Raw genomic sequence first — 72089 nt, forward strand, 5'->3', positions numbered from 1 at the left:
TAGATGCAGCAACACAACTTAGGACTCGACAACCTGGACTCTGGCGTCTCCACACTTAAAACATAACGTACACTTGCAATCCTAAGGATGGGGTTAGAAAAACTTGGCCCAGTTTGTGTATGGTTGAAGGAATCGTCACTGCTACAAAAGGGTTGGAGTTGACTGTAGGAGGTACCACGGTTCGCTCCAGCGTTCAACCAACATGGCTGAGACCATGCAGCAACACCTAGGGAGGTAGCTGGTTGAGAAAACCTGTCGGGGTAGGTGTCGTTGATGAAGGAGAGTAACTCAACTCACAGGCACTCAAATGGGATGAGAGAACAATCACTCGCCCCATAACTTACATCACGCGAGTGAATATTGATGGAAACCTAGATCTCACACCCAGTTTAGGAATCGACAAGGGAATGGTACAGAGGGAGTACGCCAGGGTGTGCAGTTGATGGTGCATCAGTGCATCCAACCCGTCTGGCATAGGTGCAAGGAGGAAGGCCAGGGAGCCTTATAGTGCAGTGCACAGAACAGAGTGGTGTGTCCTGTGACGATGGCAGAGACCCATCCCATGGGTGCATAGGAAACAGAAACGTACCTGACGCCAATTGTCGTAATGTCCCTCAATCCTCACCTCTCAATAATTGATTGAAGAAATACCAGTCACACTCAACCCACCCTCTGCCTCACTCTTTGTTGAAAGATACAGGAGGGCAACCCATTCCCAAAACCCATTGATGTAATCCTCACTGTCACTTGTGCAGAGGTTTATGCCTTGTGCGCAGTTGATGGTGCAGCTGTGTATCCCGCCTTGTGTCGGCATACAGTGTAAGAAGGAAGGCTAGGGAGCCTTATGGTACAGTGCACAGGAACAGATCATGCGTTGTGCATTGAGAGGCCCAATCCGTGCGTGCAACACTCCATTCACACATCTCACCTCTCATTTGATTTGAAGGGAAAGACTGGTCACTCAGCCCACCCTCTGTCTCACTTTCACTGATAGATATAGAGGGCATCCCATACTCACGTCCCCATCCTATTAGGATGAAAGCTCGCATCAATCAAGGGATTGGTGATGAAGATCGTGTCAGTTATTGTTGTCACCAGAGCATTGAAGATGATGCGTACCCAAGAAGATAGCTAACACATCGGGTACTTCAATGACTTATATGAAAGATCGCATGTTAAGGAGGACAGACGGACTGATATTGCAGAGACATCACACCAAGGGAGGTGGCTTTAAATTACTTGCTCGAAAGCTTATGCTAATGAATCAGCTATTCTAAACTGCGGGGTGTTACCACCTTTTCCACAGTCAGCTTCCCGCCCAAGGGTGTTTCCACCTTTTCTTGGAACGAGGCCTGCTATGACAGGGAATTTCATCCTTTTCTCCCATAATAGTTTTTTTGGGTTTTTTTTTCACTAATAAAGAGAATGGTAGAAATACCATGTGCCAGGACCAACCTCGCCACCGTTGCTAAATCAGTGAGAAGAGAACAATGTAGGGTTGAGAGGTATCTGTGGTGAGGGGCTAGCAGAACGAGACTGCCTCATGAGGAAGATCATAAGGGCTATCAGGAGCATGAAGAAAAAGACAGTGCGATGCCCAAAACGGTAAGGGTGGGTCAACTGTGATTATCAAGATCCCCAGGGCGGAAGTACTTCTTCAAACGATAGCCATTGATCAGAAAAGGATCATCAAAGGCATCAATGGTCTGCACCTGAACAAAGCCATTAGGATTGATAGCAAGTACCTTGTAAAGGCCCATCCACCGTTGTTGAAGCTTACTAGGAAACTTGCCAAATCTCGAATCATAGGCCAGGACAAGATCACCTTCTTTGAACTCCTTGTGCTTGATGAAACTATCATGATAGGCCTTGCATCGCGCTTGAGTGGTTTCCATACACTATAGGGCCATCCGTCAAATCTCATCCAAACATTCCAAGTGTAGGAGCCGACGTTGGAGTGACTCATCATCTCCCAAGAGTGCCTTAATTGCCACTTGCAAAGAGGGAAATTGCAGCTCAATAGGGAAGACGGCTTCTGTACCATATACTAGTTGGAAAGGGGTCTGTCCTTGTAGCTGCCTTATGGGAGGTTCTCTATGCCTAGAGAGCCTCTGTAAGTCAATTGTCCCAGTCGCGATGATATGTGACAATCATTCTTGTCAGGATTGAGCAGAGGATGCAATTGGTGACTTCAACTTAGCCGTTGGCTCTGGGGTAGTAAGGAGTACACTTGCGATGGCGGATCTTATATAGCTCTGTCAGCTCCTCCATGACTTTGTTAAGGAAATGAGTACCTCTATCACTTACCAGCTCGAGAGGACTGCCAAAATGGGTAAAAATATTCTCGTACATGAATAGAGCTACGCTGTTACCATCATCCAGCTTCAGAGCTTTAGCTTCACACCACTTTGTGACATAGTTTGTACATACTAATATGTATCTATTCTGCTTCCGTCTGGTAGGTGGATCAATGGGACCCACGAAATCAATCCCCCACTTCTCGAATGGCTTTAGGGGAAGAATAGATTGCAGTGGCATGGCACTTATTTTGGTGGGTCTCCCCATTCGCTGACAAGCATTACATCTCTTATAGTAGTCATATGTATCCTTCTGGAGGGTTGGCCACCAGTATCCTGCTAACAGAGCATTTCGGGCTATTGCTTCTCTTGTGAAGTGTCCACCACATGGTTCGTCATGGCATGATTTCAATACTATGCCGATTTCTTCTCCTGCAACACATCTTCTTAGCACTTCATCTTTGCCCGTCTTGTATAGTGCACCGCCTAGCAAGGTGTAGGGAGCTGATTCTAGCATAAGCTTCTTCTTCTCACGGCTTGAGATGCCAGGAGGATATTGTTGATGTTGAGATGACAAGCTCAACACATGCGGACATTAATGATGGACCGCCTAGTTAGATGGGTCCACATTTCTACACTTAGCACGTGGGTGGTCATTATGACTCTCACATGGCCACTGACTCATTACTTATTATATTCAGGTTGTTACACCTATTTACAACTGGCATAGTTATAGTGCCAATCGACTAGTGTAGTCGGTTATGCATTGTTTGACTTAGTAGGCCACTTTCCTTTGTGTTGTATCTTATCTATACTTTGTGTACATTGTAAAGTGTGTGGAAGAAGAAGAAGAAACCAGCATGAAAACGTTTTGGCCTCCATCTCTCTTCTTGTCTCTTGAGTGAGCTTCTCCTTGTGCATTCTGTGTGTGTTCGACGCAACATCTTGAGCAAGTCCCCCCACCACGCGATTTTTGACATGGTATCAGAGCTGCACCACTGATTGATGCTGGTTTTGAAGGCTAAAGAAAAGGAGAGGAGCCAAGGATTCGAGCAAGTAAGCAACGGGTAAGAAGCTCTTCCATTCTCTACTTCATCTCTTGGACAGTGCCTATGGAGGCACTGAAAGCATGACAGAGAAAAAATCTTAGATTGCAGTGAGATTTGGTGTGCACGAAGAGCGCTGTGTATTTTACAGGCAAGCTCTTTGTGGCTTATTCGCTGTTATTTTGGCCATCCGAGGTCATTTCAAGCCCCGTTTTAGACTCACAAGGTTGAGGACAGCAATTCGAGGTATCCTGCAATTTCAGATGTGTCTGTTGTATACAGGTGCATAGGTTACAGATTTCAGATCTGTAAGTTCAAAGGTGTTTACCAGAAAATAAACACAAGGTTTATCTGCAAACTGGTTGCAGATTGCATGTATTGCTGAGCAGACAGTGAAAAAGGTTGTCTGGTGTATTGCTGTGCACTACAGGTCGAGGGTTGCAGAAGATTTTCGTGTTGTTTGGTATTAGTTTTGTGATAATGGGAGAGAACAGTGGAAACCCCATCATTGAGAAGCTCGACAAGAATAATTATCCTTCATGGAAGTTCCGATGAGTTTGTTTCAAGTGAAGAAAAGGAGCCAGAGGTGAGTGATCCTCCCATTGCAGAAGAGACAAAGGCACGGAAGGAATGGAATGCAAAAGACAAAAAGGTCATGTATTGGCTGTCTATAGTAATTGACAATAATATGCTGGGACATATTAGAAATGAAGAGAATTCATATGCAGCTTGGACCATACTTGAAAGTATGATTTCCGTAAATATAAAGGCATGAAAGATGCAACTCAAGCAAGAGTTGAATACATTGAAGAAAGGGAAGATGTCTATCAATGAGTATGCACTGAAGGTAAGGAGCATTGCAGATGCCTTGGCAGTGATTGATGCAATGCCCGATGATGATGATTTGGTGTCATCTACCTTAGGTGGACTTAACAATGAAAAGGCTTGGAAGTCTTTTGTAACTTCGGTATATGTCAGAAAGCCATTTCCAGATTTCGATGAGTTGGTCTTCCTTATGATCACTGAAGAGGTCAACATGCAGAGTGAGACATCTGAAAAAAGTGGTGAACAGGTCCAAGCTTTCTACTCCAGTTCAGGAAGGGGACGTGGCAGGTCCTCTTCAAGAGGCCGTGGTACAGGATGTGGTAGTGACAACCAGCAAAACAGATTGAATCAGCAATTTGATGATATGCAAGTTTCAAGAGGTCATGGTAACTTTAGAGGCAGGGGGAGCTTTAGAGAAAGAGGTGGATAGCAGAACAGAGGTTCTAACAACTCTAGTATTGTATGTCACTACTGTGGCAAAACAGGTCATATTGCAGCCCAATGTTATGCTAAGAAAGATGATATTCGTAGTGGTAAGTTGCAGCAAGGAAACTATGCATCGTCTTCACAACATAATGAAGACAAAAATGAACGTCTATTTGTTATGCAGCATATGTTGAATGCTGTTACAGGAAAGGGAACACATGATGATGTTTGGTATGTTGATTCAGGTGCATCCAATCATATGACCAGCCATACAGAATGGTTTGGAGAGATGCAAGGTTTGCAAAATACAGGTTATGTGCAGACGGGTGATGATTCATGCCACCCAATCTCACACATTGGAAAAGTTCCCTTGTCCTTGCATGATGGTAAGACAAAGAGTCTTTCAGATGTATTACGTGTGCCATCTATTACAAAGAACTTGGTGTCAGCCGGTCAGATGGTAGACCAAGGGCTGCAAGTCAGATTTAATGCAAAGGGCTGCTTTGTAGAAGACTTCAATGACAAGTGCAGGTTGGTTGCAAAGGGAAGTAGAGTTGGATGTATGTTTACTCTGGATGTTGGAATTCCTACTATGAATGCTGCTATGTATGCTAAAGGAAAAGGTATTGTTGCAGATATTGAAATTTGGCACAAATGCATTGGATATGCAAATGTACAAAGGCTAAAATTAATGCAGTCCATAGGGTTGGTTACATGTTTGCCTACATTTAGAATTGCAGAATTTCATAAGGTATGCGAAGCATGTCAGTTTGGTAAGAAGGCAAGACAACCCTTTTCACATGGCAGAGATGTAAGCAGAAATATCCTTCATGTTGTGCATACAAATATTTGGGGGCCTTCACAAAATGTATATCGTGGAGGCAGTTCATACTTTGTCACATTCATTGATGATTGTTCTAGAAAGCTGTGGGTATATTTTATGAAGGAAAAGAGTGAAGCGTTTGAACACTTTAGAACTTTCAAGGCTGCAGTTGAAAGAGAAATAGGCTTGCAAGTAAAGTGCTTGAGGTCAGATGGAGGGGGAGAGTACCTCTCGAATGAGTTCAGTGATTTTCTGAGGTCTCATGGGATAAAGAGACAGCTCACATACAGGTATACCCCACAGAAAAATGGTGTTGCAGAAAGAAAAAACAGGCATATTGCAGAAGTTGCACGGGCATTAATGGCTGAAAAGAATATGCCCAAACATTTTTTGTCTGAGGCTGTCCATACTGCTGTCCACATTATGAATAGAACTCCCACATTTGCAGTTCATGGGATGACTCCTAAAGAATGCTTTACTGGTAAGAAGCCTGATGTATCACACTTGAAGGTATTTGGCTGTGTTGCATATGTTCATGTGCCAGATGAGCTACGGAAGAAGCTTAATCCAAAGGCAGAAAAATGTATCTTTATTGGATACTCTTAAGAGCAGAAAGGGTATCGTTGTTATAACCATGTCACATGTAAGTTCAGAGTGAGTAGGGATGTCATCTTTGATGAAATGAGTAGTTGGTATGTATCTAGAGGTGATGCATTGGATGATGATCATGATCATGACACTCATGTGTAGGCTGAAAAGCAAGAATCACAGACTCTTAGTGGACCAGAGACATCATCTGGTAGTCCTTGGTCTGGGAGACTAAGGAGTAGCTCTACATCTTCTTGTGCATCTAGTAGCACTACAGCTATTGGATGTAAGTGGGTTTATAAGATTAAGCACAATGTAGATGGTTCTATTAGTAGGTACAAAGCTAGGCTGGTTGCAAAAGGCTATGCCCAGACATATGGCATAGATTATGAAGAAACCTTCAGTCCAGTTGCTAGGATGGCAACTGTCACATGTGTGATTGCTTTGGCAGCAACTAAAGTTTGGAGGTTGCAGCAAATGGATGTGAAGAATGTCTTCTTGCATGGTGATTTGCAGGAAGAAGTGTATATGGATCAGCCCCAGCAGGTTATGAAGATTTAGAGCATCCCACATATGTGTGCAGGTTGAAGAAGGCACTCTATGGGCTCAAGCAAGCACCTAGAGCATGGTCTGACAAGATCAGAGAGTATCTTGTCAATATTGGCTTTTATGTTTCTGATGTTGATCACTCACTTTATGTGAGAAAGGGAGATGCAGGTTTGGTCATCATAGTCATCTATGTGGATGACTTGATTATTACAGGTGATAGTGATAGTGGGATTGTTGAAGTCAATGACTTTTTGAAGAAGAAATTTGAGATGAAGGATTTAGGTGAGCTAAGGTACTTCCTTGGCATTGAGGTGATCAGATGTGATGATGGTATATGGCTGTCCTAAAGACAGTATGGCTTGGATATGTTGTCCAAGTATGGTATGACAGCATGCAAACCACTTTCAGTCCCATTGGAGCAGAATGTAAAGTTGAGTGTTGATGTTGGGGATGAGATAGAAGACCCTACTATGTTCAGGAGGATAGTGGGGAGTTTGATCTATGTGACCATTACAAGGCCAGACTTGAGCTATGCTGTTGGTCTTGTGAGTCAGTTTATGCAAGTACCTAGAAAGCCACATTTGGATGCAGTCAGACGCTTATTGAGATATGTGAAGTCCACATTACATTATGAAATTTTCTATGAGGCAGGTACAGATGTACAGGTGTTTGGATATACAGATGCAGATTGGGCTGGTAGTATGTCTGATAGAAGATCTACCAGGGGATACATGTTCTCTCTTGGTAATGCAGCAGTTACTTGGAGTAGCAAAAAGCAATCTACAGTTGCTTTGTCAAGTACAGAGGCTAAATATAGAGGTACTGTTGTTGCAACATGTGAGGTAGTATGGCTGCAAAAGTTATTGACTGATTTAGATGTGTAGGTAGAAGGTCCAATTGTCATTTATTGTGACAACATGAGCAGTATACAATTGGCTAGGAACCTTGTGTTCCATGCCAGAAAAAACATATTGGCTAGGAACCTTGTGTTCCATGCCAGAAAAAACATATTGTGTTCCATGCCAGAAGATGTCAGCACACAGGATCAGATAGCTGACATCTTCACGAAGGCATTGGGTATAGAGAAGCTTCAAAAGTTTTGAAGCTTACTTGGAGTTGCAGAGATGCAGTTGAGCTTGAGGGGGAGTGTTGAGATGACAAGCTCAACACATGCGGACATTAATGATGGACTGCCTGGTTAGATGGGTCCACACATCTACACTTAGCACATCGGTGGTCATTATGACTCTCACATGGCCATTGACTCATTACTTATTATATTCAGGTTGTTACACCTATTTACAGCTGGCATAGTTATAGCACCTGTCGACTAGTGTAGTCGATTATGCATTGTTTGACTTAGTAGGCCACTTTCCTTTGTGTTGTATCGTATCTATACTTTGTGTACATTGTAAAGTGTGTGGAAGAAGAAGAAGAAACCAGTAAGAAAAACGTTTTGGCCTCCATCTCTCTTCTTGTCTCTTGAGTGAGCTTCTCCTTGTGCATTTTGTGTGTGTTCAGCAGAGCATCTTGAGCAAGTCCCCCCACCATGCGATTCTTGACAGTTGAGTTTCCAGGAGGTTGGCTATGTGTGTGTTTGACACAGCATCTTGAGCAAGTCCCCCCACCACGCGATTCTTGACAGTTGAGTTTCCAAGAGGTTGGCTATGTGTGCATACCAGGGAGTAGCTGTTTCAACTAGAAAAAAGGAAGCATTAGGAAGGTTTGGATCATCATGTTCCTCTTTTGTAGTTTGAGGGATCCATGACAGATGATTGGCTAGGACATGGAAATGACCATGCTTAGTGACCACTTCAAAATCAAACTCCTGGAATAGGAGGAACCATCTCATCAATTGTTCTTTAACAACTTCTTTGTTCATCAGGAAGGACATGGCTTCATGATTCACATAGAACTTGAAATATGTTGATAGTAGATAGTGTCGAAACTTCTCCAGTGCAAACACCATTGCCAAGCATTTAAGCTCTATCACTGTGTAGTTTCGTTCCCTATCAGTGACCTTTTGGCTTGCATAATATATTGGTTGATCTAATTTAGAGGGGCACTTTTGACATAGGATAGCACCTAGCCCTTCAACTGATGCATTTGTGTGCATATGGAACTCCTTCGTCCAGTCAGGAGGCTACAAGATAGGTGCTTGGATGAGGCACTGTTTTAGAGTACTAAAGGCTTCTTCGCAATCATCAATCCAAAGGAAATCCACATCTTTCCTTAGGAGCTTGTGCAGAGGGGCTGCCTTGGTTGCAAAATGTGCAATAAATCTTATGTAGTAGCCCACATGACCAAGAAATCCTCTCAATTGCTTGAGGTTTGTTGGTGTTGTCAAGGCGGCAATCTCCTCAATCTTTGTCGGGTCTATTGCAATCCCTTGTGTAGAGACAATATGGCCCATAAGAACCCTGATGAGACGTCAAAGACACATTTTTCAGGGTTGAGAGAAATCCCATACTCTCGGCATCTGTCAAAGTATTGCTCTAGGTGTCCCCAATGCTCATGTATTAAGCTATAGACACAGAAGTCATCAAGATACACCTCAATAAAATCATGTAGATGATTTTGAAAGGCAGCCATCATTACTCATTGGAGGGTGGCAGGAGCATTACAGAGCCCAAACAGCATCACTCTATAGGCATAGGTTCCCCATATTGTGGTGAAGGTTATTTTGGATTGGTCCTCTTCTGTGATTTGGACTTGATTATATCCGATGAATCCATCTAAGAGAAAATAAAGCTCATGGTCTGCCACTGTGTCCAACAGTTGGTCTGTGAAAGGGACATGGATTCTTCGTCTTTGAGTTCAGCTTATGAAAGTCCATACATATTCGAAGTTTCCCGTTCTTCTTGGGTACTACCACAATGGGTGAAACCCATTCACTATTAGCCACGTGATAAATGAACTCTGCTTCAAGAAGCTTCAATAATTCAGCCTTCACCAGAGCATAATAATTAGGATTCATACACCTTTGCCTTTGCCTTACAGGTTTGGCATTAGGATCTAGGTCAATGTGATGTTGGCATGGTGTGGGATTAATCCCCTTTAGGTATTTATATGACCAAGCAAACACGTCTAAGTTTTCCTTTAGTAAGTCTCATAGGACCACTAGTTCTTTTTCTGGAAGATTGAGACCCACTTTCAGGTGACGTTTAGTACCGTTAGTATCTAAGAACGTCACTTATCTTTCACCTTCCACTTCGCAGATATATGTCCCACGGATTGCTTTTAGATAGAGGTCTAACTCTTTCAAGGGAGTAGTGTCATCGCCTGATGTTCCATTAGAACCAATGTCCTCCTTCTGAACAGATGACTCATTTGTCTGTTGAGATTGCTGGAAGGGTATCAGAGCTTTGTTTGCTTCTGTGTGAGTGGTGATTTCTTCTAGACTTAGGGATTCATCTTCAGAGGATGTGTCCAAGAATATCACATAGATAGACCTTCTATAAGCCGTGGCTTTGATGGCTCTGGCTTTTGTTGACAAGGGGCATCATCATCATCTTTCTCCAGAATGAATGGTCAGGGCGACAGGAGCCACTGGTGAACTTAATTTTTATACATTTGATCCATTGCTTATGCAAATTCTGCATACTTTGTGGTCCATTGGTCAACCCAAATGGAACCATGTTCATTCCATCCAACACCTCAAGATCTTTGGCCTCTGAGGTCTCTGTAGGGACATTAACAAGATCATCTGCTATCAGAGGATCTTCTTCAAGTGCATTTTCATAACCTGCTTTGTTTTCTTCCTCATCATTTTCATCCTCTTCCTCTGGAGGCTCTGTCTTTGCTTCTGTACAGGCTCTGTAGGAGAAGAACATATATTTTGCCTCTGCGTCTGCTTTTGCTTCTGCTTCTGTCTCTGGCTTTGTCTCTGCTACTGTCTCTGCAATTGCCATATAATAGGGAGAAAAATACATCCATGCTTCTATCTCGCTGTCATAGGTGATTTCAGAAGTCAATTTGAGTTGAGGCAGGTGGTATTCTCCCATGGACAAAGACTTTTCTTCTTTTGGTAGTTGTCTTACAGTGCCCACTGTTAGGGACTGTGCCTCTATTTTCTTGGGAAAGATCTGTTTAACTGCCTCTTCGTCTTCTAATGTACCATCTGTTACTTTGTTGGAGGAGTCAGTTATGACTTTGATGGATGTGGATCCATTGCCTTTTTGCGATCCATACAATTTCAACACCACTTTATTGGGTCCTCTGCCTAGGGTTAGGATTCTTTTGAACCAGTCCGTCCTGGCTCTTGCTTCAAAAAGCCAAGGTCTTCCTAATAGCAGAGGGTATGAGGTACCATAAGAATTTTATTTGACCACCAGACAGATCAGTCAGTAATCTTTTCCTACAAGGGTTTTTTTACGTATGGGAGGATGCCCAACGGTTTAATTCTGCTTTGGTCTGCCAAATTGATAAGCTACTATGTAGATTGAATTCCTTGCAAACCTAAGTCCTTCATTGTCACATCCCGCATTATGTTTATTGACGAGCCTCCATCAAAATAAATTCATCTGAAATAAAGCATCCTTCTGTCCATACACTAATCTTTGGGGTTCCATGATCTAGGAAGGCATTAGCCATATCTACTTCCTATACAGGCTCTGAGGCTCCATTAGACTTTGTTGTTATTGGGGGAGCAATCCTTAGTCCACATCTTCTTGTTAAGATGCTTTTGAATTTCTTTCGACAGCTGGGAGATAGCATTAGCGACTGCCGAAATGTTAGGTTTGGTTTAAAGGTGTCTAGGTCTTTGACCAAGTCATATTCTTTGATAGGATCCACAGGCTTCTCTAGCCTCCTTGGGAATGGGGCTACATTCATTTTCATCTTTCCTTTTTCTTTTAGCAATGGTAGCATCGGCACTTCCTCTGTTTTTGGAGGTGCCTCTATATCGTCTATCTCCTGGACCTCTAGTCCTGTTTTTGGGACTGTCTATGTGACTCTCTGTAGCACTGCAATGCTCTGTATTGCACTGTTCTGTCCTGTACTGCTCTGTCCCTCTGTTGGCAGGTTGAACTTCACAGTCTTGGCAAGGGAATTATTCTCTTTATGGACAACTAGTTCCTTCTTCTTGGCACGTGTGATAGCGGCAACTTCCAACTCCACCAAATTAGAGGCAGGCTCTTGTGCCTTCTGTTGGCTATCAATGGCATTGGTCTTAACAAGGGCTAGACTTGGACAATCCTTTCCAGTGTGGCCTTCTCCTTTGCATCGGCTGCATAAGGGCTTGTAATCCACAGATCTTCTAGGGTTTAGACAATTCGAGGCGATGTGACCCTTTTCTCCACATCTGTAACATTCCACCTCTGATCTCTGACCACCGCCAGACTGTGGTCCTCTGTAACTTTGAGAGGGAAACCTCCTTGGACCAAAATTAGGACGAAACTCTCTAGGCTTTGGTCCAATGTTATGCATTGTCATTTTAGATTCTAGTAAGTTGAATCTTGCATTTTCATATTTCTGTCTTTGTTCATGCATCTCTTTCAAAGAGCAAATATCCTATGTATGGTTCTTGCGCAAAAACAGTAGGAACAAAAGTATCTAGGAATGGTTGGTTTTTGAGTACACTCAGTGGCTAAATTTCCCGCTTGATGGCACTTTCTGCACCATGTATTAGAATGCATCACATCTCTCCCAGCTCCCACAGGAGTGGATATATTGGCGGTATTCACCTTCAGCATCTATGGCTGCTCTGTAATCACATCCATAAGCTCTTTCTTAATACTTGCATCTGAGTTGGATAAGTAGTCCTTCAGATTTTCACCTCCTGAAGTACTTGTAGTAGGGTTTTGGGAAGCTTCTGTAATTATTGCATATACAGGTTGGGTTGATCCAGAGGGTCCTCTATTCTGGTTTTGATTCAGAGCTCCTATTAAGACTTGGGGTTGTTGATTCCAGTTGGTAGGGTTCCATTTTTTTGAGTCGCCATTGGAGGAACTGTTTGAGGCCACTATTGTTGTGGTTGAACCATCATTTGAGGCACTGCCGTCTGTGGCGACCACAGTGGATTAGGTACACTATACTATGGCATTGTTTGCATCTGCGGATAGGGGTAGGGAACTATCCCTGGGACTACATTTGGTGGGTATACCATTCCTAGCATGGGAGGAGGTAAGACTCCTCTTCTTGGAGTCATTGACAGCCTTGCTTCAACTTCATTATACAATATTGCACCTTCCACTGCTGCTTGTCTTCTCAATTCCACGAACTTGAGAACTTCTGGTTGTAGGCCTCTGAGGAACACTCCTTTCTAGATACCTTCGTCCAAATGATGGTTAGTCCATCTCTTTAGGATGGATTCCATTTGCGAGACATAAGCTTCTCAATCAAAAATTCACTCTTTTTCCAATCTCAACATTCATCAAGATGAGTTTGATGCAGGTCTACCAGGTGTGAAACCTGACTCCTTTGAAGTGAGCAATTGGAGAGTCTTTTCCCATGTTAGAAGGCTAGAGCAACAGTAGGTCAGCACTAGATTTCAATAGCAGAGTAGTTGATTATAAGTGCCAGGAAGCACTAGGTGAGTGTCAATGGACACTATGTCCTTGAATCTTCAACCTTTCAAAAAATCCTTCAAGATCTTTCAAACCTTAGTCTTCATAATTTCCATCAAGAATCAATATTGAAACTTTGAAATTTTTCAGTAGTAGAGTTGATTTTTGATGTGTCAAAAGACACAAGCAATGGCAGTGTAGTATCAAAAGATACTAGTTTGAACTTTGATGTTTGTTGCTTGAGTTTGACTTGATGATCTTTAAAAAACTTCCAAGCCTTCAAGATACTTCACAAATGTCTTCTCCTTGATGTTTATCACTGAGTAAGTCACTGAATCAAAGTGGTAGTAGGTTGGTTTGAGTGTTAGAAGAGAGAAAATGAAGAGAGAGAAAAGCTTGAAGTGAAATGGCTATGGAGGACTAGATTTTCTGACAGACAGGCGACTAATTTTTCATTTACAGCAGTGTATACAAGCGATTATTTTGGAAGATCTCTGGTGGTTGGAAGGCTTATAAGGTGGGCTTGAATTTCCCTAAGATTGCAAAGAGTATGGCATCGCATAGAGGGAGATTTGACGATACGAACAACACATGTGCAAAAATAGGGAGCGACGTCTAATTTCTGAAATGCTAGCTCAAATGATCACCAATGTTCAACTGTGATGTACCAGGGAGTTGTGCTCTGAGGTGATGAAGAGATTCTCAAAAGACATCATGAGCTGAAATATCTTTTAGTGTGAGATCCAAGGGCTCAATCAGAGCTATGTGCTGTTTGGCTATGGCTGCCACAAGCTTGACTGAAGATGAAGTTGAGAAAAGAAGTCATACACTGATCTTGAGTTTTCCAGGGGTGAAGAGGAGCTGAAGAAGCAAAGAAGAGACCTGAGACATGTTAAGCCATGCTCAACCATATCTAGAAATTGGCTTCCTAGAATCACTGTCACCTACCCAATTTGAGTCATAGTTTCCCATAAGAGAACTTCCAGAACTGTATGTGATACCATAGTCAAGAGTTCCCTTCAAGTATTTGAGCACCCACACCCTGGCTTTCGAATGAATTTCTTATGTTTTGTTTGAGAATCTACTTAAAACACCAATAGCAAAACTGATATCTGGGCAGGGTGTTACACAAGTAGATAAGGCTACCAACCAACCTCTTGTACCTCCCAATATCTGCTAGTGCTGATGTATCCTCAATGGATAACTTCACATCGACCTCCGTAGGTATAGCTATCTTCTTACACTCGGTCATGCCAAATGCTTTTAAGATATCCCATGAATACTTCTTTTGAGAGATGAAGATTTTGCCATGTAGACTTTAATCCCCAAACAATAGTGCAATAAGCCCAAGTCTGACATTTCAAACTCAAAGCTCAAAGCCTTTCGATGATAGATCATATCTCATAGTCACTTGTAATAAGAAGGTTATCCACATATAGAACAATCACTACAAAATTTTCACTATCTCTATAAACATACAAGTTAGCATATGAGGCACATCTTTTGAAATTCAAACCTAGAAGAAATGTATCTATCTAATGGTACCGTGCTCTAGGGGCTTGTTTTAGCCCATACAATGCCTTCTTCATCTTACAAACTTTGTTCTCCAAATGGTGGTCTCAAGCCTAAAGGCTATCCACATACACCTCCTCCTTGAGGTCATCATTCAAGAATGCTAATTTGATATCCTTTTGGTAAACTGGCTACTTCTTATGAGCAGCCACTACAAGTATTGTGCGAATAGTGGCCATTCTAGTAGTTAGAGAAAATGATTCTTGAAAATCAAATCCTTCAACCTATGAAAATCTCTACATAGTTAATATGCCTTTGTACTTTTCTAAGATTCCATCAGCCTTGCACTTTACCTTCCAGACCCACTTGGTATCAATAATCTTTCTCTTTTCTGGCTAATCCACTAGCTCGCAAGTGTCATTCTTTATGATGCTATCATACTCAACTTGCACAACTACGCTCCATGTTGGATCAACAAGTACTTCTTCCAAGTTTGTTGGCTCCTTTACTTCTCTAATAGTCTCATCCATCAAGGCCATATTGACTATGTGAGCAAAAGCCTTTCTCAATAATTTCTGCACCTGTCTTAGTGAACCTCGCCTCATGGCCAAGCTTAGCCTTTAAGCCTTTTGCATTGGTGGAGAATGTAGCATCTTCACTACTATTACCTTCTCAATCTTTAGGCCTCAACTCATCCTCCATTAGTAGTGCACAAAATTCCTTGAATGTCTCTAGAAGCTCATAAGAATCAAGGATAGTTGTGATTTAAAACTTCCACAAAGTATATTTTGTACCATCTAACTTGCCTTCATTGAAGGTTGGTGGATGAATCCTTAGTGTTTGAATTGCTAATACAATAGCACCACCACACTTGATGCGCCAGCACCACTACTTGATGCAATAGAAGACATTTCTCCTCTTCACTATTGAAGCCCTTGCCTCTTGCATACTCTTCACTCTGATACCATGTAGAAATTACACAGTGCAATGGTCAGAATCTGAGCAAGGAGTAGAGAACACACAACAAATATGAGAAGAATAGAGATTGCTTTTATTTCAAACAAACTGATACAAAGATGGCTCTATCCACCCATGTGCTTCTAGTGTGAAGCTTCGATGGTAATCCAAACAGATGATAGGTGAGGAGCTTAGGATAACTGGAAGAACTCTCACTAGTGAAAGATGGATTGACGATGGCTTTAGAGGGGTCTTCCTTTTATAGCCTAGGAAGGTAGTCTGGTCGGCAAGTTTGACCATATTATGAATCTTCCCTAGTCAGCCCCACAAGAAATCTAGGGAATATTCCCTTTACTGTCTAGCCAAGGATGCTGCCTTCGAATCCTTGTCAGGGGGGCTATAGGCCCCCCTTGTGACCCCCCAACTCGGGACCACTTTTGCAGACCCCAAACCCCACAATAGGGACCCTTGATAACTCCCACACCGTGCACCTTGATGCATTGTGCTTTGAGTTGCTACCAGCATCACTATTCTATGTAACCCAAAGGCTAGATCCATAAAGGTCACCTTTTTATCATTTGGTCACATAAACCTCATCTAACATATAAGTTAGGACCCACCCAATTACCATGCTCACATATGGCTTCTCCTCATGATGGGGGCCTTACAACTTAGAGCACCATGGATCATTGGTGGCACCTTACGAGGGTGGGGCATTGAGCATATCTAACATTCTAAACTCCTTCTTAAGTGGTTATTGGATAGGACCTCCATAGGGAAGGGAAGTGATGCATTATCCACCACTCTCATCAAAGCGCCAAGGACTAGAAACCAAGAAAAAATACCAACTATCACAACATAATTCGACAAGTACAAGGTAGGAGATAGCCTTGTTGAACGATTCGAACAGGTCTGTAAGGCAAATAACCTCTTAGATGTTGACAATAGAGCACAAGCTTTTGGATTGTGTCTAGGGAAAAAAGGCTTGGTGACACTCCCTCTTCCAATGGAGGTTGTGAATTCAACTCCGATTCTGAGATAAGCTCAAATAGCAATTGTGAGATTCCAAAGCCCCCTAGGAACCAACGCACCTCCCAGTCCATCTGAGGCACAAATGGTTGAAGGAGGAAAACATGAAGAAAACTAAGGATTCAAATGTTGAAAAGAAAAAGAAACCACGGGACCTACCTAAGTGATTCACGAAATTTAAAAAGAGTTATTGAATAGTGCTATTATTGGGAGTGAAGAGACATGGCCAAACTAGTGAGCCTATTGAAGGACCTGCCAAGGTCAAGGAAGTCAACTTAGCTTGTGAAGGTGAAAAGCCCCAATTGGTATTCATAGCAAACAACCTCGCTAACCAAGGATGAGGAGACTAACCTCATTAGTTTCTTTAAGGAATTCTCTGATGTGTTCACATTGGTCCATAGAGGAGCTAAAAGGTATTGATCAGAGCATAGTAACCCATAACATTCCTATGGTCCTTAACACAACACCCATTAAAAAAGGCCTTATGCCATGAATCCAAAGGATGTTTATGTTGTAAAAGAAGAGATTGATAAAATTTTGGGAACATGATTCATTTATGAGATCAAGCACATGGACTAGGTATCACCATTATGATTGTACTAAAAAATAATGGAAAGGTTCAAGTGTGTACAAAAAAGTCAATGTCGTTACTAAGAGAGATAACTATCATTTTCCTTACACCAAGCACATATTCGAGAGAGCGGTATGGAAGGAAGCATCTAGCTTTCTTCCATGCCACTAGGTATGAGTCCACCTGGATGACAAGCACAAAATAGCATTTGCCACCGAATGGGGGGTGTTCGCTTACAAGGTCATGCCCTTTGGGCTAACTAATGCTCCTACTACATTTCAATGCGTCATGTGTGTGATCTTCAAAGACATGCTTAGGAAGTGGTTGGGAGTATTTGTTGATGACATGTGTGTTCACACCAACTAGGAAGAACATTTGGAGAAACTTCACATAGTCTTTGAATGGTATCGACAATATGGTCTCTCGTTGAATCCCTTGAACTACCATTTTCGGGTTAAACATGACTATATATTCAGGCATGTTGTGTCAAGGAATGGAATTGCCACTAACTTCTCAAAAGTTAAGCTGATTTTTGATCTTCCATCTCCGATCAATTATAAGGTAGTTTGGTGCTTCTTAGGTCATATAGGATATTATCGATGGTTCATGTTGAATTATGTAGTACTATGTGAGGAGGAAGTACACATTGCTAGCTACATGAACACAACATATTTCCTCACAAATATTCTTGCCTATATCACCCATTTGGGCATCAGACCAAGTGACATGGACTATTATGCTACCATGGAATATAATCCTAATTTTTATGATTGGCTTCTGCACAAGCAACAAAAGGGTCCTACACTATCTCATTAACCTACATTCTTGTGTATGTCTACAGTTTTCACTTTGTAAAAATTTTGTTTATGTTCTTTTGTTTTGAAATGTGCAAGCTTATGTAATTTCAAATTTCTTTCTCATCACGGATTCTTCATTTTAGAAACACATCAAAAAATGACATGAGTTTATGAGAAGGTTGTCCACGAGAGGCACACAAAGCCATAGATTCCTTTTGCTATAGAGCAAGCAAAATATAACATGAATGTGGACATCCTGAAAAATGAAGATATGAGGTACAAAATCCAAAACCTCAAACAAGTTGTTGACAAAGAGTAGAAAGCCAAAGAACTGGCGGAATAGTGCTCCTTGGCTAAGTATGTGCAGAAGTTTGGGGGTAGAGTTAACCATCCAAGATGTGCTGAGTTCTTGATAAAAATTATTATGTAGACAAAAGAGCAAGGACTATCATGGTGAAAACACTAGAGGGACTATAGAAGGTGGAGATTCCTCTCCTAATAGAATTGGTGCATCAAGCTCTAGGCCTACCACACACCCTTTCAAACCAAAGGAAAGAAAATATGTTGTGGCTCAGTTCAAATTTACGAAGTAGGAAAAGGGTAATGTCAACATCAAGGTAGAGGCTCAATCCCCAATCCTGATTTACATTTATATGCCAAGTTTATACACACATTATTCTCTGATGCTTGCCACAATGTTGCAATGAATAGGATTCACTTAACCATGTTTGAAGACTTGGTCACAGGAGGGCACTTGAAGGATGTGGACCTAAACACATACACAAGAAACACAATACATGTAGTAGCCAAGTTATTTACAGAGGTTGTGGAGTCTAAGGAAGTCATTGAGGGATGCTGGAAATTGACTAGAGGAAAAGCTACATGAAGAGGTGCCATGGTGGCTTTTGGCAATGTACTAACAGCCATTGTGGAGGAAGCTCCAAGTTGTGGGTAATAAGCACGCATTCGGACACGTCAACCTCCTCAATATAGAAAGTAACATCAAAGGAAAATACCACAAGCAAAGTAGGATCCAATACACATGAAAAGAAAAGTCAAACCCAAGAAGGAGAGATTGTGTAGATGACCAGGGTAGAAGAAAAGTATAGATGCTAAGGAACAAAAAAATCCAAGAAGAGAGAAGGAAAATGGAAAAAGATTCACAGCAAGTAGAGCTTAAAGGCCATCAAAAAGCAAAAAGAGGAGAAAGCTAGAAATAGATAAAAGGCACAAAAAGATGACTAAGAAAAGAGCAAGGATAAGGGTTCTAAAAAAGCGGGGAAGAAGAAAGACACCACTAAGAACCATGATAAAGAGGAAAAAATGCCCTCAGAAGAAAAGGATGAACTAGAAACGGCCATGGAGGAATTTGGAAAGGTAAAAGAGGAACATCAAGCCAAGGAAAGACAAGAGAGTGAGGACTATCATCAGGCTGTATGAAACTGTATGGAGTAGATAGGAGGGGAAAGAAGAGTAGACATGGATACTCTTCCCAACCACCCAAACCTGGAGCAAGATAAAGTAAAAGCATAGAGAAAGTAGTTCAACGAGTAAGGGACACCACGGGATTGAAAAAAAGGTGAAAGAGCTAATCCAATCATAGAGAAAGTAGAAATTTCAACGAGTGAGGGACACCATGGGGTTGAAAATAAGGTGAAATAGCTAATCCAACCAAGATCATTACCACCACTTCCACCACCAAGCCAACAAGCAGAAAAAGCCAAACCATCCCTAAACCTACCACCACTACTCTTGTAGGAGAAGGGAGCAACCAAGCTGCCTTGGCAGCACAGTGGTTGGATGCAATACATTCACCAATCTCCAAAAGCAGATAAGAAGAACTAGAGATCACTGGATCAAAGAGACTAGTTACATAGGAAGTAGAATTAGAGAGGAGGGGGGTCAGAAGATCCCGAGGGAAGAAGACTCATCACACAAGGATTTGGACTAGACTTTGATGATTTACTAAAGATCCTAGAAGTAAAGGGATCATAAGGAAGAGGAGAGGAAACATGTTTTGCTAGCACTAGAGAAAGTGAAAGAGGCCTATGTCACCCAATGGATGGAGATAGCTTTACTAGAAAAGAGAGGAGTAGACAATAACAAGTACAAAGAAGTACTACAGCAGGACACACAAGAGTAGGAGAGTACTAGGGAAAAATAGGAAGCACATCACAAGGAGGCCATGGTCAACATGGCTCAACTAGAAGAGAAGATGAAGCAACAAGAAGACAAGATCAATCAGTTTGCAACAAGATAGAGAAGAAAATATACATGTGAAGGAGAGGATGCTCCAATTGGAAGGCCAACAGAAGGAATCCAATAGGAACAAGGAAGAGATCGATCGAAGAATAGAAGAACTCAACAAGGAGAAAGAAGAACTTCAATGAAATATAAGGGACAAAAGCACCACTTTGGAAGCCTTGACAAAGTGGAAAAATAGAGAGTTAGAAAGAAGCCAAGAAGAAGATGGAATAACTAGAAGCAAGAAGTGAAGGACCCATGCAGGAGCTAGCTTGTAGATTGGCAAAGGCAAAACATGACAAGGAACTAGCCTTGGATAGGACAGAAGTAGCAGAGAGAATAATGAAGATTCAATAGAGGAGTTTCATGAAGACACTGACTAAAGTCATATAACCCATAAGAGAAGACATGATAGAAAACCTCAAAAGTAAATTGCTGATTGCCAGAGAGGCACTTTAGAACACTATGGGACCTTTGCCATAGTTACTTGAGTATAAGCCCACAAGAGATGAGGTAGTGCATCAACTCAAGGTAGCTAGTTGGCTTCTGAAATGAGCGATTAACCAGATTGGGCTTCTTGGAGATAGAACAACCACCATTGTCACCCTTGCCACTAGATATGGAGGAGTACAACATGATAGAGATCAAAGATACCACTCCTCCTGAAGAGTTTGCCATAGGGAATTTGTCAAATCAATCTACTTCATTAGGAACACTAACAGAACCAAAGCAAAAGAGATTTACAAGGATAAGTGAACTTTGATAATGGTGCAAGAAAATAACACCCCATGGACAACCCCTTTGAGAATATGAGAGAGGCATCTCTAATTTTTTTTGAGAGGATGAGATTGCTACCTTGAGAAGAGCTAAGCTAGGGGATAGACCCATGCAATTTAAATTTGACATGACAGGTAGGAAGCTCAAACGGACCACCCCTATCAGTGTCATGGAATAGGTGATCCAAATTGGGGAAGCCTTAGGACAATGCTGGATTGACTAGAAATTGCAAGACCCAGAGTCTTGGTGCACTGAAAAGCATTATTGGAGTGTCAAGGTTGGGTAATTACCTAGAAGGGTTTTTGGATTCAAGGCACAACCAGCTTGGCAAAGATCCACTCAAGAAACCATCAACATGGCATGGATGGCTTTATGTAGTGCTACATCAATTGAAAGAGGAAACCCCTCTTTTCTACCTTATCCTAGGAGGCATGGAGTAGATTATGACCCCGACATCCATGGGAAATATAATACCCGTTGAGCTACAATGCAAGAGCCATAGGGATGGATGACTATGTTAAGTTCCAAGAAAGGGACTTGGTGCCAACCTTTTGGCAATTTGTGGATACATTCCAGAATTGCTCGAACCCAAACTTCATTGCCACATGCAACTATCTCAAGCTCCTATTGATCTTACTAAACCATAAGAGAGCCCCAAAGGAGAAAGGGCTCCACCCTTTGTTCATTGACATTAATGTACGTATTGACAAATATGCAATGGCCAATCTCGTTTTGCATGCCGCCATGCTACCAACTTACTATTTGAACCTGTTGGAAGACATGAACCCCACACCCCACTAATTGTAGGCATCCCTTCCTACCCACAACTCCCTTGGCTGTTCGACTATATATAAAGCCTTACATCATGAGCAAACCTTGCCTTGAGTGCTCATTTGAAGCCCCTCCACCTCGCAGAAAGGGAATAGTGTGCATCTTTATATCTTTTGGGAAAAAAAAGAAAGAAAAAAGAGTAAAAAGTATATATATATATATATATATATATACCACACTTGCACAACACCTAGGGGTTCTTAAGCTTGAGAGTTCCCAGTGATGAGTATTGTTGGTTAGCTCCATCCCCTAGCCCACTTTTTCCCCATAACACCTTTAAGAGCCTTAACAGTAGGACACCCCAAGAAATTGGCAGACCTATCTCCCTAAAAATCATTGAATAACATATTACCATCTCTCACTGATTGGGTCCTCAAGTGTGGGACAAGTCTATAGAGCCTCAACTTTTCTAGCATATACACATCTCCCAATCACACCAACCACCCACCTTTCCACATTGCACAAACTATTCCTTGCAATAGGTACCTTGAGGAGCCGCGAAGACCCTTCGAAATCTACCCTTCTTTCATCTTCAATTGCTTCTCATCATTCCACACTGCTTCCATGCACTTTTCCAAGTGCCATGGGATTGGCACCAAATTTGAGCTATTTTGAGCTCAAATAAGTCCCAAACACATTTTAAGATATCAATATAACATCCCCCAATGATCCAACATCAATATGCGAGCATACAAGAATCAATAGGGTTCCAAAGCTCTAAGAAATAGGTTGTCCTAGAGACATTACAGCAAATTTTCTACAATAGCAAAAAATGACTGCTCTATAAAATCCAAAATGAAGCTCAAGCTCAACTCAAAAAACATCTCAAGGCATTGAGCAAGCATTCCCCAATGATCTTAGTATCAGATAAGCATGGAGCATAGTTGAACGACATCAATATATGAAAAACATAAAGGTTTTCCTATCAAATCTTGTTATCTATTGTATACAGTAATGAAAACGACTGCTAAATGGAGCCATTACAAGCCCAAAGTCAAGCCAAAAGCACCTCAAGTCATCATCATGACATCCACTAAGGATTCGGGTACTAATAGGTATCAGTAGGAACATACATAGGCTTCAAGATTTGAAGAAAAATATCTTAGATCTATATATAGCACACCTACTATCCATAATCAATAATAACATAGATTTGTGAGCTCAAAGAAATGTCCAGATGCAATACACTAATGTTGGGAGGATGCCATTGCCTTTGCCAAGTGCTGAAGAGGAGCAAGAAGTGTTTGAATGTTGTAGGTCAAAGAAAGGGCCTAAATTTTACGCGCAAATCAGACTGAGTGGGTTGATCATTGTATTGGTCCTACTAGTCTTCTTGGTTGCTACTGAGCCCTTAGCAATGAGCAAGAAAGTCTCTTGAATCCTTGGAATAGGCCTCAACACATGGGAGCAAGCTGGAAAGAAGCGAGAACAAATTTGTACATTAGGAAGAAAAGGGTTGAGTTGCCTTGGAAGTTTCAAGCTAAAGCTTTGTCTCAAATTGAAATCAATGACGGGAAAGCTACTCAAACAAATACTCTAATACTAGTTGAAGGGAGAAGCCCTAAGTGGAAACACGTGAACGAAAGCAAGGGCTATGGTGGTAGGAGCAAGATAGAAAGAGCAAGAGACATAGGATGTGGGAGCTCCAATAGTCACAATGTGTGACTGGCCTTCTCTTATTCAAATGTCACTAAAATAATAACAAATAAAGTGACAAAGATGGGTGCATGCCATCTACAGTGTATAGGTGTGCATACTATTTGTCAAGATTGTGGGAGAGAAGGAAGGAGTCTCACTTGTAGCTTTCTTGCTTGCACAATGGGGGAATACACACAAAGGTGGAGGCTGAAGATAGTTTTCCTCTTCTTAGTTGTGTAAGCCAAAAAGAACTCTCATACAAAGAAATAGAAGAACCCTATATATGGATCTCAAACCAAACTCAACTAACTAAGGTGGCATACTAACTGAGCCACGAACTAGAGTAGATAAGGATAGCTGTCATCTAGCTATTATTCATGGGCGGTGTACCAACCGCATCTACAACTGACAAGTCGGTGACATAAATGCACAATGGTCACCCTGGCATATCACGAGTGGAGCTCGATATCTTAACACTCCCCCTCGAGCTCAATCCCAATTCCTGCACACCAAGCAGGTCTCTGAACTTGCGCAGCTTCTCTGCGCCCAATGCCTTCATGAATATGTCAGCTACCTGATCCTCTGTGCTGACATAAACTAGATCAATAAGACCTAGTAAAACCCTCTCCCGCACATAGTGATAATACACCTCAATGTGCTTTGTTCTAGCATGATAGACTGGGTTATTTGCCAAGTGTATACTACTCATGTTGTCACAATAAATGACAACTGGCCCATCTGTAGACTGATGCATATCATAAAGTAGCTTATGCAACCAAGCTACCTCACATGCAGCCATTGCTGCACCCCTGTACTCAGCCTTTGTGCTCGACAAGGCAACTGTAGGTTGTTTCTTGCTGCTCCAAGTGACTGCAGCACTCCCAAAAGAGAACACATATCCACTGGTAGATCGTCTATCAGAAATACTACCAGCCCAATCAGCATCAGTGTATCCATGCAACTGTATCTGAACCCCAGTCTCATAAAATAGTCCATACTGCAATGTGGACTTCACATACCCGAGTATGCGTCTAGCCACATCCAAATGCGGTTTCCTTGGAGCCTGCATATACTGACTTACCAATCCAACAGCATAGCTCAAATCTGGCCTGGTAATAGTCATATAAATCAAACTTCCTACTATGCGTCTGTACATAGTAGGATCTTCCAGAAGTTCACCTGCATCTGCGCTCAGTTTCACATTTTGCTCCAAAGGAACTGAAATAGGCTTACAGCCTGTCATCCCATATTTGGACAGCATGTCCAATCCATACTGCCTCTGCAAGAGCCGTATCCCACTTGGTGATCTAATCACCTGAATGCCCAAGAAATAACGCACCTCTCCCAAATCCTTTATCTCAAACTTCTGCTTCAATAGCATTTTCATATGAAGGATATCTTCATCACTGTCACCTGTCATAATCAAATCATCAACATAAATGACAAGTAGCATAATACCTTTCTCTGTTTTTCTCACATAAAGTGAGAAATCTGCCTTGGAAATCTGAAAGCCAATAGTGACAAGATACTCTCCTATCTTGTCAGACCATGCTCTAGGTGCTTGCTTCAAGCCATACAAGGCTTTCTTCAACCTGCAAACAAACTCAGGATGAACATCATGCACATAACCTGGTGGCTGCTCCATATAGACCTCTTCTTGCAAATCACCATGCAAGAAGGCATTCTTTACATCCATCTGATGTAAAGACCATTCCTTTGATGCAGCCATAGCAATGACTGCTCTTACGGTTGCCATCCTTACAACCGGACTGAATGTTTCTTCATAATCAATGCCATATGTTTGTGCATACCCCTTGACTACCAATCTTTCCTTATATCTATTCACAGAACCATCTGCATTGTGCTTCACCTTATAAACCCACTTACAGCCAATTGCATTCTTACCTTTAGGCAAAGGTACCAATTCCCATGTAGCATTTGCTTCCAAGGCATCAATTTCTTCATCCATGGCTTTCTCCCATTTTTCTTTTCCCATGGCTTGCTCAAAAGAAGTGGGTTCTGATTCCTGTATCACTTTGACCATATATGCATAGTGAATGGCTGTAAATCCATCATATTTCAGTCTATCCACAAGATACCTAGCTCTGGTAGACCTGCACAAAGTAGGTTCACTCCCAGGTGCTCTCAAAACATCCCTGGTCTTCCTTACTCCAGGTGTAACAATAGAAGGAATACCCAACTCATCATCAATGCTCTGTTGTGAGCCACTGGATTCACCATCCACATAAGAGTGACCTGCATTCACATCAAACATGGGCTGATCTACCTTCTCTTTTCCTTTTCGTGATACTTGCATACCACTATTTGCACTGCCTTGAGAAGATTCTCCTGATCTCAATCTGCCTGTCCATGGCGAAGAATGTGAACCACTACTAGAGGACGCTCCAGGTTCACTAATATCTTGTGACTGCTGCTGAGAATTCTGTACAACATTACCATTTTGTGCATCTACATTATCAATCACATTTACTGGGTTATACTAGCTACTCATCTCATCAAAAGCAACATCTCTGCTCACTGTAAACTTACGAGTAGAAGGGTTATAGCATCTATATCCTTTTTGCTACAGAGAATAACCAATAAAGATGCACTTCTCAGCTTTTGGATCCAACTTGGATCTCAACTCATCTGGCACATGAACATAGGCAATGCAGCCAAACATTTTCAAATGAGAAATATCTGGTTTCCTACCAGTATACCTCTCCTCTGGAGTCATGCCATGTATTGCTACAGTGGGAGTCCTGTTCATTATGTAGACTGCTGTAGCAACTGCCTCAGCCCAATAAAAATCTAGCAAGTCTTTTTCGTTGAGCATGGCACGAGATACCTCTCCAATATGCCTATTTTTCCTTTCTGCAATTCCATTTTGTTGTGGGATATGACTGCATGAATATTGCTGCTTTATGCCATGCTCCTGCAGGAACCTTGCAAACTCATTTGAGAGGTACTCTCCCCCTCCATCTGACCTTAGGCATTTTATTTGTAGACCTGTTTCTTTTTCAGCCATAGCTTTAAGGGTTTTGAAATGCCCAAAAACTTCACTTTTCTTTTTCATAAAATACACCCAAACTTTTCTGCTATAGTCATCAATAAAAGTGACAAAATAATGACAGCCTCCAAGAGATGCAGCTTTAGTAGTCCACACATCAGAGTGGATTAATTCCAATGGCTTCTCACTCTCTTGAACATGTCTAGGAAATGGTTTCCTTGCCTGTTTTCCAAACTGACAGGCTTCACATACCTTATGCATTTCTGCAACCTTGAATTTTGGCAATCTTGCAATAATATTTTGGGCGTGCATTGATTTAAGTCGCTGTACATTAACATGACCAATGCGTTTATGCCAGATATCAATATTTGCAACTACACTGGTCCCATGTGCAAACATTGCTGCACTCAATTCAAGCATGTCTACATCCAACGTAAACATTCTGCCCTTCTTCTTTCATTTTGCTATCAAGAGACCTTTATTTTTCATATCCTCAAGAAAGCATCCATGTGGATTAAATCTGACCTGCAAGCCCTACTCAACCATTCGACCAACAGAAACTAGATTCTTGGTGATATTCGGGACATGAAATACATCGGACAGGCTCTTTTTCCCATCCTGCATAGACAAAGGAATTTTTCCAATCTGCACAATAGGATGTGCAGTATCATCACCAGTCTCCACAAATCCTGGTTTTTCCATTTTCCTTGCATCCTCCATCCATTCTGCATGACCTGTCATGTGGTTTGATTCTGCACTTGTCACAGAATTGTTCATGTGCTGCACCATAAACAAGTGCTCATTTCTGTCATCACCCTGTCTACTAGAAGATGCATAATTCCCTTGTTGCAATTTTCCATTCATGATATCATTCTGCTTTTTATAGTAGTCTTTAGCCATATGACCCATTTTACCACAGTAGTAGCATTCAACATTACTGTTTGCATTTTGGCCTCTTTGCCATCCACCACGACCTCTTTGGCTCCCCCTACCTCTAGAGTTACCACGTCCTCCTCCATAGGACTGGTTTTCTTGAGTTTGCTGCATATTCTGATTTCTACCACGGCCTCCAGATCAGCCTCCTCTACCTCTGTCTCTACCTCTTCCAGCATTTGAGTAGAAGACAGTCTCCTTTGAAGTTCCTCCTGAAGAAGATACACCACCATTTCTCTGCTCCTCAGAAATTAGAAGAGCAATCAACTCCTCAAAATCAAGAAATCTTTCACGAACTGAAATGGATGTCCAAAATTGTGCATAATCCTTTCCTACACCATTCAAGGTCACAGAAACTAAATCATCATCTTCCACTGGTGACCCGATGGAAGCAAGTGCATCTGCAATCTTCTTCACCTTCATGTGGTAGTCATTAATGCTCATATTTTCTCTTTGCATATTATGCAACTCTTGCTTGAGCTGCATTTTCCTGGCTTGCGTATTTGTGCTATAAATTTTTGACAAAGTATCCCATGCCTCCTTTGGCGTACTTGCATCCTGAATATGCACAATCATAGAGTCTGAAATGTTGATAGACAGCCAATACATAACTTTCCTGGCTCTCTCATGCCATGCTTTAAATGCCTGCATTTGCTGTTGATTAGGAACATCAGGAAGAACTGGTTCTTCTTCATTTCCTGCAACAAATTCCCAACATCCTTTTCCCATAAGGAAATTCGTCATTCTAAACTTCCATGCTTGGAAGTTGTTCTTGTCAAGCTTTTCAGTTACAATCTGTGAAAGAGAATCAGACGCCATTACAGAACACTACAAAAAATTTTGTCACTGCAAAAAACACAGCTTCACCCTCACAAGGGCAAATCTGCAAAACTGATGAAAGTGGTATTTGACCACACAGCCACTTCCTAGTGACGATTTTGCATATACAGGAACCAAGGATGATTCTGTAACTCCCAATGTCTCTGCACACAAGCATACGATGCAATTTCTGTGGTAACTTTTCACCAACCCGTAGAATAGTGGTCGCACAGCATAAAACAGGGCTTTTTCCTGAGTGCGTGCAGAAAACTTCCGCCTCCAAAACAAGCCCCGAAATGGCCTCAAATAAAAAAAACAAGGTCACTAAGGGCTAAAGCCCTTACCTGTAGCATATACTACCCTCTTGCTTCACCACGAAGGGCATCTCAACCTGAGACAATGCCCTCCTGCACTTTCCAGTTGTGCTATCTGCAGAGATCTGCTCCCAAAACAGAAAATGAAAGCAACATTGCTCCTCTTACCAGAACACCGCGAGCTTGGCTTGCTTTCTTGAGCTCCTTACCACGAATAAGGCTCTGATACCATGTCAAGATTGTGGGAGAGAAGGAAGGAGTCTCACTTGTAGCTTTCTTGCTTGCACAATGGGGGAATACACACAAAGGTGGAGGCTGAAAACACTTTTCCTCTTCTTAGTTGTGTAACCCAAAAAGAACTCTCATACAAAGAAATAGAAGAACCCTATATATGGGTCTCAAACCAAACTCAACTAACTAAGGTTGCATACTAACTCAGCCACGAACTAGAGTAGATAAGGATAGCTGTTATCTAGCTATTATTCATGGGCGGTGTACCAACCACATCTACAACTGACAAGTCGGTGACATAAATGCACAACGGTCACCCTGGCATATCACGAGTGGAGCTCGATATCTCAATATTATTAGTGTAATGAATACACACGAGCGGTAAGGCATAAGCGCCTTTACCCCCAATAGCTTGGAATAGAAAAGACAAAGTTTGGGAAACATTAGATAGAATACTTTTTTACTATGATAAAGCTATATGGCAAGATGGTAATCTCAATGTGCTCACCCATACATGGGGGGATGATTGTACCCAATTGGTCTCTCATGCATTCTTCCCTCTCAACTCTACTCTTTGATAATTAGTTGTTCATGAAATTTTTGAATATTTAGCAAAGCTATGGTGATTTCTTCCAACATTGGTATTAGAGCATAGCAATTGGTCTATGCATCACTTTCACAGTTTCCAACAATCTTAAGGCATCTATCCATAATCAAGGTGTTCTCCCACTCCCTATCCACTAGTACGTATCACTCAAGACACTACGAGGTAAAGCTATTGCCCAATGGTTTATGGCTTGTAGTACGGGAGAGGTCACTTTCACTCTTTCCCAAGTGTAAGTGCAATGGACCTTATTAAAGGCTTTATCACAAGACATTTTCCTTCTCAAGGCATGTTCCATTCAAGACCATTCGTAAGAGGTTTTCTCTATAGTAACATGCTTTTATCCAAGGCCTACAATCGTCATCTTGATCCTTGTGGAGTTATTGCATGTATTGCTATCATTAGCCTACTAGACATGGCCAATACCTCCATCCAAAGCAATTCTGTAAAACTCCATGAAATGTACTACATAAAGGTGACATCCTCTTGCTTTTTTCGTTGCAAAAGTGGTGCCAACAGTCCATCACTTTCATTAGCAATGGGAAACATTTTATTTCATTTAAGATTATTAAAGATTATTATAAGTGTGTTTTTAAAGAAACCAATCCTCTTGTCCAACACGCTTTTTGACAGAGAGGGGGGGGCCATCCATTACACTATACTCCTCTTCCCACTAACATCTTAAATCTTCTTTACCACAATTCTCCCCTCTAAGAATTGTTATTGTCTGGTGGCATTGAAGTCCTATTGCATCATGTGCAATGAGATCCTATCAGCCACTATACTTCGACTCATGTTTCTTTGTTATCACTCACTTGACAGTTATTCAAACTATTTTTACTTCTTCTAAATATTATTTATAAGCAACAGTCCTTTGCAAATTTTATTCACCCACAAATTGAAGAAATGAATGTTGAGTCTCCCCTCTCAGAGATTACTCTTCAACAACAAATTTATCTCTTGCATCACAATTTAACTGAGGTTACACGTATCGTTCATGAGTGAGAAGCACAACACAACCTGTCTATTCAAGACAAAGATGAGCACATTGCATGTATTCTTTGTGGCATCCTTGATGTGCAACAAATCGAGAAGAAGAAACACATCAATAATAAGCATTTACAATTTGCAAAATTTGATGGTAAGAGAGACAACAAGATTGTTTTATTATGGTTAAGCTAGTTTAATGATTACTTTGATCAAGAATCCTTTCTTGAGAAGGATAAGCTCAAGTGTTCCACCAATTATTTGATCGATAAAGTTGTCAAGATTGTGGGAGAGAAGGAAGGAGTCTCACTTGTAGCTTTCTTGCTTGCACAATGGGGGAATACACACAAAGGTGGAGGCTGAAAACAATTTTCCTCTTCTTAGTTGTGTAAGCCAAAAGAACTCAAGTACAAAGAAATAGAAGAACCCTAGATATGGGTCTCAAAACCAAACTCAACTAACTAAGGTGGCATACTAACTGAGCCACGAACTAGAGTAGATAAGGATAGCTATCATGTAGCTATTATTCAGGGGCGGTGTACCAACCGCATCTGCAACTGACAAGTCGGTGACATAAATACACAACGGTCACCCTGGCGTATCACGAGTGGAGCTCGATATCTCAACACTCCCCCTCAAGCACAATCCCAATTCCTGCACACCAAGCAGGTCTCTGAACTTGCGCAGCTTCTCTGCGCCCAATGCCTTCGTGAATATGTCAACTACCTGATCCTCTGTGCTGACATAAACTAGATCAATAAGACCTAGTAAAACCCTCTCTCGCACATAGTGATAATGCACCTCAATGTGCTTTGTTCTAGCATGATAGACTGGGTTATTTGCCAAGTGTATACTACTCATGTTGTCACAATAAATGACAACTGGCCCATCTGTAGACTGATGCATATCATAAAGTAGCTTATGCAACCAAGCTACCTCACATGCAGCCATTGCTGCACCCCTGTACTCAGCCTCTGTGCTCGACAAGGCAACTGTAGGCTGTTTCTTGCTGCTCCAAGTGACTGCAGCACTCCCAAAAGAGAACACATATCCACTGGTAGATCGTCTATCAGAAATACTACCAGCCCAATCAGCATCAGTGTATCCATGCAATTGTATCTGAACCCCAGTCTCATAAAATAGTCCATACTGCAATGTGGACTTCACATACCTGAGTATGCGTCTAGCCGCATCCAAATGTGGTTTCCTTGGAGCCTGCATAAACTGACTTACCAATCCAACAGCATAGCTCAAATCTGGCCTGGTAATAGTCATATAAATCAAACTTCCTACTATGCGTCTGTACATAGTAGGGTCTTCTAGAAGCTCACCTGCATCTGTACTCAGCTTCACATTTTGCTCCAAAGGAACTGAAATAGGCTTACAGCCTGTCATCCCATATTTGGACAGCATGTCCAATCCATACTGCCTCTGCAAGAGCTGTATCCCACTTGGTGATCTAATCACCTCAATGCCCAAGAAATAACGCAGCTCTCCCAAATCCTTCATCTCAAACTTCTGCTTCAATAGCATTTTCACATGAAGGATATCTTCATCACTGTCACCTGTCATAATCAAATCATCAACATAAATGACAAGTAGCATAATACCTTTCTCTGTTTTTCTCACATAAAGTGAGAAATCTGCCTTGGAAATCTGAAAGCCAATAGTGACAAGATACTGTCCTATCTTGTCAGACCATGCTCTAGGTGCTTGCTTCAAGCCATACAAGGCTTTCTGCAACCTGCAAACAAACTCAGGATGGACAGCATGCACATAACCTGGTGGCTGCTCCATATAGACCTCTTCTTGCAAATCACCATGCAAGAAGGCATTCTTTACATCCATCTGATGTAAAGACCATCCCTTTGATGTAGCCATAGCAATGACTACTCTTACAGTTGCCATCCTTGCAACTGGACTGAATGTTTCTTCATAGTCAATGCCATATGTTTGTGCATACCCCTTGACTACTAATTTTGCCTTGTATCTGTTCACAGAACCATCTGCATTGTGCTTCACCTTATAAACCCACTTACAGCCAATTGCATTTTTACCTTTAGGCAAAGGTACCAATTCCCATGTAGCATTTGCTTCCAAGGCATCCATTTCTTCATCCATGGCTTTCTCCCATTTTTCTTTTCCCATGGCTTCCTCAAAAGAAGTGGGTTCTGGTTCCTGTATCACTTTGACCATATATGCATAGTGAATGGCTGTAAATCCATCATATTTCAGCCTATCCACAGGATACCTAACTCTGGTAGACCTGCGCAAAGTGGGTTCACTCCCAGGTGCTCTCAAAACATCTCTGGTCTTCCTTACTCGAGGTGTAACAATAGAAGGAATACCCAACTCATCATCAATGCTCTGTTCTGAGCCACTGGATTCACCATCCACATAAGAGTGACCTGCATTCACATCAAACATGGGCTGATCAACCTTCTCTTTTCCTTTTCGTGATACCTGCATACCACTATCTACATTACTTTGAGAATATTCTCCTGATCTCAATCTGCCTGTCCATGGCGAAGAGTGTGAACCACTACTAGAGGACGCTCCAGGTCCACTAATATTTTGTGACTGCTGCTGTGAATTCTGTGCAGCATTACCATTTTGTGCATCTACATCATCAATCACATTTACTGGTTTATACCAGCTACTCATCTCATCAAAAACAACATCGCTACTCACTGTAAACTTACGAGTAGAAGGGTTATAGCATCTATACCCTTTTTGCTGCAGAGAGTAACCAATAAAGATGCACTTCTCAGCTTTTGGATCCAACTTGGATCTCAACTCATCTGGCACATGTACATAGGCAATGCAACAAAAAATTTTCAAATGAGAAATATCTGGTTTCCTACCAGTATACCTCTCCTCTGGAGTCATTCCATGTATTGCTGCAGTGGGAGTCCTGTTCATTATGTAGACTGCTGTAGCAACTGCTTCAGCCCAATAAAAATCTGGCAAGTCTTTTTCATTGAGCATGGCACGAGATACCTCTCCAATATGCCTGTTTTTCCTTTCTGCAATTCCATTTTGTTGTGGGGTATAACTGCATGAATATTGCTGCTTTATGCCATGCTCCTGCAAGAACTTTGCAAACTCATTTGAGAGGTTCTATCCCCCTCCATCTGACCTTAGGCATTTTATTTGTAGACCTGTTTCTTTTTCAGCCATAGCTTTAAGGGTTTTGAAATGCCCAAAAACTTCACTTTTCTTTTTCATAAAATACACCCAAACTTTTCTGCTATAGTCATCAATAAAAGTGACAAAATAATGACACCCTCTAAGAGATGCAGCTTTAGTAGTCCACACATCAGAGTGGATTAATTCCAATGGCTTCTCACTCTCTTGAACATGTCTAGGAAATGGTTTCCTTGCCTGTTTTCCAAACTGACAGGCTTCACATACCTTATGCATTTCTGCAACCTTGAATTTTGGCAATCCTGCAACAATATTTTGGGCCTGCATTGATTTAAGTCGCTGTACATTAACATGACCAATGCGTTTATGCCAGATATCAATATCTGCAACTACACCGGTTCCATGTGCAAACATTGCTGCACTCAATTCAGACATGTATGCATCCAACGTAAACATTCTGCCCTTCTTCTTTCCTTTTGCTATCAAGCGACCTTTATTTTTCATATCCTCAAGAAAGCATCCATGAGGATTAAATCTGACCTGCAAGCCCTGCTCAACCATTTGACCGACAGAAACCAGATTCTTGGTGATATTCGGGACATGAAATACATCGGACATGTATTTCTTTTTCCCATCCTGCATAGACAAGGGAATTTTTTCAATCTGCACAATAGGATGTGCAGTATCATCACCAGTCTCCACAAATCCTGGTTTTTCCATTTTCCTTGCATCCTCCATCCATTCTGCATGACCTGTCATGTGGTTTGATGCACCTGAGTCAACATACCATACATCATTGCTTTCTTCTACACTTGTCACAGAATTGTTCATGTGCTGCACCATAAACAAATGCTCATTTCTGTCATCACCCTGTCTGCTAGAATATGCATAATTCCCTTGTTGCAGTTTTCCATTCATGATGTCATTCTGCTTTTTATAGCAGTCTTTAGCCATATGACCCATTTTACCACAGTAGTAGCATTCAACATTACTGTTTGCATTTTGACCTCTTTGCCATCCACCACGACCTCTTTGGCTCCCCCTGCCTCTAGAGTTACCACGTCCTCCTCCATAGGACTGGTTTTCTTGAGTTTGCTGCATATTCTGATTTCTACCACGGCCTCCAAATCGGCCTCCTCTACCTCTGCCTCTACCTCTTCCAGCATTTGAGTAGAAGACAGCTTCTTTTCAAGTTCCTCCTAAAGAAGATGCACCACCATTTCTCTGCTCCTCAGAAATTAGAAGAGCAATCAACTCCTCAAAATCAGGAAATCTTTCACGAACTGAAATGGATGTCCGAAACTGTGCATAATCCTTTCCTAGACCATTCAAGGTCACGGAAACTAAATCATCATCTTCCACTGGCGACCCAATGGAAGCAAGTGCATCTGCAATCTTCTTCACCTTCATGTGGTAGTCATTGATGCTCATATTTTCTCTTTGCACATTGTGCAACTCTTGCTTGAGCTGCATTTTCCTGGCTTGTGTATTTGTGCTATACATCTTTGACAGAGTATCCCATGCCTCCTTTGGCGTACTTGCATCTTGAATATGCACAATCATAGAGTCTGAAATACTGATAGACAGCCAATACATAACTTTCCTGGCTCTCTCATGCCATGCTTTAAATGCCTGCATTTGCTGTTGATTGGGAACATCAGGAAGAACTGGTTCTTCTTCATTTCCTGCAACAAATTCCCAATATCCTTTTCCCATAAGGAAATTCGTCATTCTAAACTTCCATGCTTGGAAGTTGTTATTGTCAAGCTTTTCAGTGACAATCTGTGAAAGAGAATCAGATGCCATTACAGAAGACTGCAAAAAATTCTGTCACTGCAAAAACCACAGCTTCACCCTCACAAGGGAAAATCTGCAAAACTGGCGAAAGTGGTATTTGACCACACAGTCACTTCCTAGTGACGATTTTGCATCAACAGGCAACAGGGATGATTCTGTAACTCCCAATGTCTCTGCGCGCAAGCATACAATGCAATTTTTACAGTAACTATTCACTGACCTGTAGAACAGTGGCTGCACAGCATAAAACTGGGCCTTTTCCTGAGTGCGTGCAGAAAACTTCCGCCTCCAGAACAGGCCCTGAAATGGCCTCAAATAAAAAAAACAAGGTCGCCAAGGGCTAAAGCCCTTGCCCGCAGCATATACTGCCCTCTTGCTTCGCCGCGAAGGGCGTCTCAACCTGAGACAATGCACTCCTGCACTTTCCGGCTGTGCTACCTGCAAAGATTTGCTCCCAAAACAGAAAATGAAAGCAACACTGCTCCTCTTACCAGAACACCGCGAGCTTGGCTTGCTTTCTTGAGCTCCTTACCACGAACAAGGCTCTGATACCATGTCAAGATTGTGGGAGAGAAGGAAGGAGTCTCACTTGTAGCTTTCTTGCTTGCACAATGGGGGAATACACACAAAGGTGGAGACTGAAAACAGTTTTCCTCTTCTTAGTTGTGTAAGCCAAAAGAACTCAAGTACAAAGAAATAGAAGAACCCTAGATATGGGTCTCAAAACCAAACTCAACTAACTAAGGTGGCATACTAACTGAGCCACGAACTAGAGTAGATAAGGATAGCTATCATGTAGCTATTATTCAGGGGCGGTGTACCAACCGCATCTGCAACTGACAAGTCGGTGACATAAATACACAACGGTCACCCTGGCGTATCACGAGTGGAGCTCGATATCTCAACAAAAGTGTCTTTATGGTGGAATATACTTTACCAAAGTGCAAATTGGTCTCTTACATGAAATGCATTTTAAGGATTCTTTCCTATCTCCTCTATTCCATCTCAACACTTAAAGAAATTGGGAAAAATTTTCATGGCAAGAAACTAATAGTGTAGTTACCTACATTGAGCGATTTTGGCAACAACTTTTGTTGGTGCGAAAATAAAGATGTTCCAGAAGACACACTCCACTAAAAATATGAAGATGGAATCCAATCAGGCATAGGAGCTAAACTTTATTCTCTCAAGCCTTTCTCTTTACAAGCTACCATATCCCATGCATACGATGCTGAAAAAGAATTACAAGCTATTGCACATATCCTCCACACTCAACACTCTGCTCAATCCATTTTCATAACACCGATTGCAATCCACAAAAGCCTTTTAGTCATTTCCATTCAAATGCTGCTCCACCTTCTTGTCTACCCAATTTCTCACCTAGAGGCCCTATGGATCAATAAGTTGATGCGTTGAAGGTAAATTTTCAAAATGCAAATCTAAATGTACAATGTAAGAAGTTCAAACCAACTTGTTGATTGGGTTAAACTACCCAATAACAACAATGTCGAAAACATCAATAACAAGAGTACCAACAACAATATCATTGCTCAATAACACAATATAGAAGAAATGCTAGACCGCCATCATTGTATAAGGTAAAATTCTATTTTCAAGGAATAAGATATAATGGCATCCATGAAGTTAAAGGTCTCGAAATAGCTATGGGTTCTTATAAAGAAAAACTTAATTTTCTTATGGCTCCTTTATAATCTTCTAATATCATTTTAGGTATGATGGTCCATGCCCTTTTCTCAGGGCACAAATACAACGCTTTAATGAACAGAATCGGGGTGCCATTACTAGAGAGCATTGCTACAGGAGTTCCAGAGGAGGTGGATTGGAATAGTTTTGTGCAGAAAATGATCAAGAGTTCAGCCGCGCTCCTGGCTCCTGCCACAACACCGGCTAGTGGGGAGTCTCCTGCCTCTACTGCACGATCCGCAAGGAAAAAGCCTACCTCGAAAGCCTCCACAATCAGATACGACGGTGTCCTGACACCAATCATCGATGAGGCTATCAAGGATGCCGATGTAGATGAAGACCAAGCTGTGCACCAAAGCTCACCTCACCACGAGGAAGAAGGCTCGAGTGAAAAGACAATAAGTGAAAAAGGAGAGCCGGAGGTACCACCCACTCAAGCGGCTAAACCACAGGAGCAAAATAAGATTGACAATAGCCAGAAGAAGAAGAGAAAGAGATTGAGCAAAGAAGAGCAAGCCAAGATGAAGAGGGCTCAAAGAGAGTCAAGAAGGGTGGAGGAGGAACGAAGGAAAAAAGAAGAGGAAGAACTCGAAAGAATTAGAGAATAATCAAAGAGGGCAGACACACACTCCCTCGCTCCCTCACACTCCCTCAATCCCTCAGTCAAGCACAAGCAAGAAGGCAAGAAACGAGAGAAGAAGAAGAAGAAGCTTTGGCCACACACAAGAATGAGCTTCTCATTCACTTTTGAACTTTATATACATGCCCTACTTTTTGGGCGGTCATCCCCACTTTTTACATGGCCGGCCATTAGCCTAGGCCCTCTTTTCCTATTTCCCACCATTCTAACTTATCCCATTCCCAAGTAGTGCATACAATTTGCACACGAGTGAGCCTGGCACTCTTTTACAAGGATTCGAGAGCGCTTTCACAATTAATGGTGCGCTTTTACTCTTTTCTTTTCTCAAGGCGACATTGAGGCCTTCTGGAGAGGTCGTCATTCAAATTTTTTAGGGTCTGACTTCCATCCAGGGTGCCTTTTCCTTCCTTTGTCCTGTGCCCTTTCGGTTATCTCCTTCTTCCATTTTCCCTCTCCTCTATGTTGCGGTAAACATTACCCCCCTCCTGGCTGAGTTCCAGTCCCATGGCACTGTGGTGGGGAGTAGTAGGATAGTTGGGGTTGTTGCTAAGTGGAGCTGGTGGGTAGATGACCACAATCAAAGGGTGCTGTTGCGAATGAGAGGTGATGCAGTTTGATTAACGATGACCGGGAGAGATTCTGGCATGCTTTAGGCTTCATGAAGATGCTCGACATTTCTCACATAGTTGTACCTCCCATTCTGCGATGGCTGATAAACCTGGGGATCTCTAATCATTTGGAGAATATGAGGTTTCAAAATCTATGCCAATGGTGGGTCGATCACTGAGTTTTCCTTATGCTTGATTGGGTTCAGTCATCGTAGCCATCAACAGGCAGATGGTCGGCTACATCAAGCATGTTGGTCCATCCAACCATCGGAATATGCAAAAGCTCTTGAAGCTGATGTAGTGGTGTTCTGTCTGACTTAGAGAAAAATTCTTGGGCATTAGCGGATGTCGTGGATGAACTTCCTTAGCTGGGTAGCCATTCACTGAGTCACAATCATAGCTTGCAAGAGAAAGTTGTGCACTCCCTAAGGGGTGTGTCTGTCTCACGGTGTGGTGTAAGTGCACGTGTAGTGGAACTAGGAGATGGGTCTAATCCTTGGGTAAGCCCTTGGTAATGTCCCACACTTGAGGACCCAGTTCATGTGTTGTTGGAGGTGCAGTGCAAAACTTAGGGTGATAGGTCTGGAAGTCTTGCCCTTGATGTGCCCTACGCATGAAGTGGGGGAGGACTAGGTGTAAACCCTGGGTATAGTGAGTGAAGTGAGCCCTCGTGTTTTTTTTTTTGAAGAATTGCATACAAGGAAGATGTCCTGGCTAATGCATGTCACCTTCAGTTGGATTATGAGGCGGTCTCAAGCATTGGGATAGGAATGCACGACTTTGTAGATATTCTTTAATACCGGCCCGGGCCTTTAGAGGTGTGGATGACAAGAAAGGATGATTGCACCTTGTGAAGCGGGTATCACTCATATCCTCTAAGATTTCTAGGCAAAAGGAGGGAACCAAGGTTGATGTCAAAAAAGAGTGGGGGAGGTGGGCTTCCTCGGCTCTCGGTCTCTGCATTAGTAGGAACTTGATAAGCCTAAGATAATTATAGGTAGTTAGGAAGGCTGGATCTGGGCAAGAAGAAAAATCTGCGAGGAAGTGGGTGATAGATGGGAGGAGATCCTCTACCCTAAAGACTAGGCATTCCTTGGGGCTCCAGGCATTAACATTATATATTTTAAGAAAGTCAAAATCCCCATGAATATCTCGATCATAGTCAACTCCATGCCTATGGGGGTAAGGCATGTAGATGGGGTCATTGCATTCTTCAGGAAACAAGCTGCAGAAGGCGGTCCAGGCGTCAAAATTGGTATCCCAAATCCTCCTCCACCACTTTAGCTGTGTCTCGTAGCCTTGGACAGTTTTGGGAACCTTGTTTACTTTGTCTTGCCAACAGTCTTCAGGCTCTTGCATCCATCTGGTTATTATGAGGCTTCTTTCCTCTATCCACTTGTTTGCAAAATCATTAGCCCCAGATCCTTGATCTTGGCTAGAATACCTAGAGGCAATGCACGGTCTAGAGAGCATGGATAAGAAAATGAAAGTTCAAATGGCCTCGTCTAGAACTCCCGTTCACGCCATATGACCAATTCTTGAGGCCAATTGATAGGATGGGGATCCCCCCATAGTGGCACAGGCTCTTCAAGGAATTGTCTTGGCAGTGACCATGCTCTGCGTTGGGCTTCCTCTGCTAGTTCTTGCCTTCTTCTTTTGGCTGCCACAATGCGCTCGGGCATATGGGCATCTTCGGGCTCTTCAAGCGGGAGGTCTGGTAGAGCCAGACTGGGCATTCTTTGTTGCTCTTCTTCAGCATCTTGCTCAAAGCCCGGACCCTCCTCGACATTCTTCTCGGCAACTGATGGGACTGCTTGTGGTGGTGGTAGTGGCTGCTCATGATCTTCGAACCCAAGTTCCTTAAGCTCAATAGTGGAGAGGTTGTCACGGCGTAGGTAGTGAAATTGTTGCTCTTTTGTGATTCCTGTGCCTGTTAGAAGCTCTCGTTCTTGAAGGCCATACCTCAGTGCTCGGGTGGTCAGTTCTAGCTTCCTTCTCACCTTCTCCATTGAATCATTGCCCTTCGCCTGGGTGACATGTATTACTGTGCTGAGGAAGGCTTGCCTTTGTGCATTGGCGCATACATCAGCAGCTTCTACCCTAGACTTGGCAAGCACTCTCTCTCACTTAGCCACCGCCAAGCATTCCGTTAAGTTCCTAACTCTTTCAAAGTTGTTTCTTTCCCACTTGCTAGCTCTCTCATCCATCTTCTTTCTTCCCTCCTCCAGCTCACTTGCCAAGGTTGTCACAACTTGCTCCTGCTCATTTGTTAAGAACCAGAGTTGGTTCCTTTCCCTAGATTTTTGAGCCAGCTATTCTTCAGCAATTTCTTTTGCTTGATTTGCAATGCTAAATCTCTTTTCTGCCTCAGCAAATAGCTCTGAATTTTCTTGCACAAGCTGCTCGTGGCTTTGGATCTCTGCGAAGTGCAGCCTTTTTTGGGTGAAGGCCATGGCCATGAGGGCCTCTTTGTCTCCCTTAGTAATCTCTAATGTGTCTTGCAGTCGTTGTGCATCATTTTGCAGCCTTTGTGCTTCTACTGCGAGAACTCCTGGCCTTTCTTGCTCTAGGAACTTTATTTCCCTTTCCAATCTGTCTTGTTTTTCAAGTTCATACCATAGCCGGAAAGCTATGGCATCTTCTTATCTCTCACTTGGCTCACCCTCTAAGCTTCTATATGTCCGTACCTTTCCAGTTTGGCAGTTCTCTGTTCCAAGTCAGTATACTACTGCACTAGTAACTTCAGGCTTTGCTGTTTTGCCACCAGGTTTCGCTCTTCATCTTCCAGCCTTTGTCTTAGGCGGCTCTCATTGTCCTAGGCTTCCTTGGTCTTTGCTTCCAGCTGATCTTATAGTGCTTTCACCTCCCTTCTTTGGTCAGCTCCTTGCTTTGAAACTTCTAGCCTTAAAGCTGCCGAGGTTTCCTTTTCCTTCTCTAACTCCACCAAGGCCACCTTCTTTTCTTCTCTTGCCTTGTCCAATTGTGCTAGAAGCTCAACCACATAAGCATCATAGTCGGCACCAGGTGGCATGGGAGTAGGGGCTATAGTGGTTGATGCCTCTAGCTTCTGTCGTTTTGGATCTTGCCTAGACTCGGCATCTGTGGCAGTGGGCCTTTTTTCTCTGGCTTCTGGTACAATTTCACCCACTTTACTGACAAGTAGCTACATCATGCTCATCAGTTGGGCCGTGTCTAGAGAGGGCGTGGGTTGCGGGGTGGTTGTGGTTGTGGTGTCAGTCGGTACTGGCACAAAGGAGGAAGGCAGGGGGTGTAGCAGGGAGTTGCCCTTGCCTACAACCACTGGGGCTGCTTCCACACTATCACTTGCTTCAGCTTCATGGTGGGGACTCAAGGGTCGATCTCTCCTCCCCCATGGGTTTCTTCGATAGATCTATGAGTGGCCTTTGCCAACTCAGCAAGTTATTTCATTCTTAGTTCATCGGCTTCCTCCTTTGCCCTTCTTTGCCTCTCTTCTCTCTTCCTCCTTGGTTCGCTTGCTATATGGATCATGAGGGTGAGGGATCGTGGAGAAGAAGCTCCCCATCTTCTCTCTTCATCTTCTCTTCTTCTCTTCTCTTCTCTTTTCTCGCATGGCTATGGAGGATGGAGCTTGACAGAGAGGGCTTGAGGTTGCTTTAGCTTGCCGCAAGGATCATGGAGCTACCGGAGTGCAAGAGAGAGGAGGGAACTCTATCAAGCATCAAGGTAAGCTCACTACACCCGAAAGGTAGGCATTGCGCGTTGGCTATGTGAGAGGTAGCGATGGCCACTCGGCTTGAAACGCTTGATCAATAAGTGGTCTGTAGGTCTTGGGGTAGAGCTTCGTAGCTCCCCTCCATCAGGATTTTCAAACTTGGTGATATAAATCATGCATGCTTTGCTTTGTTTCCTAAGGGCATGCTTGGCCTAGATATGTGAAACCAAGGGAATATCTCTAAATTGATATTGCCATGCAAAGTGATACATTCTTCTTGAAATTCAAAATTTATTATTGGTATATACAACCCTTTTTGGGCGCCTCTCCTTCTTGGACCCAAGCCCCAGGGCTTTCTCGACAATAGCTGCATTAAGGGGCACTTGCACCCTTCTTTCCTGGTCACGAGTCCTTACTGTGACTGTGCCATAGCTCCTACCTTTATCAAAGCTCCTTAAGAAGTCAACGCACATACTGTAATCTACAGCCTGTCTGATCTTTTTCATGTACTTTTGGAGGTTGCATTTATCCACCAACTCCTTCACTGTGCCGCCTCTTCCAGGATGGCATCATCTAAATTCATGGTATGTTTGAACGTGAACTGGCTAATCCACGCATCTCAACACTGATCCCATACTTTTGTCAGCTCCTCTTCAGTGAATGGAAGCTTATCCCCCTTTTTTTGTCCTGCCATGGTAGGTGCCTGTCATTACACCATGCCAATATTAGCATTATGGATTGACTCATCACTAACAATAACCCAAGAAAGAATGTGTGTGATGCCAATTTGCCATGCTGCTTCAGAGGTATGAAACTTGGAAATAATTCAAAAGCAACATCTATTTCCTCCTTGCATTCTTTCCTATTTGAATTCAGTTGATCATTTTCATCCCTCACTACACCTTGCTACATCACTTTGCTCCCCCCCTTCCTTAAGTTTTAAAGGAATCCTTCCTAGGATTAGCAAGGGAAGAAGGAGGACTCACATGGACTTGGTGGGGCGAGTTACTTAGCCAACAACCAAGTATAAAGGTTAGGGTTATATTCAAGCTGGGCATGACAATCAAGTTCACATGGTCGTATGGAAGCTTGGGTGATATAGGTCAAGACATCATGGAAGATGTCCCCGGAGTTGAGGCGACTAGCAACGTGTAGTTCCTCTTCCGTAAGGAATTGGTCAATGTAAGGGTGGGCTAACACATGGTCATCTAAGTGTATGTTGTGTGTAATGGCCAAAACCCTAAACAAAAGAGGTGCCACATAAGTAGGGTCGTGTTCAATTGTTTTGATTGCCCTTCTTTGCTCAGAATAATTGGTCATGATGCGACAGCCTTTTTTCTCCCATTGGAGTCGCAAGGCGTAACATACTTGTAAGAACAAAGAGTCAGATCTGGCAAGCTGCATGAGCTCCTCCAGTTCTTGTTCAGGTGCAGAGCAAACAGGCTTGCGGTATGAGGTAATTAGTCTTCTGAGAATGGCTTGCTCCTTTGAGATTTCTCCATTAGCGATTAATTCGGCGGCAATTTTGGGAAATTTGATGGTCATAAATTCGTATTCTTCCCAAGTGCATGGCAACACACGAACATCAGAAGCAAGGGGTTCATCGAGAAGTGCTAGGTCAAGCCTCTCATAGCTCCTAGCGAATGTGGTGAAGGTGTTATCTAACTCCTTGATGCATGTCACTACATCATCTCCCGAGGTCTCAGCAAGATCCTTGGCCACTGAAAGGAAAGATTGTCTTTCATACGAAGGCCTAAGACATGCTGGTGGTGATGGTGCAATTGGGCTACTCAGTGGTGACTCCATTGATGGCGCCATAGATGGGACTTTGCACTCAGGGGCGCTTTGAGATGCTGCAGGGGGCTCCAATGGCAAAGGAGGTGTTCTGCATTCTACATGAGCCGATATGGGGGTGTGCAACTCCCTTGACTTGGATAGTGCTAGGGCATCTAGCTTTGGATGATAAATGTGTTGGGATTCATTAATCACAACCGGTGCTGGTCCAGCTTGCTTTGTAGCCTGTGCTCCATATGTGCAAGCCTCTCTAGCTAGAGTGGGGTTGCTTAGAGTTGAGTCTCTTGAATGGCCACTCTTAGGCACCCATATCCAAGGGTTTTCCTCATAGTATCCTTATGCTCGCAAGAGATCTTTGCAGATCCATCGTGGCATGGTAGTGCGCCTATGTTGATAGTGTCTGAGCTACCTCTTAGGCTGTGACTAATAGTTTTTGCATTTAGAAGCACGTTTCTGCGGTTTACAAGAAGGTGTCCCTTGTCATTTTGGCACCTATATGAGTGTGGGATCCTTGGCCTTGTGAATGGCCTTGGTGGGCTTGGTTCTAGCAGTTTGAGCGTGGGGTGAGATATCACAGCCCTTCTCCCTAGGCTTGGTCATATGCGTGGTCGTAGGGGTCTCTATTGGTGGCTTTGCAATTGTAGAGGGCTCAAGATAACCCTTACTGAAAGTAGTCACTATGCACACATTGCCTATAGGAAGATGGATGCAATCTAGGTTATAGTCCACATTGCAGTTCATCTGCTTTTTAAAAGTGTGACCTAGTAGTGACTTATTACTAGCCCCTTTAGTGTTTGGCAACACATAAAAGAAGACTAGTATACATTCAGACTCGATAGAGACAGCCACTTTGCATTTTCCTAAGAGTAAGTAAGTGTTGCCCCCAAATGGGCTGAGTGTAGCATTTGTAGGCTGTAATTTAGGTTGGCCAATGCATGTCCAATGGTTGTGCGTCAAGATATTATAGTCGGCACCTTCGTCGATCAAGGCATCAAAAGAATACATCTGTTCTGAAGTGACTGTGATTCGTAGGTAGGCGGGTGCCACGCTTCTTCATCTTGATCTATCAGTTCAGTAATAGTGGCCACATAGACGTTGACAGGGGCTTCAAGCATAGGTGGCTCGTGCAACGGACGGGAAGGAGGATAGTACTTTTTCATGCGACTACCATTGAAAAAGCCTATTCCTTCACCTTCAAGTGTCTCCAATTCAACATTGCATGTTCTACTAATTGTACATACTCGAAAAGATCCTAGTCCTCGAAATTTCATTTTCTGTTTGTGACCCTTCACAGAGTATAGTAGAATGAGGTCCCCCTGATCAAAGTTGCGATGTTTGACATGCTTGTCAAACCACATCTTTCTTCATGCCTTCTCACAAATTAAAGCATGGGTGGCTAAGAGTCGAGTCTCCGTGAGACGCTCTAACTACACTAAGCAGTTGGTCCAAGCCTCTCTTCCCTCCCAACACTCCTGGGCTACTATCCTTAAGCTAGGGACAAAGAACTCTAAGGGTAGAATGGCCTCTGTTCCATAAGTCAACCTAAAGGGCGTCTGTCCTACAACTGTTTTATAAGCTGTACGATAGGCCCACAAGGCCACCATTAATTTGTTATCCCAGTCACTTCGTGATGTGGATACTATTTTCGTAAGCACATTGACCAAGATTTTATTCGTAGATTCTGCTTGGCCATTTGCTTGAGGATAGTAGGGCGAGGACCTTCTATGAATGATTAGGAAGGTCGAGAGCAAGTGGGATATCACTTCATTAATAAAGTGTGTGCCCTGATCACTTACTAGTTCAATTGGGCAACCAAAACGTGAAATGACTTGCTCCCATTAGAACTTCACAGTGGTTCTAGTGTTGTTCTTCCTAGTAGCTCTTGCCTCTGCCCACTTCGTCAGGTAATCAGTTGCCACAATGATGTAGTGTGCCTGGGAGTACTGTGCCGTAGGACTGATAGGTCCAATGAAGTCAATGCCCCATTTTTTGAAGGGCTGTCATGCTATTATGGGGGTCAACTCCATCTTATCCTTGCGCAAGGCACCTTAGTCCTCTAGCACTCATCACAGTGTTTTACAAATTTAGCAGCATCGCGGAATAGGGTGGGCCACCATAGTTGGGATTGTAGCACCTTATGAGCTATTGTATCCCCACTAAAGTGTCCTCCAACTATTCCACCATGCGCTTCTCTCAATACATCATGCATCTCGTGCTCACACACACATCTACGCAACAAAGTGTCTTGTCCTAGCCTATAGAGTTGGCCGGCGATCAGTTGGTATGGCTGGATCTTCAAGATAAGTCTCCTCAGTGTGGCTTTCTCAATAGGTCTCTCAGGTAGACCGTTCTCTAGCAGTTGAACTACATCATCGGCCCAATATGGCATCAGATCGACCCTAAACAAGTCTCTTTCGCTAGATAGGCCAAAGAGATGAGCGTCCAGTAGGTCGTCAGGTATGCCTTGTCTAGCAGCTTCTCCTGTGAGTATGCGGGACATGTGATCAGCCATGTAGTGCTGCTTTCCCTTACGTACAACCATAGAAAAATCAAATTCCAACAAGAGAAGTAACCATTTAGCTATGCGACCTGTAGCGCATGGCTTGTTCACGAGATAAAGCAAGGCTTGATGGTCAATAAAAAAGACGAAGGGGGTGGCCAACAGATAATGCCTAAAATTTTTTACAGCAAACACCATGGCTAACCCTTCCCTTTCTGTAGTGGAATAGTTCATCTCCGTTTCAGTGAGCTACCTGCTAGAAAAACTCACGGGGTAATCTAGGTTATGCTCACCAAGCTGGCATAGAACAGCTCCAATAGCAAACTTAGAGGCATCTATGTGTACATGGAATGTTATGCTCTAGTCTGGGGCTCGTAAGATTAGTGAAGTGGTGAGAGCCTTCTTCAACTCTTCATATGCACGTTGGCATTCCTCAGTCCACTCAAATACGATGAGCAGCTTTTACAATGGTCTAGCTATCAGTGTGTAATTCAGTACAAAGCGTCGATAGTATCTCGTATGGCCTAAGAAACACTAAACGCCCTTGTAGTTAATGGGTGGTGGTAGGTCGACAATGACTCTGACTTTTGAGAAGTCGGTGGCAATGCCATTCCTTGACACTACGTGCCCTAGGATACATTCGTGCTTCACCCAGAACTGGCACTTTAAGGGGTTCAATGAGAGGTTGTATAATCGACACCGTTCAAAGATAGCTCTCAACTTTTCTAAGTGTTAGGCCCAACTAGAGTGTACGCATAAGTCATCTACGAACACCTCTAGCTCGTGTCTAAGCATATCCTTGAAGATGGTGCACATTAATCGCTAGAAGGTCGCATGCACATTCATTAGCCCAAAGGGCATAACGATGTAGGCGAATACACCCCACTCCGTGGCGAAGGTAGTCTTGTGCCTATCATCAGGGTGTACTTGCACTTGATTATAGCCAGAGAAGCCATCCAAGAAGCTGTAGGCTTCCTTGCCTGCTGCCCTCTCTAGCATGTGCTTGGTATATGGTAAGGGGTAGTTGTCCCTCTTCGTAGTGGCATTAACTTTCTTGTAATTCATGCATACTAGAATTTTACCATTCTTTTTCATAACGATCACTATAGGTGATACCCAATCCGTGTGCTCAATCTCATATATAAATCCCGCCTTCATGAGCTTATCAATTTCTTCCTTCACTGCATAGGCATGTTTGGGATTCATAGGGTAAGGTCATTGCTTTGTTGGCACCGCATCTAGAACCATTGGGATATTATGGGTCACAACCCTAGGATCGACTCCTTTAAGTTCCTCCAAGGACCAGGCAACCACGTCGACATACTCTCGTAGGAGAGCAACAAGTTTAGCCTCCTCATCCTTGGTCAAGTCGTCAGCAATGAACACAGGTCGGGGCTTCTCGCCTTCCCTTGCCAAGTTGACTTCCTTGAACTTGGCGGGTCCCTCGATTGGCTCATTGGTTTGCCCTTGTCTCTTTGCTTCTAGCAGAATCACCACTCTATCACCCTTCTTAAACTTTGTGAAGTGTTTGGGGAGATCCTACGGCTTCTTTTGCTTTTCTGCTTCTGAGTCCTTAGTTCACTTCTTGGTCTCCTCCTTTAGCCGTCTGTGCCTTAGGTGGACTGGCAAGTCCCCTTTGGTGTGTTTGACCTTAGAGGGTTAGGGTATTTCGAGATCACTCTCCGTACTGACTTCTGACTCTGAGTTAAACTCGCATCCCTCGCTTGAGGAAGGAGTTTCGCCAGGGGGTCGTAATTCAATAGGTGTATCCGTCTTAAGCACTAGAACTACCAATGGTTGCACCACTCCTGCCTACTCGTAATCCATGGCTCCCATGTGCTCCAACCAGGATCTATCGCACTCCATCCACATGACTTCTCGTTTATTCCAACCTGCCCTTTCCCTTCTAGGCCTAGAGTCTGCCTTGATCTGTTCGATCATTCTCCCTTCAGTGTCATATTCTATCATGTCTAACTCTTCTTCACTCTTGTCCTCAATAGAGCGGCAGTCCTCGTACTCCTCATCATCAGAGTCTTGCCCCTCTGATTGCTCGTCATCCCCTAGGCTTTCCTCTCCAATCCCCTTTTCATCAATGACTAAAGCCCAATTGTATAATAGGTTCAGATCGTGAATTTTGGTCCATTTCCTCAGGCTTAGCCAAAAGATCACTTAGGGGTTTTAGATTGGCAACCATGTTGCCCTTCAGTTTATCGGTTAGGTACTCTATAATTTCCTGAAGCTCGAGCTTGTTGGTGGGGATATGGAATGAGACCGGTTTCCCTGGGTTACGTGAGCTTCCTGCCATCACGCAAAGTGGCACGATGGGCTCCCTTGCTGGCATGCTTGGGGATTTAACAGGTTGCCTATATAGCTCTTCCTCATCTGAGAACTATAGGTCAATGGTTGCCAAGACGTGCATCCAATCCCTCTCATCCTCAGGGCAAGGGATGTACTTGGTCAATGACCCATAGGGTTTGATTGCTTGTGCATCACCTTTTAGCACAGTTGAGATAGCATCAAGGTCGGTTGGGGTAGTCTTCCAGGTATCATCTCAACCCTTACCGCTTCTGTTCTATTCCCCAATTAGATGAGGTTGTTACCCCAATCTTTAATAACTTGCGCGTTCCTCATATAAGGTTGGCCTAGCAGTATGTCATAGTCCACTCCCTTCATGACAATGAAGTTCACAGAAAACTGCACCCCTGCAACCTTCACTGGCCAGTTCGTAGGACCCTGAATGGTCTGACCTTCATTTCGTTGGCCAATGTGATATTGAACCTAGTTGTTTCCACGGGTGGGTTTCCCTAGACGTGTAGAACTGCGTGGCTCAAGGCACTGACACCAGCGCCTGTGTCTACAATTCCTTTTCGTGTTACATCTCCCAAGGCTAAGATAGGTAAGACTGCATGCATCTCAGTGCCTTCCCAGAAAGCATTGACGTGCAGTGACCTTGGAACTGAGTATAAAGTTAGGCTTGGGATCTGCGTGATTGCGTCCTGCTCTTGTAAGTCAGTGGCAGTATGCTCCTCTTTTCCCTCCACCCAATGCTTTAATTCTTGCCATAAGGAAGGGTGCTGCCGAAGCACATCTCCTAGGCCCACGGTTACTAGAGTGGTTACTAAAGTGGTGAGGAGGTTGCTGGGTGGTTGCCTCCCTCCTTGGTCAGCACTCTTTGGCCATATGTCTTGGTTAGCTTGCTGACATGCTTCTTCGTCATCTTGCCTCTGTGGCATCTCATGCGGTGTGGGTGCATTCCCCGATTAGGATCGCGACGGTAAAACGAGTGTACTCACACTAGAGAGGTCTTCAATTTGATCTTCCAGTATGGGCTCCACGTCCTTAAGGGGTGGGGGTATTCCCCTACCTTGGCACTCCCTAGTTCTGTTGTCTTAGGAGTTGAGGTCTCTGCCTCTGCATCAATGACTCTCTTTCCTCTCACTAGCGTTGTAGCTTCCTCAGTCTTAAGGGTAATCCTTGCGTCTATTCTCTTTCTCCTTCTCCTTCGGCTTTGCTTTCCCAACGAGGCTGCATCCAGGTTACTTGGCCTAGGCAATGAGATGCCTGCCTGTTTTGTCTGTGCTTGTGTCATGACGTGTAGCGGGATGGGAGTATCCTCACTATCAAAGGTCTCCACACCAAATAGCCCCAAGGGTACTGAGGGCACGTTGGCAGAACTAGTTGATGGCTTCCGTCTAGGACAGTCAGGAAATAGGTGTGTGATTCCACACTCAGTGCATCGAAGGTCAGCTTTGTCCTTGTTTGCATGTTCCCTTTCCGGGCAGCATGATGAAATATGGCCTCGATGACCACAAGTCCAGCATGAGATTGGGTCTTGGATTAGTCCTCCAAAGCCTCTGCCTCTTCCTCTACCTAGTGCCATCACCGGTACTGGTCGGTAGTCCATCAGAACTGGATTGCCTTCCTCATCATAGGATATATATGGGTTCATGTAGGTCTCCTTTTCACTAGGTTCTTTCACATAGCAAACAAGAGCATCACTCGGTGGATGGGTTACATAGGGCCCTGGTGGTCTGGGTATGCGTGTTGGATTCATCTCTAGCCTAGGAATGGCCGGTCTTGCGTCATTTGGTGCTAGAAGCGCCAACTGGGCACCCCTGCCAAAGAGGTTAGGTGGCATGTTGCCTAAGTATGGAGGGCTGTATTGCTGCGCATATGGGAATCTCCCTGGCAGTCTGTTGGCAGTCTGCAATGTAATGCGTCATGACCGAACCTACCGTAGTTTGAGCACGGCCTAGATCTAGGATCTTGGCACTCGCCTGGGAGGTGGTTACCGCCATAGTGTATACATTGCACATTCGACTGCACAGGTTTCCTCATTTGGTCTTGCAATCGTGCAAGCTCCATTCTCACCTCAGCCAGCTCTTGACCTTGGTCAACACTCTTTCCCTTATCCCGTATGCTAGAGTTCTCTCTCTCCCCTAAAATTGTTGACCGCTCTGGAGCTCTCTGACTTGCACCGTCCCGACTCGTGTTCCTCATGCTTCACTCCCTAAGCTAATCATCCACCCTTATTGCCTCTTCAAAGACTCTAGCTAACACGTCTCGGTGTAGAGTGGAGTTACCAGTCAAAGCCTTGTAGAGTTCCTCGCTTCGAATTCCATTTATAAATACAATAGACATCGCCTTCTCATTAGGTCGCTCATTTACAGGGATCCTCTTGAAGAGGCTACGCACATGAGTGACGTAGTCCCTTGCGTCTTCCTTTTCCCTCTGATTGACATTCATCAATCGGACGATGAGATTGTCAGAGTGCCCTACCTCAAAGAATCTCTTGATAAAGAGGTCCTTAGGATGGGCAAAGTTCGTGCGCTCAGCTGCATCTAGACTAGTGTACCAAATTCTCCCCTTATCACCTATGCACAGATCGAAAGCTTGAGAGCGTTGTGCAAGATCTGAGAGACCGTTTGCTTTGCAAACTTGTTCAAATTGCTCCACAAAGCTATATGGGTCATTGCTAGGTTCATACTTGTCCAGCTGCTTTGCTACAATAGGGATCCTAGATTGCCCCTTTGCCCCTTGCGTGACCCCTAATCCGAAGAGTAATGCGGTGGCTAAGGCTGTTGCGTTCTGCTCAATGGACGTATTGTCCATGAGCCACTTGGCTATGAGTTCACTCAACGATAAGTCAGCCTCTGTTGCTCGTTCTCTCTTTGCATTTGGCCCTGCTTTGGCTGCACCATCCAAGGCTAGCACATGCCAGGCCTCGTACATGTCTACATCTTGTTGGAGATTCCTAGCCTTCTGCTCGTGGTTATAGGCAATTATGCTCTCTAGCACCTTTCTAATGGCCTTTCTTTCCTCTTCTAGGCTTGCTACCACTTCCTCTACTGGTCTACCCGAAACTACCATCCTAGTCAACAAGTCGTACTCATTGACTAACTCCTGTACTAAGACTGGGAATTTTCCCAAGTCCAGTCGGTCCTCTCCTTGTCAACCTCGTGATCCTGACATTGATCCCACTTCTAGCTCCACAAGGTCGTCGATTAATTTGAGTAGCTCCGGCAGCATCCGATCCTCTATGTTGTCGCCTTCTGGATCTTTGTGTCCCCTTAAGGTCCTACTGATGGGGCTCTCAGGCACCCAACTATATTTTGGGATCTTCTCCTAATAGTGGGCTCCTTGATGTTATTATATCTCCTGATGAGTTCCTTGTTATTGAAAGCAGTTGTCAATCTTATTCACAAGTTGTGCTTCGTGCTTTCTAGTGCTCAATGCGAAAACAGGCTTTTTCTTTCCTTGTAGTGCACCTTTGGTGATAAAATCAAAAGTGAGGTGTCGATGCAGGCAATGCTCAATGCAAACTCCACTCTTTCCCTCACGTTCGTAGCCTGATATGGCTTTAAGCGTAGGTTTTGGCTAATCTAAGGTCTTATTGAAAGTCCATGCTGCGTTCTCTATTCTGCTTCAGGGTTGGTTGGTTGGTCACCAAAAGTCAATTCAAATTCTAAATTCAATCTACTCACTGTCTAGCTGTTTGGGGTGAATCCTCGGTTATCCTGTCTAGTCTTTGGCTTCTAAGGGCTAAATTGGGTTTCGAGGGGGGTCAGAGATGTGAACATGGTGGCCTGGACTGTTAGGCAGGTTCAAAACCCTCTATTTGAAGTTCTGGTGAAGTGAACAGGGTGGCCTGGACTGTTAGGCAAGTTCAAAACCCTCTATTTGAAGTTCTGGTGAAGTGGTCCGATTATGGGAATCGGACGGGCTAGTCCAATTATGGGAATCGGATGGGATGATACGATTCTGGCACTAGGAAAAGTGGTCTGATTATCGCAGTTGGTCTGATTTTGAGGCTCGAACAAGGTGGTCCGATATATATATATATATATTACTTTGGTCCGATTTCCCTAGTCGGACAGGGGGTCCGACTACTGCAATGGATCGAGTGGTCCGATTGTGGCACTAGGACCAATGGTCCGATTTTGGCACTAAGTCTGATTCTGGGACTAGGACACGTGGCTTGATTTTGAGACTGGGTCCGATTCTCGCAGTGGTCCAATTTTGAGGCTCGGACAGGGTGGTCTGATTTTTTTTTTAATACTTTGGTTCGATTTCCCTAATCGGACAGGGGGGTCCGACTATTGCGATGGGTCGAGTGGTCCGATTGTGGCGCTACGACCAATGGTCCGATTTTGGCACTGGGTCCGATTCTGGGACTAGGACACGTGGTCCGAGTTTGAGACTGGGTTTGATTCTCACAGTGGTCCGATTCTGGGAATCGGATCGGATAGGGTGGTCCGATTTTAGCAATCGGACGGTTTGACTCCAGAAATTGGGTGGTCCGATTCTCGGAGTCGGACAGGCTGGTCCGATTGTGCAAGTGACAGCCCACAGGTTGCGTGCGATGCTTCAAGCCCAACGCCTACTCCATGGAATCATCCCGTGCCTTCCAAATAGGTGCAAAACAATACAAGGAAATGCCAGGCAATACTTGGAACCACTGTGGAGCTTGAATCAATTGGCACTCCAAAGATCTCCCTGCAGCTCTCTCTCTCTCTCTCTCTCTCTCTCTCTCTCTCTCTCTCTCTCTCTCTCTCTCTCTCTCTCTCTCTCTCTCTCTCTCTCTCTCTCTCTCTCTCTCTCTCTCTCTCTCTCTCTCTCTCTCTCTCTCTCTCTCTCTCTCTCTCTCTCTCTCTAGCTCTCAAGCTCACTCTCTTCTCACAAGGTAGAATGTCAAATGTGGTCTTTCCTTGTTCCCTGGGCCTCTTATTGCCCCATCCCAGCCTACTGTAACCTCAAAAGCTAATCCCTCACACTCCTCCATCTAGAAATCTGAATCTGTGCCCCTATTCCCCTGTTTCTAGCAGCAGCAAGACCCTCTATATTTCCCTTCTTTTTCCTATCCTAATCTTAACCTAATGCAACAGAAATCAAGAACAAAGATAGAGATGGATGGTCCTACTCTAATATTCAACAACAAATCAAAATACTTACTTGCTCCAAGGATTAAAACCTCCTAAATCTCCTAACTATCTCGAGCACCGGTTCGGGCTGCAAACCCTACTTCTATGCTCAATTCGATGCGCGCGGTGCTCAAGGCTTGATTCCATCTGTCCCAACAATGGAATCAAAATGGAGTGGAGCTATGAAGCTCTACCCCGAGACCTACGGACCACTTATTGATCAAGTGTTTCAAGCCGAGCAGCCATGGCTACCTCTCACATAGCTGACACGCAATGCCTACCTTATGGGTGTAGTGAGCTTACCTTGATGCTCGATAGAGTTCCCTCCTCTCTCTTGCACTCTAGTAGCTCCACGATCCTTGCGGCAAGCTCAAGCAACCTAAAGCCCTCTCCATCAAGCTCCATTCTCCATAACCAAGCAAGAAAAGAGAAGAGAAGAGAAGAAGAGAAGATGAAGAGAGAAGATGGGGAGCTTCTTCTCCACGATCCCTCACCCTCACACACTCACTCCCTCACTCCTTCACACTCCCTCAATCCCTCACTCAAGCACAAGCAAGAAGGCAAGAAACAAGAGAAGAAGAAGAAGAATCTTTGGCCACACACAAGAATGAGCTTCTCATTCACTTTTGAACTTTATATACATGCCCTACTTTTTGGGTGGTCATCCCCACTTTTTACATGGCTGGTCATTAGCCTAGGCCCTCTTTTCCTATTTCCCACCGTTCTAACTTATCCCATTCCCAAGTAGTGCATACAATTTGCACATGAGTGAGCCTGGCACTCTTTTACAAGGATTCGGGAGCGCTTTCACAATTAATGGTGCGCTTTTACTTTTTTCTTTTCTCGAGGCGACATTGAGGCCTTCTAGAGAGGTTGTCATTCAAATTTTTCAGGGTCTGACTTCCATCCGAGGCGCCTTTTCCTTCCTTTGTCATGTGCCCTTTCCGTTATCTCCTTCTTCCATTTTCCCGCTCCTCTGTGCTGCGGTAAACACCTGAGATTGTGCTTCTTAGCCCATCATAAAAGCAAATTTTGGCTACTTATAAGGGTTGTTTTACCAATGATTATCCACCTCATCGGCCATCATCTCAGGCTGAGTTAGACCTTAACATAGAATTTTTTCCTGGAGTTTCACCTCTGCATAAGGCACCTTATAGGCACAGTCCACTTCACAAAAAAGAAACACAACAATAACTCAATGAACTTCTAGATAAAGGCCTCATATGTCCTAGCTTATCACCCTCTGGATCACTTGTACTTCTTGTAGAAAAGAAAAACAAAACATACCACATGCGCATTGACTATACGGCACTTAACAAAGTCACAATCAAAAATCGATATCCTATACCTTGTGTTGATGATTTGCTATATAAATTAAAGGGAGATTCAATCTTTAGCAAAATTGATTTAAAGTATGGATACCATCAAATTAGAATGGATACTATTGACATTATTAAAATTACCTTCCATACATATATTGGACATTATGAATTTGTGGTTATGCATTTTGGTTTAACAAATACACCCACAACTTTTGATATGCTTATGAACAAAGTTTTTATTGATTATCAACATTTTGTAATTGTATTACTTGATGAGATTTTGATTTTTAGTAAATCAAAAGGTGAACATAAAGAACATTTAAAAGTAGTTTTCAATTTATTGCAAGCTAATCACTTTGTATGCTAACCCTGTAAAAAGTGTATTCTTTCAAGATCAAATTGAATATTTGGGTCATATTGTTTTTTCCCAAGGCATCAATGTTGATCCAAAGAAAGTGTGTACTATTAATGAATGGCATGTTTCTTGAAATGTGCATGAAGTTCCTTCTTTTCTTAGCTTAGCTAGTTTTTATAGGAAGTTTGTGTGCATTTTTCTTTGATTGCTTTACCTTTGACACTTTTACTTCATAAAAATATTATTTTTTGTTTTTAATCTAGTCGAAAAAATCTTTTGACTCTTTAAAATATGTATAGAATCATGCTCCTATCTTGCAATTACTTGATTTTAAACAGCCTTCAGTTTTATTGTTACTAATGCTAGTGGATCATGAATAGGTTGTACTTATGCATAATGACCATCCCATTGTCTAAAAGAGCGACTAACTAAAACCATTCAAGCAAAATTATAGCACCTATCATAAAAATTTGTTATCTATTGTCCATGCTCTAGATATTTGGAAACATTACCTTATGGATTCAGAAGTTTTAATAAAACAGATAAGCAAGTAATAAAGCATCTTCTATCTTAGTCATTAATTTTTTATAGGCATATTAAATGGGCTTTCTTTATTCCAAACTTTCATCCTATGTTTCAATATCAACCAAGACTTGCTAATGTTGTAGCTAATGCTCTTAGTAATTGTCCCCATGATCATGTTTCTACTCCTCATATTCTTGGTTTTGATCAAATAAAATCTTTCCACTTAAATCATGTGTCTTCAGTTGCAATTCAATCTATTGATTCCATGATTTTTACTCACTCTTTTGATCCTAATTGTTGTGATGTACGGTGTTGTATGCATGACTCTAACCTTCTTTTTTTCAATTATTATACTTTTATTAATGGATTTTTGTTCTTCCAAAAGTTGTGTGTATCTACACCATTTAAGGTCATGGCTATGATGACTAAAATGCATACATCACTCTATATAGGCCGTTGAGATATTCAATATGCTTTAATTACTTGCAAAGATTTTCTCTATTGGACTAATTTAAAACATGATGTAGCTAAATTTGTATTTGAATGTCTTATTTATCAAAGAGTTAAATGTTATCATGGTAAAACATTTTGTTTACTTATGCCTTTATCCATCCCTACTAGTTTGTGGGAGCAGATTTCCATGGATTTCGTCACTAGATTGCCAATTACTTTAGCTCATAATCATATGATTTGAACCATTATTGATAGGTTTAGCAAACAAATCTATTTTATTTCATGCAAAAAGACTTTAATTTCCCCTCAAGTTGCCAATTTTTAATTAGTATTATCTTTCAGCACCATGGTTTTTCCCAAATTCTTCTATATGACCATGGTTGTCGCTTTTATAATCATTTTTGGGTTGCTTTATTCGAGAACTTAGGTTCTACAATGGACTTCAATTCTGCTTTCCGTCTTGAAAGCAATGGTCAAACCTAGGCTACTAACAAAACTATCTTAGATCTCCTTTGATCTTACATGATTGACCAATCTAATAATTGGGACCAATATTATCTATCTTACAATTCACTCATAATAATACGCCTCACTCTACTACTAGTTGATTACCTTTTGAGATTGTCTATGATAAGAAATTGTCCATCCCTATGACCAATATTGCTTTTGATATTCTTGTTGTTGATGCTTTGGCATCTAACCATAAGAAAATTTTAGAGGATGCCACTAAACATATTAAACAGTCTCAAATGCACTACACTATTGAAGCTAATAAGATGCATCAATCCATTACATTTAATGAAAATGATTTGGTATGGTTGCACATAGAAAAGAGTCACTTAAAAACAGACATCCAAAGCTAAAATCGGTTCCTCACTATTACGACCCATTCACATTGTACACAAGATTAATGATAATGTTTTCGATATATCTCCACACTAGTAAATCCATAACTCCTTTCACCTTAGTTTATTGAAACTCTTTTGTGATACACCTCATGTCACTCTTGTAGTTGAAGATCCACCTTTTTTAGGTGAGGATACTGAGATTTTAAGTTCTTGAAAAGATAATAGACCATGATTTAACCATTACAAGAATTGGTAATCAATATCATCTATATTTAGTTAAATATAAAAACTATTCTCTTGAGGAATCCTGAGGATCAAAGATCATCCTTATCCCCTACCCATGATTCTTTAATTGCTACTTACCATTTGCAATCACACTCCGGTAAGTTACTCGTGAATATATATGTGCATCATGTGGGTTCAAAATAAGGTATTTTTAAAATACCATTTTTATAAACAATTTACATATAAAATGGTGTGATATAAAGGAATTATTTAAAGATTGAATAGAAAAGGGTTATGTTTTATTCAAGAAAAAATCATAGATAAGGATATTTATAAATAGCCCTTAAACACATATGATGTAGTAGGTATATATATACTAACTTCCCTGAGCAATCACATTAACAATGTACATCTAAGAGAAGAGTTGAGAGAGAAGAATGCATGAGAGACCAATTGGATACAATCATCCCCCATACATGTATTTATTTAATTTTATTCTCTTGGTGCTCAAAATACAAAAGACATCCCAAAAATAGGCCACACATTTCTCTTCCTTATACAACCCATCTTTTTCAATCCTTTTTTCCAAAGTGTGTTTTTTTTAAAAGATAAGATCTAAAATATTAATCCTAATCTAATCAAAATATAGATCTATAAAATAATAATTCTAAGCTTTTATAAATTAGCTCATAAATAATCACTAGTACTTGTGTATATGCAATCATCACACTAAAGAGTGTGCATCCATAAAATAATTGTGTTACTTGAGCACCCAATAAATATTCCTTGCAAACCATTATATATATATTTTTAATAATCTACTATACCAAACACAAATGACATTAGTCCCTACTATTTAACTACCAATCATGAGCAATCAATATCATGCGCAAGCTTATGCATGACAAGCTACAATCATATGTAATTAACAAAGATTAAAAGTTCACAAAAATAAATTTAATCATCATCTTAATTTCCCATAATTATTCATGTAATTTTGATAACATATCAAGGGTTTAAAAAGTAACAGTTCTCAATTAAATAAAATAATTCATAAATAAATGCATAGGTAAATAACCACATGCCAATGTTGCCTCGATGTGGTGAATTTGTACTATAATAATAAGAATAACAAAAATATTGATGTACTACCTCAATGCAATGAATTTGTATATACACCTAAAGGAAAATAGGACAACCATGGATTTTTATAGGTCATTGCCTCAGTACGGGGAATCTATGATCTACGAACTGCTAATGTGTTTGTAAATTGTAAGCAATAATTAAATAATAATAGATAGAGAATAATATTTATTTTTGAATCCATTGGGATTCCTCAAAAGAATATTTTTTATATGTAACTAAATATCAATGATACTAATTACCAATTCTTGTAGTCAAATCATGGTCTATTATCTTTTCAATAACTAAAATCTCAATATCCTCATCTAACAAAGGTGGATCTTCAACTACACGAGTGATAGGAGGTCATAAAAGGGTTTTAATAAATTGATGTGAAAGGAGTTTTGGATTTGCCAATATGGAGGTATACCCAAGCAAAAAAATTATCATTAATATTGTGTACAATGCAAAATTGGGCCATAACAGCAAGGAGATAATTTGATACTTGGATGTCTATCAATAAATTTTAATTGATGCCTTTCTATGTGCAACCATACTATATTATTTTTATTAAATTTAATGGCTCAATGTCTCTTATTAACTTGAATAGTGCAATGCATTTGAGATTGTTTAATATGCTCAATGGCATCCTCTAAAATTTTATAGTTGGATGTCAAACCATCATCAACAAGAATATCAGAAGCGATATTGGTCATAGGAATGGACAATTCTTACCATAGACAATCTCAAGGATGCTCAACCACTAGTAGAGTGAGATATATTATTATAAGAAAATTATAAGATACGTAGATGGTTCAATTATCAGGTTGTTCAATTGTGCAAGATTGAAGGAGATCTAGGATAGCGTTGTTAGTAACCTAGATCTTACCATTACTTTCAGGATGAAAAGCATAAGTGAAGTCCATTTTAGAATTTAATTTTTTGAATAAACCAACCTAAAAATGATTATGGAAGTAATGCTCACTATCAAATAAAAGAATTTGAGAAAAATCATGGTGTAGAAAGATAGTATAATGAACATCTTGGTGACTTGAGAGGTGGTTAAAGTCTTTTTTACATGGAATAAAATAGGCTTTTTTTTGCTAAAACTATCAACAATGGTCCAGATACACAAAATTTCTTTTGAAAGTACAAAAATCCAATAGCAAAAGTATAATCATTGAAAAAACAAAGGTTAGAGTCATGCATATGATGCCATACATCATAAAAATCATGATCTGAAGAGTAAGTGGAAAATCATGGAATCAAAATATTGAATTGCTACTAAAGACACATGATTTAAGTAGACAATTCTTACTTGATCAAAACCAAGAATATGAGGAGTAGAAACATGATCACACTTCTAAAGATAGTGAAAAAACTTGATAGCATGTGATTATTTTTCTCAATAGAAGACAAAAAACTAAAAATTAAGGTAGCTTGTTTCAAGAAATGTGGAATTTTCCTAAGTAGACTATAGAGCATAATACTAAACTTGCGAAGCTCATAAGCATTGTCTTGAAAACCCCATTACAACAAAAAAACATTCATTTCTATCTATGATGCAAGAAATATCCTAACACCTGGAGTATGTTTGATCTCCATAACATGATAAAGGACAATAAAAAAAGTGATTTGAGAAGAGTTTACCTTGAGTTGATGGCCTCACATATACACATATGGTTTTGGCATCTTGAGTGCTTGAGTCGGGAAGAAATGAGCTAAATGAGAAAAGGAGGGATTATAAATAGACCTTTGATTACTAAAAAATAAGTTGTTTACACCCTGAGAAGTGTGCATCTTTTTTAAAAAGGAGTGATTTTTTTTCATGGAAAATTATGGAACTGGGAACACTAAATAGCCTTTCTGAATTCCCATATAAAGCAACTCTCTTTTTCAAAACAAATATTCAAAAAGTGCAAAGGCTATTGTTCTTCTAGCCCACCTTCAAAGAACAAGTTGGTTCTTGGAAGTGCACACAAACCTCTTCAAATATTTAAATGTTAAAAGGGGTGTAAAATTTCTTACTTTGCTCTTAATCTTCTTAGTTTTGTAGACTTTCAATGGAAAAAACCATAAGTATATTATTTTTCATACTCTCAGTCCTTGCAAAGCTTAGTTTTCTTTAGATACTGGTATGTTGCTAAAAATTTTGCAAAAAAAACTTCTTAACGAATTTGATATTGCTAAAAATGTTTCCAACCAATGCACGTGAAGCATTCTATGTTAAAATGCTTAAATATTTTAAAAAAGTCAGAGTCGTACCCCTATCACAAGAAACATGATTTGGGGCCATTTGTGGTGCTATCAAACCTTGTTTTTGTGTTTCTCATGATGATAGGGCCCAAAAAGTAGTGCTTTTAAAGTGAATAATTTTTCAAACAGCTTATGCCTTTTCTTGTCTTTAGAAACGTGATAAGTACATGTGTGTTTGTATTTTTATTCATGTTCCTTTGGGTAGTTTGGTAATTGTTTTAATTTGTAGAGATCTACTCATCATTATCAACTTGACAAGGACAAAATCAATTACCAAAAAGCACAAGTTTTATCATAAGTGACTAGCTTAGAAGATTCATCGAGCATCAAAGCTAGACAAGCTACCTAGGCCATGCAAACCAAAGAGGAATGTTTTATAAGATGTGAGATGCCTCAACAAAATTAGAAAGCTAATGAAAACCCTTGACTTTGCAATTCCAAAACTCCCATTCCAAATACTTTGTAGGGAGATCTATGATAAGCATAACCTCAAAGGTATGAGATGAACAAGGGCAACTCTTAATTGTATCCATGAGGCCATAAGGGATTTCTTGATTGAACTTTTTCAAGATGCCTACATCTATGTTGCTCATTGGTTCTTGGAAGTGCACCAAACCTCTTCAAAGATTTAAATGTTAAAAGAGGTGCAAAATCTTTTGCTTTGCTCTTAATCTACTTTGTTTTGTAGACTTTTAATGGAAGAAACTATAAGTATATTATTTTTCATACTCTCGATCCCTGCAGAGTTTAGTTTTTCTTCAGATATTGGTATGTTGCTAAACATTTTGCAAAAAAAAACATCTTAATGAGTTCGATGCTGCTAAAAATGTTTCCAACCAATGCACGTGAAGCACTCTATGTTAAAATGCTTAAATACTTTATAAAAAAACAATAGTCAGAGTCTTACCCCTATCACAAGAAACATGATTTGGGGCCATTTGTGGTGTTGTCAAACCTTGTTTTCATATTTCTCATTATGATAGGGCCCAAAAAAGTTAGTGCTCTTAAAGTAAACAATTTTTCAAATTGCTTATGTCCTTTCTTGTGTTTAGAAACATGATAAGTACGTGTGTTTGTATTTATATTCATGTTTCTTCAGATAGTTTGGTAATTATTTTAATTTGCAGATATCTACTTATCATTATCAACATGGCAAGGAAAAAATCAATTGCCAAAAAGCACAAGTTTGATCACAAGTGATTAGCTTAGAAGATTCATAAAAGACGTTGAGCCCATACTAGAGGATGAGATTGATGATCTCTCAAGCATAAGTGCGCTAATCTCTCTCCTATGACCAAAATCAAGGGAGCCGATGGCACCACAAATAGAGCTGCCTAGACAAAGTGTAAATGCTTCGGGCCAATAAACTAGTCAAGACCTTTGGCCGAGAACTGCTAAATTAGGAGAAAGGCAAGTGGTTAGCAACCTTCTTAATACACTGGAGACCGCCGCTGTGACTCTAGGCTTAGGCGACTTGCTTAGGTAGCATCAAACACTATGGCAGGAGCTAAAATAGTGGGTCGAGGAATCAGATGAGCTAGTTACCACAAACTTTCCTGAGCACGACACAAAAACACAAATACCGAGTCTGACGCTGCACTCCATGCCTAAATCCTTGCACATCAATGCTTTTTGGGAAGGCACGGAAATGCTTGCCAGTCCTATCTCTAGGGGATGTCACAAGAAAGGGAATTGTAGACATGAGGGGCAAGAGTGAGTGTGCTAAGCCATGCAGTACTCCAAACTTGGGGTAACCCACCGATCGAGACTGCTAGGTTCAACGTCATAAATCAAATCGTTTCTTTATCTTTCAGTGTTTCAGCCCCTTTTCATCCAACTCTTAGCATTTTGCATCATTGATCAGTTAGATAGGGTTTCTATGCATTTCTCCCTTTTAAAAGAACAATAAATACGTACAAAACATAGAAACGAGGACAAACCGAGGCCAACCTCGTGCTTTGCCATCGTCATACATTGCACAAACATAGATATAATTTTCTCTAATTTTTCTCAGCCCGTTTTTCATTTTTTCCTAATTTTAAACCCATTTTTCCCATTTTTGGGTATTTTTCTCTATTTTTCTTTAATAAATAATGACTAAAAATAAAAATTGATTGTGAGTTGTGGCCCTTAGGATCATTGACGGCAAAAACTCAGATTTAGTTGGTGTGACATATCATATTTCTCATTTATATAGCAAAAAATCCAATTTTACCCTTAAAACGCGTGTTTTACATGCATTTTAACACTAATTCCGGCCATGTAGCCTTATATTTTCTGATTTTCAGAGCATAAACTGATTAAACTCATGGAAAACAATGTCATAAAGAACTTTCATCCCATATGGACAAGATTTCATAAAGCAAATAGCATAAAAAGATCATTTTCTTCATAAAAATAGCATTACCGCTTATTTTCAGGTCTCGGTTTCTTGGTCTTGATTACAGGACTGATTTCCAGCATGCATTTAATGCTCAGTATCTTCAAGAACAGTACTCTTCATATCTCCATCCATCCGGAAGCAATCCGGTCTTATCCGACAAGCTTTCCTCCACCATTCTTCATTGTCTTCTTCCACACAAGAACAGCCCCTTAAGAGAGAAAGAGGGAGGAGAGAGAAATACTAGAATTGGCTCTCTTCATTCAGTCCACCATTCTATGGGCGAAGGGCGACGATAAGATCGGCCAAGAAGGAGATCAACCCCAATGTCTGTTCCATGGGGTATTCACAGGCCACAATCATGATGAGAGAGAGGAGAGAGCGAAAAATGTGCCATTTCTGGATCACGCCATGTCTTCCTTCTCTCTCCACGTTTTTTGCTTCATAAGGTGCATAATATTTTGGGGGGGAGGGTCCAAACTCAAAAGGCATGCCCAATTTTGGCCTCCCAAGTGTCCACCTTTTCATATCTTGCCCATTTTGTGGCCATTTCCCCGTCCTGGCTCTGATTCGAGCTCTGAAAAATCCTGGGTGTCCGGCTTGACATACCACATTGGCTAGCAACTCCTGATAACCCGCACGACAGTCTGAAAAATTATCAAAAGTCAACAAGTGTCGCTCGGGCGCCTTTTAAGCACTTGACACTTAAAATCGTCCTAGGTCGAGCCGTCGCCTTCGCCATTGAATATTTTTCCCTTGATATTCGTAATTTTTAGCTATTTTTAAGCACTTCTCGGCATCAAAACTTTGCTCTCATTGTCAACCACAGGATAGGGCGACTCAGCCTGTCGAATCCCACAGTAGATCTGCACAAAACAACCAAAGGAAGCATCAAGCTGATACAAAATAGATACATACTAAACCCAGCACAACGCGCACCCTAACCCCCTGACAGAACCAAGGCATGACATCCACAAGGAGTAGGCCTAGCATAATCTGATAGAATGTCCGCAGGCTAGTCACTAACCAACTGCTCCAACACGGCCAAACTAAAAAGAACTATCAAAGAGGCTGCCCTAAGTGGTGCTCTGAACTACCTACCTAACTAAGGACAACACAACCAGGAGCTCCGACTAGGCGAGGACTCCTATAGTCTGATCAAGAAGTATTTTCTTTTAGCACATTTCTTCTTCCAAGTTTGTTATTTTATTGACATACTTGGGCATGTAAAAAGGAGGGAGATGAGCGTAGTGACCCAAGGAGAACAGGGCATCGGCCTCAGGTCCTGTCTCGGTACCCAAGAACCTACCAAGCCCTCGTAAGGTGACACTTAATCCTTTTCTGATGCTCACTTTTATTTTCGCTCCAACCTTCCTTATTTTCTTCTTTTTCAGCAAGATGCCACCCCTAGGAAGACAAGGCATCGGCCCTGGGTCTGACTCGTCCCCAGGAACCTACCATGCCTTCGCAAGGCGATGATCAACTGCTCATAAATTTCCCTTTATTTTCTTTTCTATTTTTATAGGGGGTTAGAACCCCTTTTTACATACCTTTGTATATATTGATTGTCTTTAAGATATTCAGGGTTTCTTTCCTTGTATCATCTTTATTTTCTTCTTCGGCAGGCTTCTCTAACTATCTCACAACTAACAAGAACTCCTAGAATGGCTGCCTAGCAGCTAGCAGAACAGGGTCACTAGGACTCCCGTCTAAAACAGGTCTTTCAATGCCTGGCAATGGCTTTACAGGAGGCAACGACTACTCAAACCTCCCTCAAGCATACTGAACCTAAACCTCGACACTTCATGCCTTGGACGCCGGTCCCCAATAAGAAACAAAAACCCCCCTTATAAGTACACAAACACATATAGCACAACAACCACAGTACTCATAAAGGAAAGATATCACCTGGATAGGGCCAGAAGAAGCTTCCACACAACAAAAGGCTCCTTCCAAGCTCTTCTTCCGAACCTGTCTAGCATAGAACTAAAATAAGAAACCATTAACCACACCTACAATAAACAGAAAACTTGCCCTTTTGGCCTAATGAAATAAAGCACTTCACTACAAAACTTGATCGGCCCTCCTGGCCTAATGAAATAAAACAGAATAGCACCTACACATCCTTCCCTGGAATAGCACAGATATACAATAATAAGCTCCTTCCCAAGGAGGAAAACACAGGGCTCGTAGCCCTAAACTAAATGCATAAGGTTATGACCCATCCCTCCTGCATATATAGCAAGAGGCGTACGCATAATATGTTGTCTAATCAACCTATGGGTCCAAGATAACAACGGTAGATTGGTTGTGGCTACTCTTTGCATCACCCATATCAACCATCGTCTGCCATATATTGCATGCTCTGATAACAGACCCCACAAGCAACCGGGTCCTGTTTCATCAGTGATAGCAATATCCAAACTAGGACCACAATTGAAGAAAAGGTCTTCCTCATAAGCAAGATTTGCCAATGAATCCGCAAACTGATTCCAGTAATGTGGGATCAGCTGAAAAGACACTCTCTCAAACTCATCAAGTAGGGTCATAGCAGTTCGATGATACATACAGAGGATTGTTGAGATATCGAGCTCCACTCGTGATACGCCAGGGTGACCGTTGTGTATTTATGTCACCGACTTGTCAGTTGCAGACGCGGTTGGTACACCGCCCATGAATAATAGCTACATGATAGCTATCCTTATCTACTCTAGTTCGTGGCTCAGTTAGTATGCCACCTTAGTTAGTTGAGTTTGGTTTAAGACCCATATATAGGGTTCTTCTATTTCTTTGTATTAGAGTTCTTTTGGCTTACACAACTAAGAAGAGGAAAACTGTTTTCAGCCTCCACCCTTGTGTGTCTTCCCCCATTGTGCAAGCAAGAAAGCTTCAAGCGAGACTCCTTCCTTCTCTCCCACAATCTTGACATGGTATCAAAGCCTTGTTCGTGGTAAGGAGCTCAAGAAAGCAAGCCAAGCTCGCGGTGGTCTGGTAAGAGGAGCAGTGTTGCTTTCATTTTCTGTTTTGGGAGCAGATCTCTGCAGGTAGCACAGCCAGAAATTGCAGGAGTGCATTGTCTCAGGTTGAGACGCCCTTCGCGGTGAAGCAAGAGGGCAGTATATGCTACGGGAAAGGGCTTTAGCCCTTGGCGACCTTGTTTTTTTTATTTGAGGCCATTTCGGGGCCTGTTTTGCAGACGGAAGTTTTCTGCACGCACTCAGGAAAAGGCTCAGTTTTATGCTGTGCAGCCACTGTTCTACAGGTCGGTGAAAAGTTACTGTAGAAATTGCATCGTATGCTTGTGCGTAGAGACATTGGGAGTTTCAGAATCATCCTTGGTTCCTGTTTATGCAAAATCGTCACTAGGAAGTGACTGTGTGGTCAAATACCACTTTCGCCAGTTTTGCAGATTTGCCCTTGTGAGGGTGAAGCTGTGTTTTTTTGCAGTAACAGAATTTCTTGCAGTATTCTGTAATGGCATCTGATTCTCTTTCACAGATTGTCACTGAAAAGCTTGACAAGAACAACTTCCAGGCATGGAAGTTTAGAATGACGAATTTCCTTATGGGAAAAGGATATTGGGAATTTGTTGCAGGAAATGAAGAAGAACCAGTTCTTCCTGATGTTCCCAATCAACAGCAAATGCAGGCATTTAAAACATGGCATGAGAGAGCCAGGAAAGTTATGTACTGGCTGTCTATCAGCATTTCAGACTCTATGATTGTGCATATTCAGGATGCAAGTATGCCAAAGGAGGCATGGGATACTTTGTCAAAAATGTATAGCACAAATACGCAAGCCAGGAAAATGCAGCTCAAGCAAGAGTTGCACAATGTGCAAAGAGAAAATATGAGCATCAACGACTACCACATGAAGGTGAAGAAGATTGCAGATGCACTTGCTTCCATTGGGTCGCCAGTGGAAGATGATGATTTAGTTTCCGTGACCTTGAATGGTCTAGGAAAGGATTATGCACAGTTTCGAACATCCATTTCAGTTCGTGAAAGATTTCCTGATTTTGAGGAGTTGATTGCTCTTCTAATTTCTGAGGAGCAGAGAAATGGTGGTGCATCTTCTTCAGGAGGAACTTCAAAAGAAGTTGTCTTCTACTCAAATGCTGGAAGAGGTAGAGGCAGAGGTAGAGGAGGCCGATTTGGAGGCCGTGGTAGAAATCAGAATATGCAGCAAACTCAAGAAAACCAGTCCTATGGAGGAGGACGTGGTAACTCTAGAGGCAGGGGGAGCCAAAGAGGTTGTGGTGGATGGCAAAGAGGTCAAAATGCAAACAGTAATGTTGAATGCTACTACTGTGGTAAAATGGGTCATATGGCTAAAGACTGCTATAAAAAGCAGAATGACATCATGAATGGAAAACTGCAACAAGGGAATTATGCATCTTCTAGTAGACAGGGTGATGACAGAAATGAGCATTTGTTCATGGTGCAGCACATGAACAATTCTGTGACAAGCGCAGAAGAAAGCAATGATGTATGGTATGTTGACTCAGGTGCATCAAACCACATGACAGGTCATGCAGAATGGATGGAGGATGCAAGGAAAATGGAAAAACCAGGATTTGTGGAGACTGGTGATGATACTGCACATCCTATTGTGCAGATTGGAAAAATTCCATTGTCTATGCAGGATGGGAAAAAGAAATACCTGTCTAATGTATTTCATGTCCCGAATATCACCAAGAATCTGGTTTCTGTTGGTCAAATGGTTGAACAGGGCTTGCAGGTCAGATTTAATCCTCATGGATGCTTTGTTGAGGATATGAAAAATAAAGGTCGCTTGATAGCAAAAGGAAAGAAGAAGGGCAGAATGTTTACATTGGATGCAGACATGTCTGAATTGAGTGCAGCAATGTTTGCACATGGGACCGGTGTAGTTGCAGATATTGATATCTGGCATAAACGCATTGGTCATGTTAATGTACAGCGACTTAAATCAATGCAGGCCCAAAATATTGTTGCAGGATTGCCAAAATTCAAGGTTGCAGAAATGCATAAGGTATGTGAAGCCTGTCAGTTTGGAAAACAGGCAAGGAAACCATTTCCTAGACATGTTCAAGAGAGTGAGAAGCCATTGGAATTAATCCACTCTGATGTGTGGACTACTAAAGCTGCATCTCTTGGAGGCTGTCATTATTTTGTCACTTTTATTGATGACTATAACAGAAAAGTTTGGGTGTATTTTATGAAAAAGAAAAGTGAAGTTTTTGGGCATTTCAAAACTCTTAAAGCTATGGCTGAAAAAGAAACAGGTCTGCAAATAAAATGCCTAAGGTCAGATGGAGGGGGAGAGTACCTCTCAAATGAGTTTGCAAGGTTCCTGCAGGAGCATGGCATAAAGCAGCAATATTCATGCAGTTATACCCCACAACAGAATGGAATTGCAGAAAGGAAAAACAGGCATATTGGAGAGGTATCTCGTGCCATGCTCAATGAAAAAGACTTGCCAGATTTTTATTGGGCTGAAGCAGTTGCTACAGCAGTCTACATAATGAACAGGACTCCCACTGCAGCAATACATGGAATGACTCCAGAGGAGAGGTATACTGGTAGGAAACCAGATATTTCTCATTTGAAAATTTTTGGTTGCATTGCCTATGTACATGTGCCAGATGAGCTGAGATCCAAGTTGGATCCAAAAGCTGATAAGTGCATCTTTATTGGTTACTCTCTGCAGCAAAAAGGGTATAGATGCTATAACCCTTCTACTCGTAAGTTTACAGTGAGCAGAGATGTTGTTTTTGATGAGATGAGTAGCTGGTATAAACCAGTAAATGTGATTGATGATGAAGATGCACAAAATGGTAATGCTGCACAGAATTCACAGCAGCAGTCACAAAATATTAGTGGACCTGGAGCGTCCTCTAACAGTGGTTCACATTCTTCGCCATGGACAGGCAGATTGAGATCAGGAGAATCTTCTCAAAGCAATGCAGATAGTGGTATGCAGGTATCACGAAAAGGAAAAGAGAAGGTTGATCAGCCCATGTTTGATGTGAATGCAGGTCACTCTTATGTGGATGGTGAATCCAGTGGCTCAGAACAGAGCATTGATGATGAGTTGGGTATTCCTTCTATTGTTACACCTGGAGTAAGGAAGACCAGGGATGTTTTGAGAGCACCTGGGAGTGAACCCACTTTGCGCAGGTCTACCAGAGTTAGGTATCCTGTGGATAGGCTGAAATATGATGGATTTACAGCCATTCACTATGCATATATGGTCAAAGTGATACAGGAACCAGAACCCACTTCTTTTGAGCAAGCCATGGGAAAAGAAAAATGGGAGAAAGCCATGGATGAAGAAATGGATGCCTTGGAAGCAAATACTACATGGGAATTGGTACCTTTGCCTAAAGGTAAAAATGCAATTGGCTGTAAGTGGGTTTATAAGGTGAAGCACAATGCAGATGGTTCTGTGAACAGATACAAGGCAAGATTAGTAGTCAAGGGGTATGCACAAACATATGGCATTGACTATGAAGAAACATTCAGTCCGGTTGCAAGAATGGCAACCGTAAGAGCAGTCATTGCTATGGCTGCATCAAAGGGATGGTCTTTACATCAGATGGATGTAAAGAATGCCTTCTTGCATGGTGATTTGCAAGAAGAGGTCTATATGGAGCAGCCACCAGGTTATGTGCATGCTGTTCATCCTGAGTTTGTTTGCAGGTTGAAGAAAGCCTTGTATGGCTTGAAGCAGGCACCTAGAGCATGGTCTGACAAGATAGGACAGTATCTTGTCACTATTGGCTTTCAGATTTCCAAGGCAGATTTCTCACTTTATGTGAGAAAAACAGAGAAAGGTATTATGCTACTTGTCATTTATGTTGATGATTTGATTATGACAGGTGACAGTGATGAAGATATCCTTCATGTGAAAATGCTATTGAAGCAGAAGTTTGAGATGAAGGATTTGGGAGAGCTACGTTATTTCTTGGGCATTGAGGTGATTAGATCACCAAGTGGGATACAGCTCTTGCAGAGGCAGTATGGATTGGACATGCTGTCCAAATATGGGATGACAGGCTGTAAGCCTATTTCAGTTCCTTTGGAGCAGAATGTGAAGCTGAGCACAGATGCAGGTGAGCTTCTAGAAGACCCTACTATGTACAGACGCATAGTAGGAAGTTTGATTTATATGACTATTACCAGGCCAGATTTGAGCTATGTTGTTGGATTGGTAAGTCAGTTTATGCAGGCTCCAAGGAAACCACATTTGGATGCGGCTAGACGCATACTCAGGTATGTGAAGTCCACATTGCAGTATGGACTATTTTATGAGACTGGGGTTCAGATACAGTTGCATGGATACACTGATGCTGATTGGGCTGGTAGTATTTCTGATAGACGATCTACCAGTGGATATGTGTTCTCTTTTGGGAGTGCTGCAGTCACTTGGAGCAGCAAGAAACAGCCTACAGTTGCCTTGTCGAGCACAGAGGCTGAGTACAGGGGTGCAGCAATGGCTGCATGTGAGGTAGCTTGGTTGCATAAGCTACTTTATGATATGCATCAGTCTACAGATGGACCAGTTGTCATTTATTGTGACAACATGAGTAGTATACACTTGGCAAATAACCCAGTCTATCATGCTAGAACAAAGCACATTGAGGTGCATTATCACTATGTGCGAGAGAGGGTTTTACTAGGTCTTATTGATCTAGTTTATGTCAGCACAGAAGATCAGGTAGCTGACATATTCACGAAGGCATTGGGCACAGAGAAGCTGCGCAAGTTCAGAGACCTGCTTGGTGTGCAGGAATTGGGATTGAGCTCGAGGGGGAGTGTTGAGATATCGAGCTCCACTCGTGATACGCCAGGGTGACCGTTGTGTATTTATGTCACCGACTTGTCAGTTGCAGACGCGGTTGGTACACCGCCCATGAATAATAGCTACATGATAGCTATCCTTATCTACTCTAGTTCGTGGCTCAGTTAGTATGCCACCTTAGTTAGTTGAGTTTGGTTTAAGACCCATATATAGGGTTCTTCTATTTCTTTGTATTAGAGTTCTTTTGGCTTACACAACTAAGAAGAGGAAAACTGTTTTCAGCCTCCACCCTTGTGTGTCTTCCCCCATTGTGCAAGCAAGAAAGCTTCAAGTGAGACTCCTTCCTTCTCTCCCACAATCTTGACAAGGATGGGATTCCGCACTGTGTATGTCTCATCTAGCTGATTCAAGATCAATTGGGAATCCCCTTTTACTAACAACCGACGAATACCACCTTGTTTGGCAATATACAGTCCCATAATCAAGGCTTTATACTCCACCATATTGTTAGTAAATCCTACCCCGAGATAAGCAGCTAACTCCATCGTAACTCTTCGTCGGGGATCTCAGATTACTACTCCATCACTCCCTTTTTTATTAGGACGCTTCGTCAAAATATAATGTGTACATCCACAATGGGTTTACACAGCCGGCCATCACGAACTCCTCTATTCGTAATTATGGTAATCAAAGTTTAGCATGTTGAGAGGATGAACTGACGGCTCCATCCCACCTTCTTCATTAAACTCCACAGGGATACTCGTCAACACTCATAAGCAGTGATGGCAGAAGACTTCGATCTCCCACACAAAGGTTTCGTCTTCTTGCTCAATCACTTTGTATCCTTTGCTCCACCAGATGAGTTTCCCCTGATGGTATCTCTGCTCCAAATATGGGTGCTCCAAATAAGGAATTAACCGCCCCATCAACCAACTTTTAAGCTCTTTTGCAGGTCTCAAATCATCCCCAGCATGGACCTGCAATGCATTTTCTTTGTATTAGCATACTTAGAAATAATAAGGTTTAATCTTATTAAGATTAACCTTATTATTAAACTCTACTCCCTGTAGATCAGCTAATAGGACCGCAGACCTATTTTTCCCTAACCTAACAATCTTGTAGGGACCATCCCATTTAGGTTCCAGCTTCCCTAGAAACAGCTCCCTATGTGCATCATAATAGAGGACTAATTGCCCTTT

Source organism: Lygodium microphyllum, chromosome 3, assembly GCF_053477565.2.
Source record: "Lygodium microphyllum isolate KBCC chromosome 3, Lygodium_microphyllum_v1.1.10, whole genome shotgun sequence".
NCBI lineage: Eukaryota > Viridiplantae > Streptophyta > Polypodiopsida > Schizaeales > Lygodiaceae > Lygodium > Lygodium microphyllum.